Source organism: Homalodisca vitripennis, chromosome X (assembly GCF_021130785.1).
Source record: "Homalodisca vitripennis isolate AUS2020 chromosome X, UT_GWSS_2.1, whole genome shotgun sequence".
In the NCBI taxonomy this organism is placed as follows: domain Eukaryota; kingdom Metazoa; phylum Arthropoda; class Insecta; order Hemiptera; family Cicadellidae; genus Homalodisca; species Homalodisca vitripennis.
This window is the reverse complement of record NC_060215.1, coordinates 12923814-12995902: the sequence shown is the minus strand read 5'-3', so window position 1 is coordinate 12995902 and position 72089 is coordinate 12923814. Positions and strand designations below refer to the sequence as shown.

The window sequence follows — 72089 nt, the reverse complement described above, 5'->3', positions numbered from 1 at the left end:
AATATATGTGTATTTCTCAGAGAAGCGTTTATAGTGGCACTCACCTGAGCACTTGAAAAGCCACAATATTCCTGTCTGATATATGTGTATTTCTCAGAGATAGGCTACATTTTATTAGCGGCACTGACTTGAGCATATCAAAACACAAATTCACAAAAACATAGTGTCCCATCTACCTTAGTACTGTTTGGAAACCCCATACGCCCACAAACCTCTGTAATTTCTAATGCCATCCTCAAGTGAGCTTTTCTTAATAATCTGGGAAGGCAACTATTAGCAAACAATTATTCTCAATTTTATATAGCCTACTCTACTATAACACCTGATACACTATTCGATTTGCCTTGATATCAACTACATATTTTGTTTTTTGAAATAGTTCGTTAAATGTGTAGATATATACTTGCAGATCATTTGAAGACATATAACTCCCCTTAAGTCATAGATTAACAGTATCATCGCATACTGATGCTTCAACTCAGGGACTTACAGCAACAACTTCATTTTTATCTTTATCATATTTTCAGAAATGGGCCCGAAAATTAACGACTTAGACCAACAGTCTATTTACCGACCCTAATATCGGATACCGTAATTTTCCAGCCTGACAGGAGAAATCGAAGGACAATTCGCCATCTCGTGCCCACACATATTTGTTTGCAGACGACACTGTCCTCATATGTTCGTCTTTGTGAATGTTAACACTGTATTAACTCTCGGAGCAGACGCGGATTCCGACAGTTCATATACGGAGAATTTCAGTTTTGGAAATTTGTTCAATGTTATCATTAATAAGGGTTATTGGTTAGGCTTCAACTTCTTTATCGGTCCTTATATGCATATGTCCAGTTCATTTCTTTCTTTGGTGTGTTCGTTAACTGAGCTAACAATCGAATCGGAATAATTTCGTTATCTCTCGGTATTCATGGGGGCGCGTATATAAAAGTTTTTGAACCTTACCGAGTCACGTTGTATAGGTATTTATATAACGGGTAATTAGTAAGATGAAAGAAGGAGATAGTACCGATGGATTATTTTCTGCAGCATTCCAGTTCTGTCCTATGTAAATGTAGTATTTGTATTCCACAGTGGTGGCGCAGTAGGGTGGCAGAGTAGGGTGGCAGAGTAGGGTGACGACATCACCCCTGGCCAATCCACCGGAATCAAGAAGCGAGGCGCCCAGGGGAAGGTCGGACCCCGATCGGATTTCACGCGCCATCGGATGGACACAACGGCCCTAATAAGGCCTCACCTCGCCAATGGAACAATTTGCTGTTTTGCCAACCCCAATCCGAGTACATTGTGCGCCACGTGCCGGGCACGCCGCACGCCGCACGCCGCACGCCAGCCTCTCTCACCTATATCTGTCCGAGTATGAGCACACTGTGTCGGCCAGCCGACTGGAAACATCTTCGTTAGTGTCGATTGTCAATCAAAAGCCCTTTTTGGCAGTCTTAAGCCTTCAAACGTGATGCAATTATGCCGCATTGATCACATTTTAAAGACCGCTGGATACAGCGTCCACCTAGTTACTGTGCACAGTAGATAATCTCGGGGGAACTGATTTCCCAGAACCTGTAGTTACACATTCAGCATCGTTAAACTAAATAACTAACTAAAACTATCTTTGTAACGGTTGACATTTTATAGGTTCAAATGGGGCACTCTATATAAATACCCTACTAGATCTAGATACACAGTTTCGTCATTATTAGTGAGAAATTTAATGTACTTTTGAGCAATTACTTTGATTAATAACATATGCTCGATTTTATTTGTGTATTACATTCTTAGGAACTGACTTACTCAAAGGAGTTGAGGACAGTTACCACATTACTAATACTATGAGTAATTCCTACGGAAAGTTTTTACCCATTTCACTATAGCAAACAAATTAAGGTGATTACAGTGGGCAACATTCTCCCTCTCCGTCTTTGTAGCAAGTGGAACCCTGTGCACTAACCAGCTCTAGGGTCACTTGGGGACCCTCACTTGCCTTTATAGACAAGGAACGATGTAATTTTATTTTATTACTGAACAAGTGTTTAAAATATAAATTTGATCTTTTCTCTCTCAGAAAGGTTTCAAATCCTCTCCGAAAAATTATTACTTTAATGAAGAGAACTTTGTGAAGCTACAGAAGAGAGACAGTTTGAAAAGAAACTTGTTGGAATATGAGTGGAAAATGTAAATCAATGTATTTTTAAATTAGCATAAGTCATCAATGCATACAGTACTATATATCCAATGTTGGATTTTGACTAGAGAGGATTTGGATATCTTTTAGGCTTTATTCATTCTTTTTCCTATTGAAATCACAATAAATATAAAGTCTTGCATAAACACAGTCAAAGCTAGCGTCACATGCAAATGTTTCAATAACTTAAGATCATGCTATTACAGGCCAGAGCTAATGTAAATTAATACTAATTCAAATGCAATACTGTATATAATAAATAACAATAAATTACTATCAACAAATAAAATATGATATACATATATGTAACAAAACGCTTATCATATCAGAATCATAACATTATAATAAATTAATATTAAATACTTATTCTAAAAGCCTTAAAGCTACTTTTATGGATCCTGTGTTCGATCCATACAATAATTGCTACAGTAATGCAAACATATAATATCTCCCTTCCTCTCCCAAATTGTTAAACTCAGTATCCCCAAGTCACACAATTGGGAAAGACCAACACAATTGTAGTAATAAGAGGTCAACAATGTTTTTCAACAAGTATGTCAACCCCTGCAGATGAGAAAATCCCTTTCAGAAAGTAGAGCTGTTTTTATCTGCTCTGTTTTGTGTCGCATATAATGCCAAAACTTGTATTCCAGTAATTCCAATTACGTTAAAACAAGTAAACGAAAACGTAGTAAAAGTTTACACCATAAAAGTGGGCTGAACGCATTCGGTAACAAGAATAATAAAATGCGATTTAATCAAATTCTGCAAGATGGCGTCATAACGTAATGTATAATTATATATTTAATATCCAAAGAACAAAGGCAGGATGTTGAAAAGGGTCTAGGAAAATTTGAATTTAGATTGAGTGCGGACCACGGCGAGGTACAGTATTGGCCCCGGCCGCCTCATGGATTATTCCTGAAACCGGAATGCCAGTAAAAATGGCGGCATGTTGACAACCCCTACCTTACTCCCCTCCACCACGCCACCGCCCTAACATGGCCCCTGTCGACTCCGGTCGATCGGTACCGGTACAACAGTCGTAATAACAACTGGTAGAATTTCTCCCGTATGTAACCGAGGTCGGATGCTAAATGGTAAACAAATCGATTTGTGCTTTTTATTACATTACGTGCTTAGATCCAGTTTTCTGACTTGTTTCATTCCGGACCTTTGAGAGGTTTGCATTAAATGAGTATTATATCCGTGAAGCTTACTTGTAATAAATTGAGATAATATATGAAAAGCATCCTGCTACTGGAGTTAATTTTTTGTAGAGTATATTTAGGAACAATAAAAGAATATGTATTGTCCTATTTTTTCTGTTTCAATAGAGATATATCAAACTTCTGAGCAGTGTTGGCAATTTCATGCTATATAACTTTTTTTAGTTTTAATATAAAGTTTATGAGCTCTAATAAAAATCTGTATTTTTACAGCACTAACACTAAGAGGGTAATAAATGTAGACTCCCTCTTTTTCAAAGTTAACCCTTTCGATCCCAAAGTCCGTATATGGGCGTCCGCTGTATCTACAAAAAGCCAACACCCTTGTAAAAGAACTCACAGATTAATTGTTTTTAATGAAAAACGTAGCAAAATGGCCACAAAGAATCCATTTTTCTAACAACGTTTTAAGCTAAACTTTACACAACATCTTACCATTAATGCTATAGATCATGTAATCGATGACATTGCAACATTCTGCGATATTTCTATGTAAAACAGCTATAAATGACAACAAACTACGGTCTTTATTGTTGAGTAAGCACAGCATTGTTGTTTGGCTTTATTACTTAATTACGTTCAGTAGCCTGCTATACTTTTCATGTCTATATTTATTTTACATTTAGCGTTTTTGATTAATACGAGTACTAACCCTATTTACTGTAATTAACTAGATGAATTTAAATTCTTGAAAAAAAATTAATTAATACTATTAATAATTAATAATTAAAATTAAAAAATCATATATTTTATTAATTTACTGAGATAAATTAATTAAATTTAGTCTAGTTTCTTATATGTAACTAAACATTTGAAAACATATTCTTTTTAACGTATTTCAAGAATAATAATGTATGAACGTTATTTTTTAATAATTTAATATATTTAATGCCGAATTGAAAGAAAATGTAAATGAAGAAAATTGGTTCCTAAATAATTCTAAAAATATTTTACTTAGAAAGGACTGCAAACGGGCAAAATGGTGCTGGAATTGGAAAATGGAATGGATGGATCGCCGGGATCGAAAGGGTTAAGTAGAATTTCTGACCATTCTGTTGATAGTTCACACGCGCACGCCGCGGCACGGCGCGTGCAGGTCAGCTATAGGATGTCACGTACACGTACACAACTTACATCACTCGTACGTACGTACACTTACATCACTGTTGTCCTCCGCTGTCCGGAGACAACACACAACAATAATCAAAGTTCGATTTCACTGAATGGTTCTTGGAACCCAGAAGACAGCATACACTGCTATGTGTTGATTGTTTCTGATAGTTCTTGGTGTTCTATTAATGTGTGAATATACAAAATTTAAGTGGAAATAACGACAAGTTAACTAACTCCTAGTATATACAAAATCAGGGTGACAGTCCTTGAAATATATACACGTTATATAAATAGAAACCTCTTCTCTGAGATTAAAAATTCTCAATATTAATATGCATTATGTGCAATATGCGAGTGTTCCCACAGAAGATTGATAACACTGATTAAACAATGGATTTTGAGATAAATTTTGAAGTAATGAATGAAGAAACGCTTAAAGGGGGATTACTCTCTACACTGGTACTTATTTTTAAACCTATCTATGTATTTTTAAAAGGATGGTAAATTCCGATTTATAAAAGTAAATTCAGGGATTTTTTTTACATACAATGATAAAAAGTTAATTAACTTTTACTGATGTTTGAACGTACATTGAACACTTGGGAATTGCGTACCGGTACTTCCAAGAAAGCTACTTTTTGTGTTCGCGAGTCTGAGGGGGTGTCTTGTAACTCATCAAATTTAGTTGAAGGGCTCCCATTTATGAAACATAATTGCAAGGAAAAACTAGTATATGGATGAAAACAGAGGTCTTGGTTATTATAAGTTTTTTGTACTTTTAGCATACAAATTTTCATTCAAAGCATAAAAATCTTAACTTTGTCAGTATCTGGAAAAAGGTTAAGTAGATGAAAATGCACATACGGCAGTGGCGTAACTAAAGGAAAAATGGGTGATAGAACGATTCCGCCCAAAAATCCCTAAAAATTAAAAACAATATACATATAACAGCAATCCAATTTGTTTGAAATACAGCAGTTAAATATTTTAATTTGAATTAGGCCTACTTAATTTATTTAAATTTTATTTATTAAGATCTATTCCATGCCCTTACATCCGCTTTGGTGTGATCAATCAGATCCATCCCCCCAAAGCCAAGTCCCTAGTCACGTCACTGACGTAAAGTACAATTCTCAATTAAGAATAGTTGAATACCAAAAAAAGGCATAAAAACTCTGTTCGTATACCTTTTTTGAGGTTAAACATAAGTAATGAGCTTTATCTCGTATGTTTCGTCGAGCTAAAATATCAGCACTGGTTCTCAGAAGATAATCTTATTTCTTTTGGAATAGACCATCATTGGTGAGCTTTTATAACATTCAAATTTATACGTAAAATTATTAAGAATCCTGTTACGATTTTAAAATGAAACTTTTTTATTGCAATCTTATGTAAACGAGACATGTACAAGGAATGCGTTAAAGAATAACTTTATTTGAATAATTCCCTTGAAATATTATGCTTCAGTGTGTTTCAGCTCTCACTCTAATATAAAAGTTATGGGAGAATCTATACCATGCGCTGTTATGTTATTTCACAAATATTGTTAGTATCAGAAGCCAACCAATTAATGTTGCAATGGATTAAACTGAATTTTGTAAGATAAAATGGTAGGCTATATTAGGTGGTACTAAGAACTAATACAGCCTGCCATATACCAGCAATATTTATAACGAGCATATACAAGAAGTTTCGTGGCAGGACTTTAATTCCTCGATATTAAGTTTGTAATTAATACGTATAATCATCACATTACGTCTCATTTCATTTTAGTGTATAATATTATCTTAACTAAATTACTAATTGTTGTTATTTTGTTATTTATATTTCTAATTATCCTTCTTACAACTACATGATATATTTGAGATGTTATAATGCTGTATTTTTTAAACTTTTGTAATTAGGTTCATATCGTGGGAAGAAATACAGTAAAAAAGGAAAATAATGTACATTAATTTGTAAATATGTAAACAGTTTTAATAAAAATCAAGTTATTTACCGCTACCCAGTCATACTTGTAGGAGAATACAACAGTGCCATTCGTGACAGAATGACTGATACGAATCCAATATTTCATTTAGGGTGTACTTTAAAAAAATGTATAGTCTTAAAAAAAATATGATTTATATCCTTAATTATGAGTGAAATAAAATTATAATACATACAAAAATTTCATTCGGTTAAATTACATTAGGATAGGTTAAGTTAGGGTAGGTTAGGTTAGGTTAGGGTAGGTTAGGTTAGGGTAGGTTAGGTTAGGGTAGGTTAGGTTAGGATAGGTTATGTTAGGTTAGGTTAGGGTAAGTTAAGTTAACTTATGTGTACGAAATCTAAAAACATCGTAGAATACTTAAATTTAAAAGAAGGAGGTTTACTATCGCTCTTATGTAGCAAACCTCAAGGTAATCCCACTACAAATCGGCTCAAAGATTAAATCAAATTGATCAATATCTCTAATGAGTAATTTTACATATTTTATATTGTTTAAAACACGTCTGAATAGCCAAACATTATTTACTGTCATACATTTACCATCGGTCATAAAGATATAACAATGTCAGATGGTTCAGACTACTTGAGGGAGCCAGGGAAAGAGTTCTCCTAATATAAAGAGCCTAGGATAAACGCGACGCGCCACGAGCTGACGATTCATTAGTGTTGAGGTAGGTTGTGAATGGCGACACAGAGCGGCGGAGGGGGAGCAGAGTCATTGAATAGAGCCAAATTACACAGACATAAAAAAATCACCCTATGTCGGATGATTACTGCGATTGTAGTGGCATTATTAGGGCAGTTCACAGGCGCACCCGCGTCGACAGGTACGCGTGGCTCCCGCTACGCAGGGTTGCCACTGTTGCCACCTGCCTCATCCTCACACCACCCTTTGGATTTGAATCCAAAGAACTAAAACTAAATTTAGATTTGCACTGTTTGGCATCATAACCGTTCGGTCCGACGGAAGCATATCCGAATGCCGAGGTGTTAGAAAAATGAGTAGAACACCGTAGTCGAGGAATATCGATCAATAAAAAATGATTTAAAGTGAAAACGCAGCTAGTATATTCTTATCAATGAATTATAAGAACAAAAACTAGTTATTAGCTAGTTTTAACGTTTATAGACAAACTGTGGGGAACATCAAACCGTTTGTTGGTAGTCGCCATTTCACACGGTCTGAATAAAACTCCTCGAGGTTCCGTGCAATATGAATTGATAAGATAAGCCATAGTCGTATATCCCTTGTGAGATATTTTAGTTTGGCTTCAGTTAGAATATGAAATAAAGTAATGAGAAGTTTTTGTATGAAACGGGTCACTGCGATATTATATTGTACTTTTATTTGACTTTACGATATGTTTAGTGCCAACAGAAAGATCAGAGTTAGACAAGCTAAAATGTTCATGCACTTGTGTGTAGTTAAGTTACGTATGTGCAGAATTCCCATATTATTGGATAAAATTATCTGGTCCTGTAAAAACAAATATTTTGTAACCCTTTACTCAATAATTACATGCCAATCGCCAGGTATTTTTACAAACATGAAAATATGTAAAGTGCGCAAAAGTACATTAGGCTTGAATTTGATTTGCTATCAAAGACATCATTAAAATGTTGGAAACCGGGTCTCAGAAAAAACGCCGTTTTGCATTCTTCCAAATGTTCACGGAATTTGTTGTTTCTCGTGTCAGAGGAAGGGAGGTCGGAGATAAAAATATCATCTTTTCTTCCGATGTCGAGTTGTTAAAGTTAATTTAAGCACAGAACTATATCCCGTTTTGTATTCACATCTATGATCTTACACTTCTACCAACTAGGTATGCAATAATTATCAAATAAAATTTAATATATTATCCGTTATTATTTGCTTCCAAGTTTAATATTTCTGATCTGGTGAGCCTTCCGTTTACCAGTTGACAAATTACCAGTTTATTACCGAAATCTCTTTATCCTTTATAGACGTAGTATCTCAGTCACACACCGGCTAACTGACAAAATAATTGGATTTTCCAGACCAGAAATTCTGTACTCTGGTACAGTAAAGATAGGAAATACCCAAATATTCTACGTTTCATACATTAAATTGGCTGACCTTCCAATTAGTGAAGCGCCAGTTAAATTTGGCTCGCTTGGGACGAAAATAGTGGAAAAATAAGTAAAAAAAAATGTATGCAGAGCAGAGAGTACAGATAAAACAATGCTCAGTAACAACACGATTCCAAGAAATTCGTATAGAATGAATCAATAATAAGAACGCCTACTCCTGTTCCCCGTTTTGTCACCTCTTCTTTCTGGCGTGACGATCGCCATTTACTTACTACTGGCCTATGGTTTATTGCAAGCAGAAGTATAGTGGCCTTTATTATTTAGTTTATAAACATTAATGATATATTTATTAAGAGCTGCTTTACAGACAGTGTACACGGAACTAATTGTGAGTAGAACATGTATGGTACGATACTTGTTATATATAGTAACATTTTATATACAGTAGATTTTCTGTTGCTTTTAGATCTTGGAACACGTGGTATACTTTGTCGTAACAGATAACGATGGCAAATGTCTGAAACCCAACTATCCTTTCAAATCATCGTCAATAAGAGACTTTAAACAAATAAAAAGTGTATGTTATTATTCCTGACTAATACCTCTCACAATGGTTTAGTGTGATTTGTTTATTTTAATCCAGATTGTAGGTACGTTTTAGATTAGTTATCCAACTGAGAAAGAGATTAGGTTGCGGATTTCTAAATGTAGTGTTACTGATATAATTGATATAACTAAACGGCGGTACATGTCAGAAAAACTCCTGACACCTTCACCAAATATCGTTTACTATATAAAATATAAAACATAACATAACGAAAATGAGATCACAATATTTTAGTAAATGGAGAGAGAGTAGCGTAATTTAAATTTATAATCAGAATTTCTCAAATTTTGGGGGTTTAATAGTTGACCGAATAACATGAATCGTGATTTTGCCTCTACGGGGAGCCATCTGAATACTATAATATTTGATTAGGTGTGGGTGACATCCTTAGGTCAGCTGCTCTCTCGGCACGATATACAATATCATCCCTAGTTCTATCACAAGAAGGTTTCTTCAACAGCGAGAGAATATCTTACGCGAAGTAGGCTTCAGTACAGTTTTTACCAATGAGACTGTATCCTGAAACACTAATATTTTGTTTTAAAAAGATATTGAAGAGGCATCGGCTCGAACAATACTTCCAAAGTCACAGAGGAGTTGCTAAGAAGGGTTTGTGTGTAAAAATTGCAGCTTCGCCGTACACTTGTGCGTTTATCCGTTGCTACCGCTTTTGTACTTTGTGCAATCTGGGGTCTTGTATCAGCCATGGCCAGTGGCCGATGTATCTCTTCTCCCCAGGATAGCTAAATAGAGCAAGATGCTAGGGATTACTTTGCTCTTCAGAACACAGATAGTTTTACGTATTTGATAATGTTATTTGATGCACCGCCATGGCTGGGAAGGCCTTTGAAGCTACCCGGATTTCTTTTGTTTTTAAGTGGAACTATGACGTATTCTCAGGAATAATTCTAAGGCCAAGCATGAGTTCACATGTCAGTCATAAAGGATTAGCAAATTGCTATCAAGAAGAACCTATAATTTAAAGGAATGGTTATTAATCAGGCAATACTACTTGCCAATGGCGCAGTGTAGCGGGTACGGCGGTTATCGCAAGATAACCAGATCAAGCAACGTCGAGCGTGGCCGCTGCTTGGATAGTTGACCGCTGAGCGATCCTGTCCTTGCAAGCGGCCCGCCTGCCCGGCCATTGGTGGTGGTTCGGAAGTCACCTTTAAGCCGTTGGTCCCCAGGTTAAGTGTTAGAGAGGGCTTCTTAGCCCTAACTTCGCCTGGTAAAATAAGACATTCTTTACTTTACTACATCGTGCGCTTAAGTTTAATGTCTAATGTGTGAAACTTCACGAAGACGACTATCAATGAGATTCTAAAGATAAGCAATAAGACGAGTGTTTCTAGAGAGGCCTCAGACGCTATTATTTCAATCGTAGTTTCCAGGATTTAGGATTGTATCATCCTCCCACAAAGACACATTCATTTGAATATCGTGAGTCCACTGGACTGATAATAGCTGCTTAAACTATAGATCTAAATGAAGTGTTGTTAAATTCCCTGTCAGAATTTCTCAAACTGTGATTTCTCTGTTAGTAGACGGTTCTAGATCGTACTCACCGTATCGTGAAGAGTAGATTCACACATCACTGGTGGGTGGGCCTGCTGATTTCGAAACAGACGTTAATCCTTGATATCCCTTTACGACTGTGATGGTCCACCATCCTCGCAAGTGTATTAAGCAAAAATACGATATACTGATACGTCTATATGAATTTGCGGTCTTTAATTGCAGTGATACGGCATAGAAACAGACACCAACTAACCTTCAGAGATTAAAGTACATAGCCAGACGTTGTACTTGCCCTGAACATTTCACAAAGTGTAGAGAGTCTTAGGCCCTTGGAGAAGGGTTGCTAATTGGCAACTTAGCTTTGGACACAAGACTATGTCAGAATCAGCCTTGGCCAATGGTTGTTGACTGAAGAGGCATCTTGGAAATATAACTCCCATGTCTGAGAGAGAAGGCTCTATAGCCTTTTCTATGCTAATTTATGTATACTTCCCTGTAATATTTTGTATGGTGACCACGAGATTTAGAGGATCTCTTGGAAAGATGTTTAAGTCTGACACCTTCCTAGCATGAATTATCCCTACAAAGGGCAGACCGAGCACTTTAGGTTTGCATACTATTATTAGAAACAATCTATAAGTATGATTCCTTCCTCATAAATTGTGTACTCTATGGGGCACTATTTTGTAGGAATTTACTGAAATATTTTGCAATATGTACCAACATTCTTTCCATTCCTCTATTCCTCTTAGGTGTACCATTCTTTTTATGTTTCTACGAGATGACCTTAAATGCACCCGCTCTTCCAATTTTTTAATAAAAGAAAAAAAATTGACGCAAAAACATAAATTTTATATGAATGTTTGAATAAATAAAAATAAAACTAAGGGAATACGTCTTGGTGAAAGGCACTATTTTTAAGGTATTCACAATTGTTAAGGAATGTTTCCTAAAGCGGTTGGGTATCCCTAACTTAGAATTGCACGCTTCATTAGTAATGCATAGTCGGAAAATAAACAAAACACAAAGAATATTGGACCAAAATTCTAGATAGTTACTATTTCGTCTTCTACATTTAAACGTCACATTTCATAAATTCAATGCTTCGATTTATACATCTAGAATTACGTGAATTATAAGTAAAAACTGAACATCTGGACAGAAAAGTTTAAGCCAAATTTACAGGGCAAACCTAAATCAGGAATAGAAATTCCTAAAAATACTTTTAAGTCTTGGGATTTCTCTTCTGGGATTATTTACAACGAGGGGTTGTTCTGTAATTTTAGCCAAGACATATTTGTTTTTCTCCAAGGTATTAAAAACATGCCTTAAAAATTTGGGAAAATCATTACATCATTAAAAAAAGGAATTAATATTGATTTCTTATCAATTTTTGATTATGTATCACAAAGGGAAGGGTTGCGAATTGACACTTTGAGCCAAGTAGCACCGCTTTCGGGCACATTCTCTCAAAAACCTCCGAACACCAAATTACGCTCACGGTCCACCTGACGACGTGTCAATTCTACCAAAGGTCGATTGTATCGGAACATATCGATCTTTGTTGGAAGTAGAGTGAAGGATATACAGAGAGAGGGCAGGACCCGTGAATGGCATGAATGGACTTGTTAGTGGGCAGTGTAGAAAGACAAGAGCGCCGAGGGCCGCGATACAATGTTCCCTCAGGGCCGCCAGTGTGATTGTAAGGGCCTGCACCTCTTCACCCTATCATTCTTGTCCTGTGCGTGCTGGCTGGCCTGGCTGTTCAATGGTGGCAATGGCCACTTGTTCACTGAGTCCACATCTGCTACATAGCCTGCACAAATGTTCAGTCCATTTGGTTATACTCCGCAATACACGATACCGGTACCATAATATTTATTCACAGTTTTATTGCACGGTTTAAAACTTATATAACGAAGTAATTTCTCTAATTTCTGTATATTTCCTGTATATAATATAATATACTCTGAAATAATAAAATTTAAACTATAGCATTCATTTTCCTCTTAGTGCAGCGTCTAAATTCTGACGTTGTCACAGATTTGACTCTTTTAATCTGGAGTCATGATCGTCTAAAGAAATCCAAAAACGTCAGCGACGAAGAAGCTCAAGATGAAACGTCAAGATTGTTCTTGGCGTCTCTCCATCGTTTCGACATCAGAGACACCTAGACTACAAAATGTAGGAATGTACGTGAGGAGGTACTCTCATTGTCTCGTCAGGTACAATACTGAGTGCACTACGATGTTCTGACGCGATCTCTAAGCACGGTGGAGCAGCCGAGTTTCCTACGCATAAAGTAGCTATGGCGAGAAGGATGGATTCAAAGTGAATGTTGAGTTTAGCTCCAGTTCATCTTCCTGTAAGTGCAATCTGACGTTGTCACAGATTTGAGGTTTGTGTAAATCCTCGATTTTTTTCGATAACTGGATTGTATTTCAAATATTTAAACAAACAATAATATAAACGTCTATTTTGATTTTTTCACACATTTTTAATATTAAAAAGGCATTCATTTGCCAAATTTTAACTTTATGATGAAACGCTCAAGTTATTATTAAAAAAAACTTGTAATCGAGTACAACGCTGCAAAGTTTTTACAGAGGTTTTTTGACGCTTAGATTACATGAATATCTTGTTACAGTCAATAATTTATAAAACAGACTGTTACAGATGCTAGCAATTTATTTTCAATTTGTTGCAAAAGCTAGGATATAACTCTCGACCATTTAGTAACAGAGGTTAATATCTCGAGTCTCGACACATAGATCATATGGGAATTTCCAGATTGCAATATCTTTTAATCCAACTAGGTATTTTAACTTCCTGTAAGATACAAATCTGTATGTGTGATAAAAGTTGGCACATTCGTCCTTAAAAATATGTACCTCGTGAAAAACAACAATGCCCCACCTACAACAAGCTGAGCTCAGGGTGTCATCATATTTGAGAGATTTTGAGAAGGTCAAACGAATCATGGATTTTTCAATTGTATTATAGCTGGAAAGTGCGCTCAATTTGGTAGATTAAAAAAAATTGATTTTGGGTAACACCTAGGAAGACCTAAAGAAAACCCAAAACATATACATATATATTCACGTACAAAAATTAATATCCTTTTTTTAAGGATTTTAAGATTTCTGTGCAAGAAATAAAAGAGTATTTTCCGTGTTTTTATTATTATAGAAGATTGTATTTAAAAAAACATGATTTAAATAAATAAGTTAATATTCTGAAACACTGCGTAACATCTTGCAGGTAATTATTGTAAAGAAACGTTTAGGCAAATTAAGGTGTAAGAATGTTAATTATTTGCGAATATGATTAAGGTTTCAACACCTTAATGTACATTGATATTACCAGTTAATATAGAAAAAAAACGGCTTGTATAGTTAAAACGTCCTTGTGGTATAACCGCACTATTAACTTATCACAGAACTCATAGAATAACTTCGAGGAAAGTAAAGTTTATCGTTTATTCCACATTGGCTTTTAGTACACAAATGCAAAATAATTATTTATGATATATTTTATTTATTTTTTTCATTTTTGGTTTCACTGAGGCGCCATTAAGTTATACTACTTGTCGGTGAGGACCGTTACTTTAATACAAAATTTAAATGAATAAAATTAACAGTTTACTATAGGTGAATATTTGCGGCGAAATAAAACGATTCAATATCTTGTAAATCAACAATTTTGTCTAAGAACTTATCCTGAAACACTAACTATCTCAACTCAATATTTCTAATTGTATGTTCCAGTTCCGGCCACACAAGATATACTAGTCAAAATAGACTTCCTGACTCTTCTTTAACGACGCTTAATTCTTTATAAGCCCTAAAAAGAAAACAGTACTAGGTGATCAATGATAAATTACACGAAATCTGTGTTGGGCTCTTATTAGTCTTTTACAGAATATTCCCAATTTTGTGGACAATCATTTGGGTAAATATATGTTAAGCATTGATACATTAATCGTACGGACTCGTGCCGTTTTTCTGTGTAAAAAACAATAAATAAAAAGAAACAACGTTTCGAGACTTCACTCTTCTTCAGGTAAAGAATCATATTGTGTTTCAGTTCTTATTTCACTGTAAGGTCATAATAATCCTTCATCTATAAAAATTAGATTGAATGAAAGATGTGTTCACTAGAATAAAACCCAATTTTATTTATTTTGTTACAGTTATAACAGTAAGAAATCAGTAAAATACGGTTTTAAATGTTGTGCTTTACATTTTTGTGATAAAAAATAAATGAAAACTAATCAAAAGCTTCTGAAAAGCTTCTGTCACTAAGATTTTCATGAACAGTACTGCGAACATTTTAATAAAAAAAAACAGTTTTATTCCATTTTTTACAGTTCATTTCTGTACGTGACGTAGACATCTACATGTATGTTAATTTAAATTCCATTGTAAGTTACAAGAATATTAGACTTTTTAGCTACAGCCTTTGAGATAGATATGTAGTTCCGAGTGTAGTAAAGTTTAGCTAAAAATTAAATTTACATTACATTGTACATAATCACCCCTAATTGATGAAATCTTGTGGAAAGCGCTATATTTATGTAAATTAAACTTTCAAAGCGTCCTTCAATATTTTTGTAAAGGTGTTAAATTGTTATATACGATAAAAAAGTAAAATACATAAAAATGAGTTTAAAAAAATGTAAATATAGGCTAATACATTCATAATGTATGCAGGATATATATATATATATATATATATATATATATATATACTGTATATTTAAGTTGTGGTTAAGATATCAGCAGTATACAAAATATTTGGTGGAATAAATAGTACCGTTACATACATATTTAAATTGACAAGTTAATTACAAGTTTACTAGTAATCTCTTTGTATTTTATAATTAATGAACAATATAACAACGATTAATTGATTTGCCACTGCAGACCATCGTACAAGTACTTGAACATTTTAAAATTGAGAACTTAAGTTTATAAATTAGAACAAGATCAATGACACAACTTTTGCTATCTGTTATTGAGACAGATGATGTCAAGTTCAGTGTAAAACATGGAGACATACGATTTAAACGTTTAGATCGTAATCCTTATACATTGCTTATCCTTATTATTATAAAAGATCAAATTTATATAACGTAAATACTAGCGTATCATATAGGTCGGATATGGTTTAAATGAAACACAAAAGTGAGCAAATATTTTATTTATATCTATAGTATATGAAATATCTCTTGAATTTATAATTTTCCAAAAGTACATGACAAATTTAAAAATGAAAAACTAGACTAACAGTAGACGAAGCGAGGGTGGGTGGGGACTGGCGCATCGACGAGCACTCATGTGAACAGGCCGCCGTCAAATAGACTAGAATTACAGAAATAATGGGAGGGAGTGAGTCGCAGAGAGAGAGCGAGATGTAGAAAATTGGCTTTTCTGAAAATTACCCAAACTACAGGGGAGAGGCGCGCAGTGTGCGGGGTGGGGGCCTAATGTCTCTAATGTCCCTAGGAAAATTTGTCCCCTATTTTTGTCCTGGAAGCTAGTTGAAACCGTTCCCGGGCCCGTTGAGGACGTACTGTATGTGATCCGTGGCGCCGGATGTGTCCTGTGAGACGAGGTTACGTGTGCCCAGGTAGGTCCAGACTCCTATCTGTAACTGTCGACTCCTAGCCGACTCCTAGATCTAGGAGCGCGAGCGAGCGGCCCCGCCAGAGTGCGTGCCTGCACGTATGGGTAGCTGGGGGCGTTCCTTGGGTGTGGTTCTTAATTTTGTTTCCATTATAAAACTAATTAAGCTGGCCTTTGCGCTCGCAGAGTGGATACAATGTGACGTTTGCCCTCTCTGTGAGTCTCCAACGGCATTAAAGGAACTACATTAAGGCGAATTAATAATTAGTGAAATTAACGCACATAGTTTAACTAAAATCAAAAAATGTAAAAGTTGAAGAAATCCATAAAAATCCATTTTAGAATAAAGATCACTTACAACAGTTCCATTCCAGCATCGATTTGACAGTAAGTACACAAATTAAAATGGCGGCCATTTCTACCTTAATTACGACGAATCCCATATTGCCTAATATATTTCTCAAACACGCTGTATTATACTTTAAATGTTTCTAAGAATTTAAATTTACCACTCGAATTTTATCACAGTATTATAATTGTTTTTATAATAATAATATTGGATACTAGCGCTATGTTTTCGATTAATTTAGATTCTGTACAGATAAATTTATAGTTTTCTATTTTGATATGTACTATGTTGGCGTGATGTGAGATATCGGTAAGATGACAATGTTAGCAAGGAAAAAATTGTTTAAATTTTACTGAATTCACCAGTTAAAACCAAATACGATTAGACACAACATAAATTATTTTGGAATATAAATTGCTGCTGCACATTTTTTTAGAGAACATTTTTGTGTAATTTCGAAATTTCCAAATTGTAGTGAGTTTTTAATAGTTTACTGAAAATGAGTTTTTAATAGCAAACGGTCAAAGTATGTAACTACAATATTTTTTGTTTACTAAACATAAATAATGATTGCAAAGCTAAGTATTATTAAATCAAGCTGAACATACTTGTGTGTGATGGATAACTTTAAGAAATTTTTAAAATTTTGAAAGGCTCAATTCAGTACTCGCGAAAGTAAACATGACGAATCAAAACAACGGAATGTATATGACTGTAAAATTGCTATATTATAAATTTCGATATGTTTAGATCCAGTCAGCGTTTTATTTTTGTAAAGAGTATTTCAACGTGATTTATATAATAAATTTGGATTTTTAAGGTTACCTGAAATAGTACTGAAACTATCAAACCTCAAGTAGCAGAAGTGGTTTATATTTGATACCTTACCATATAAAACTCGGAGAAAATCAAAACAGAACGTGCCAAAGTATGAAATTCAATCAGTGTAATATCTGTATGGACATATTCTGAAAATATACCTTCCGCTGAGGTAGGTGGACATTTCTGTTTCTTATGTAGACGCCACCAAGCGCTACAGCCGCGAAATTACACGGGTTTGATTGGTAAAATATTGGTGTCTTTGAGCACATTTTGGAGACAGACACGTTCATATAATATAGAACGAACATGTTCAGTTTGCATTCCTTGCTTTAAGAAAGCTCATAGCTGCGGTAAAACCAAAATATGCTTTGATATATGATCAAAACAGTCGCCATCTTGAAACCAAAACGAGACGTTTGAATTTAAAGACCCTTTAATACATTTGTTTTTTTAATTAAATGTTTTAAAATTAAAATATTATTTTAACAGGTATATACCGCCGCCAACTTGAAATCTTCAACTTCTGACCGATTTTATCCAGGATAATTTTTTAAATTACAAGTATAAGTTTAAATTGTAGAGGTAGGTTCTTCACAAAACCGCGGTACATTTCAAGAGCTGGTGGGTGATTTGTAAATCAAGTGCATTTTGCTTAGCTCAAAACCGAGCTGTGCAAGCACTTAACAGAATCAAACTTTATATTTTTTTCAGTAGAATGCATTTTTCCAAAGTTAATGATGGGACAGTAAACTTGCAGAAATAATACACAAATAACACAGTGCTTGCCATCAAGGCAATCTCCTGTCGATCATAATATGTAATATAATCAATAATTTAAACTTGACAAAGTGGACAAGTGAAACTATTTTTATTTAATTTTCGTTTTTATAGTAGGGCCTACAACAAATAAGAAAGCTCGTATAAAAATATCATTTCCGCATAATAAATTAGTGAATTAAAACATTATATAAATATTAATATTTACTTTTTCCTTATATGTGAATTACAAATTGTGTGATTGCAAAGTCAACTGACAAGTTAATACGTTAATTTAAAATTTGTGTTTATAATAGTTCATGGAACTGTTATAAACTACATTAACAAACAGTTGGGAATCAGTTTAAAACCCGTTGTAATATATCTTAATTTGAACCAAACAAATTGATTTTGTTAGTAAAAACAGATATGAGTCCTTAAATTTACTTCTCAATAAGTCCCTTTTGCTATTAAGTTTTAATTGTTGATCTACTGGTTAAACAGTTGAAGCTGCGTACATAAAGGCCGATATATTATGTTCGCTGGATCGTTCCAGAATTAGCAGACATTCACTACACTTTGGTATATCACTTTTATTGATATACACATGTAGTTAACACATTAACATGCTAATGCACAAACGAAAATGTGTTTCATTACATCCGGGAGTTTTAAAACACTCTTCCTTCGCAACTTTCGCAACTCAGTGGGAGACCAGTACAGAATGGTGGTGTTGCAAGTCTATGGGACACCCCTGAATTCACAGCAAGTTTGGATTAAAATATTTTATAAAAATCAGAATATACAGTATTATTTACTATCACACATGCAGAAACTCCGATATCCGACTTAATATCCTATTCTTTCAGGTGGATCCTTGATACGTTGAACAATAGCAGTGAATGAGTTGCCTGACTTACTTATACACAGCTAAAAAGTAGGTACTGAAGTGGCGCAGAGAATTTACATCGAATTTCGGTAGAAACAATAATTTTAGAAAAAATTATTTATTAAAAAAAATGATGGTATGACTAAGACTGTCAGTTCACTCTTGTAGCGCCTGTGTCGTCGGCAGTACCAGTTCCGACGAAGTTTTGTATGTACGTGTAACTTTTACATATCATAAAACTATTTTTAATTTATAATTTTCTATTTTCTAAAAATTAAAGGAAATGTTAAGGCAAAATACGATATTATATTATTTCAATATTCGATTATCGATTTCGAATTAGAAAAGTGTCGCATTCAGCGTGGTAATGACATGTCTCGAAGGAAAATATCTTCACATAACGCGGATATGGTGGGAAGGGTTTATTTTATGCTATAGTTCAGTTTAGCTCCAGTTCACCTTCCTCTTACGCGCAGCATCTGAAATCTGATGCTGTTGCAGACTTTACTCCTGAAATCTGAAGTCATGTTCGTCTGAAGGGATCCAAAACAGACGAAGAACGAAGAAGCTCAAAACAAACCCGTGTGTCTCCACTGTTGCTCCACTGTGGCTCGGTTGCTCCACCGTGTTTTTGGGATCGTCATCGTAGTGCACTCAATTGTGCACCTGATGAGACAATTAAAATAACTCTTCACATAGATTGCACTAATTTTTGTAATCTGGTTGTCTCTGATGTCGAAAAGATGCGGGGGTTTCTTTTTGAACTTATTCGTTCTTCATCGCCGACTGTTTTTAGATCTCTTCAGACGAACATGACTTCGGTCAAGTCAAGAGTCAAGTCTGCAACCGCATCAGATTTCAGATACTGCACGAAAATATCCAATTTTAACAATATGTAAAAATAAATAAATTAAACTATGGTGAATACGAAAATGGTGTACAATTCTGATGAAATTATATGTATACATCTTACTTGTAAATGTTAATTAACTATTTTTTAACTTGTTACTGACTGAAATTGAAATATTTTAATTATAAAATACTTTTTAAAAGTTGTTGGAAAAATAACACGTTGTTCTAAACAAGCAATTTGTAAAGAAATAATACTATCATTTTAATAAAAAGTACTTCCAGCCCAACTGATCCTCAACCTGAACCACAAAATAGCACTAACTATTACCCAATTGATCTTTTATTGGTGAGTAAAGTTTGTTTGATTTTTAAAGTACTTAAGATAGTAATATTTAATTTACTTTTTGGGTTCAATCTTTAAACTGAGAAGAGCCCATTTTTAATTAAATCTAAACACGTAATGTTAAGTAAAATGATACATTTTCAGCGTTGTATGCGATGAGTTGCCTTATTGTACCAAATAAGGAACGGAAATCTGCCATTTCAATACAATCCATTTTATGCTATTGAATCTTGAGACCAATGTTGCCGGCCGGCTAAGTCATTTGTATTCCAACCTTGAAGCTGGGTTGCTGTGAAAATAATGTATCGTGCCACTGAAATAGGATTTCCAGTCAGTGCTGTGGCTGGCGAGATACGGTTGACGACAGTTTCTCTATTTATAGTTAGTGCTGTGGCTGGCGGGATAAGGTTGACGACAGTTTCTATATTTCCAGTCAGTGCTATGGCTGGTGAGATATGGTTGACAACAAAGTTTCTCTATTTCCAGTCAGTGCTATGGCTGGCGAGATACGGTTGACGACAGTTTCTCTATTTCCAGTCAGTGCTGTGGCTGCGAGATGCAGTTGACGACAGTTTCTCTATTTCCAGTCAATGCTGTGGCTGGCGAGATGCGGTTGACGACAGTTTCTCTATTTCCAGTCAGTGCTGTGGCTGGCGAGATGCGGTTGACGACAGTTTCTCTATTTCCAGTCAGTGCTGTGGCTGCGAGATGCAGTTGACGACAGTTTCTCTATTTCCAGTCAATGCTGTGGCTGGCGAGATGCGGTTGACGACAGTTTCTCTATTTCCAGTCAATGCTGTGGCTGGCGAGATGCGGTTGACGACAGTTTCTCTATTTCCAGTCAATGCTGTGGCTGTCGAGATACGGTTGACAACAAAGTTTCTCTATTTACAGTCAGTGCTGTGGCTGCGAGATGCGGTTGACGACAGTTTCTCTATTTCCAGTCAGTGCTGTGGTGGCGAGATACGGTTGACGACAGTTTCTCTATTTCCAGTCAGTGCTGTGGCTGCGAGATGCGGTTGACGACATTTTCTCTATTTCCAGTCAATGCTGTGGCTGGCGAGATACGGTTGACGACAGTTTCTCTATTTCCAGTCAGTGCTGTGGCTGCGAGATGCGGTTGACGACATTTTCTCTATTTCCAGTCAGTGCTGTGGCTGGCGAGATGCGGTTGACGACAGTTTCTCTATTTCCAGTCAATGCTGTGGCTGTCGAGGTACGGTTGACAACAAAGTTTCTCTATTTCCAGTCAGTGCTGTGGCTGGCGAGATACGGTTGACGATAAAGTTTCTCTATTTCCAGTCAGTGCTATGGCTGGCGAGATACGGTTGACGACAGTTTCTCTATTTATAGTTAGTGCTGGTGGCTCTATTGCGTACTATATGGGATAAAGTTTTTGCTAGTTTTGTGGTAAAATATTTTAGTTCAGTGTTTTTAATCGCTTTTTCCTGAAACATTACCTACCAATGCTAGATTTTAGACACTATTGTATATCATTCTTCATCGTTTAACTCAGATTCGAATAAGATGTATTTGAATTTCGACGAGTATATTGGTGTTTATAATAATTTGCCACTGTATTCCTGAAGGTAAATTTAGTATAACATAAATCCCCTACTTAAGCCTTAAATAAATAAATTGGGAATGCAGGCTCACTCTAGTGCTTGTAGTCCGAGCAGGACTAGTGTACCTGTGTAAAGTCCATGCACATCTTGAAGTACTTATTGTTAGATATCCGTGAGTGAGTGACCACGTCTTTCTCGCGCTAATTATGTCCTAGTCATCGACCTCAGCGATGAATGCAGCCTTCGTATCTGATGTTAACAAATCCCTTGTTTAACGCCTGAACTATAACAACCCAGACGAAATCAAGGCGTTTTGGATAATTGAATAGCCAGATTTATCACTGCGCTTACAGGACGTCTGGATTTAAATGCTGGCCAGCTGTCCGGTGAGTTCCCTGGTCCTCTAAGTGCTAGTTCGCAGTCATGTGTGCGCATGGATCGGGGCCGCTTAGTCCATACAAGTAAACGGTACACGGACATCTACACTCGAGTCAAACAACAGCAACGTTGTCAAAACACAACACAACAAGAATAAGATTCATCATCCCCAACTCGAGGTGTCGTGAATTGACTTAAACAGAGAATTCAACTTTTTTATAGGTAGCAGTAGGCGAGGGTCGAGGACACACAGGACCCCTCACAGGTAGCCTCTTCTCTCCACACTTGTTAAACAGAAGGCTATAAAAACGGCAGTAGCGGGCTGTAGGGCTAATGGGCCATGATTACAGAACTGCTCAGGTTCCGCGAACGGCACACACGCTCTGCTTGGACCTCCAATTTCGCTGATTCCAGTCTCCGGCAACAATGCCCACTTAGCTCTCTACCCACAGACACAAAATGTAACAGTATTTCCATTCTTTGTAAGTCTGCCAAATTCTAGGACCCTGCTTAATTATGATAATCTCGCCGGTACTATGCGGGGACGGGTGACTCGGTGTCGTGCCTATACCCGGTGATAATACCCCGGCTGCTGCAGGACCACTGGCCGTGCCCCGAGCCTCCGGTGTCTTCAGGTGTCCAGAGTCCTCGCCGCACAGCCAGGTCCTGCGTTCTTTCTTCAGTAGACTCTTGTCTGATGACCCCATCTCGTTTGACATTTCGGATGGTCTCTAACGTGTCAATCACTCATAGTGTTGTACATAATCCATTACAAATAGTGTTCTAGTGTTGGCACAGATCAAAGTTAGGAGTAGCTCTGGAATCAAGGGCCATATTGTTGACGGATGGCATTTTCAGAATGATCACAGAAGTTGGTGCCTTGCCGCCTTATAAGTAGACGTTTCTGACAGAAGTAAAAAATAATATATCTTCTTAAAAGTGTGCAATATTTTTATTCGAATACATTTTTAGTGTTACTTTTCCAGTTAGAAGTATATTTTATTGTGAAATACAGTATAGAGACCGAATGAAAAAACCCACGTGAAACGACATTTCCCTGGAGCCTTGTCCAGGGAATTAACCTTGGATGCCGATGTTACAATTTCATTACTTTCAATATAAGGCTTGTAATATACTCCCATGTTTCTTCTGTCAATTCACTTGCCGTCTCCTACATTAATTATATCTGAATGTTATTCTATAGAATGCTAAGTAGAATCTTTTACAAAGGAGAACACACGAGTCAGTGGACGTTAGAGCTAAACTTAATAAACACCAGGAAATCCTAGTATGAGTTTTGTTTAAACTAGCAAGAACATAGAATCAACACGACACGAAGCAACTTTCGTGGTACGAGCACCTCACGACTCTATCTATAGGACGCGAATAGTTCACGCATTATGCATGGCGTACCCATTGTCTTCTTCTCCTACTTCTATTACCAACCTATGTTTTATTTACTCATTTAAGTCTCATGTAGGCAAATGTCTCCATTAATTATTCAATAAAAGGAGACAAAACAAAAACGCGTCAGAACGAAGCGAAATTGGTGGGTAGACGAAGACGGTGGATGGACGCCCATACTTTATCCCGTAATTACGGGCCGGCATAAGTATAGCGTAGCCGGAACTCTGTTGCATGTGAGTCCAGAACCGTGGAACGGGCACAATCTTCGCTGCATTATTTCGATACCGGCACCGAACTCTTTGGATTTCCCACAGAACGGTGTCGTGCCTCATGAGTTTGTGGACTGATATTCCTCTTTAGAAGGAACCCTACTTTGACCATAAAAATGTAGGCTACATCTTACAAGGTGAAGCCTGACCCATGAGACCCTCTCCATCCATTAGCTCGGGAAAGAACGGGTTGATGTTTATTTTGAAGCGTAGTCAAAGGTTGGGCAGGCGAATTTAATTGAGAGTGATGTAGGATCGATTAATACTATAAGTTTGAATTGCAAACATGCGATGATGTTTATAAATAACAAAAAATGAAGCGTGACAGTTAATGGCAATTGTAGAACCAAAAGTCTAAATAAAAAACCGAACTTAACCAACCTTTTGGGTTTACCCTATCCTCAAAATCAAAATTCGCTAGAATTTACTGAAAAAAACAAATCAGGGTAACGGTGTAAACACAAATGTAAAATCGTGTGGCTAAACAATTACACATAAAAAAATATGAATTCGGTTTTCGAGATTTCTAATCGTCTAAAATCTTTATTCGATTAACTACACTGTGTTGTGGATTTGTAAGAAATTCTTCATTAGCGGGTAGTTATTATACGATTTCCTCCTAGTATGAAATATTAACCAGTCGTTTATGTTCAAGAGTGCGGGCGAGAAAAATGAATTCGGATTGTTGAAGCGAATCGAACTCTTATCGGGTATATCGATTTTCTGTCAAAACCTCTTCAAAGAACGTGAGTTCGCCATAACCCTTGAGCGGTCTCGCGTCACTCGCTGAAAGCCAGGTTCCGGAACTACCCTTTTGTTTAATTTTGACGCTTTTCCGTTGAGACGTTTCGCTCGATTACCCCTGGCTTGAAGACTGAAAACAAGATGGGCTCGCCCCAATTCCACTCCATTTCAGCCCCTAATTGTGAAAGGGTCTGAACTGTGCGCTACTCGCGCCCCCACCCTCGATCGGCCGCCCCCGATTCCACCCCCACCTACCGCCCCCGACCAGAACATCACCACCCTCGATCTCCGGCTTGCACGTTTCGATGTACCATTACGCCATCAATAGAATTATTACATGATACTTTTACTCTTGATCTGACCTTTGCTCGATTAACACTCGGATTTTGTTTCATATAAGGAAAAGTTTGACGAAAAATTCATTTGGAAGAACAAAACTATAAAGATCTAGTCTCTCTAAGTGAACGTACCGACAACAATTATGTCGCGCGTAGACCATAAACTATTTTCATCAACTTAATTAGATCTGATTATTTTACTGTAGATTTTAGCGTCATGATAAAATATGTAAATAAAATTACACGTTTATTAATTATTTTTATTGATGTTTAAAGAATTACATAAAGGATTATGTCTCCCCCTGAAGTATTCCCTATCTTATTTCTAATTACTGCAGATCGAATATGAAAATTAATGGATTTTTGTCCTAATAGTAGTTACTCTATGATATAGTAATACATTTTGAGTGCTTTCATTCTATGGAGAGCACCCACATCAAAATTGTAAAATAGTAACCACCTTTTTTGATATACCTTTGTAAAAGGAGTATACGAACTAGGATTATAGCTAAAACAGAATCCTATTTTTGAAATAACTCGGATCTATGTGCAACATTTTGTGATATGTTATTGAATAGCTCCGACGATTTTACTATTTTAGGTTAGTGTTCAGGACTCCTTATGTCCGGGTTCGCAGCTTTCTCAGTCAAAACACTTATAACTTTGAAACGAAATAAGCCGTATTTTGATGTATATATTATATCAGTGTTCATGCATAATCTCGAGCAGTTCAGGCAAAACGATTGTACTTATTAGGGTTTGCGCTTCAGAAGTACAGAGTTGCTAATTATCACAAGTATAATATTTACGATTTGTTTAATTTCTTAATAGGCACTAATGTCTGCCTCGTGAAGCACCTGACTCGTTCGTACCTCCTGTATTCGTTCTTGGAAAGTTTAAATTTTTGTATAAGTGTTAATATACAGTATTTCGTCATTGCTTTTTAATATATGTTTGTTAGGCCATCCCATATCCTTGGTTCAACCTAGGATATATATCAATATTGTTTACACCTAATCAATATCTTATTCCTAATCAGCCGCTGCTCGGTAAATTGTATTCTTGGTCAACAAAAGATTACAAATGGTGTTAGGTGCATTGCTTTGCCAATCCGTTTGCATGGATTTTCTCAAATCGAAGTCACAGAGCGAGTGGTTTCTTGAGTCATGTTAATGCCAGGTCCGTCCGTTTTCTTCCTCCAGTTTCTATAAATATGGCGTATTATAAGGTCGAAGGAGGCAAGTTTTTTCGTATTTTATGTGCAAGTATTCACGTCTTTGGCATTGAACAAATATGCAGTTACATAATATCCAGAATAAACTACGTAGTTTGGACTCCTCCTGTATGGTAAAGCTTAGATAATATACTACTAATACAATTAATATACAAATATACAATGATGTGGTACAATGCTTAAGTTATATATGAAAGAAAATGGAATTTAATACAAATAAAAAATGTTTAGCAAAAGTGACTAACATAGCACAATTTTCTTCCTTTAAAAAAGACTCCATTTGACCGTTTTCACGCTACAGGAAATTCTTGAAAGTATCAATGTACTATGCATATCAGTCGTACCTTCTTTTCCCACTATTTCCATCAAATTCAATATTAGATCATTTATTATTAAAAGTTAATATTTTTCTAATATGTTAAAAAATTAAATGACTTGAAAACAACGTATTTTTAATTAAAAATCGAAATAACAAAAACATTTAAAAATGGTAAATTTATTCAAACTATTAAAAATGTACACTTGGATGAAAAACTTAGTATTACAAAAATAATATATATATATATATATATATATATATATATATATATATCTCTCAGACCATCAATTTATCTATAACTTGGAGATCAATTGGATTTTTGTTGTATCCATTAATAATCCAAAACATGCAAAATTTTATAAATTTGAAGACTGTGGTTTGTGTTAATTATACATCACAAGTGATAATTACTAAAATACACAAGCGGTTGTCCAGATATAATTACTATAACATTTCACCACGATACTAAGGGTTGGTAACAGCACTGCGCCACTGGACTGACAATCACTGATAAAGAACAACAATATATCACGAGTGATAATCAGTGATAAATAACAATACAATACGAGTGATAATCAGTGATAGATATCGATACTAAACCACGAGAGATAATCATTGATAAATAACGAAACTGCGCCACGAGAAATAATCATTAATAAATAAAGAAACTGCGCCACGAGTGATAATCATTGATAAATAAAGACACTGCGCCACGAGTGATAATCATTGATCAATCTGAACCTGCGCCACGAGAGATAATCATTGAGAAATAAAGACACTGCGCCACGAGTGATAATCATTGATCAATCTGAACCTGCGCCACGAGAGATAATCATTGAGAAATAAAGACACTGCGCCACGAGTGATAATCATTGATAAATAACAACAATACATGACGAGTGATGATCAGTAAGAGATTACAGCACTACCTGACAATGAAAAGAGAACAAGCAAAAAAAATGATCGTTTATTTAATAGAGAATTTTAATATAACATGATGTAAGTTTGATACTAGCGTAAAATTGATGTTTATAATGGAAGACTTACAATACAAGTTGGTTTAAAATTAAAAACCAATAAAATGCACGAGAATTTGTTTACACGGTAATTTCGTCGCAGGGATAAAGATTAGCTGTTGCAAAGTGGCAATTGCTTACAGTCTTGGTGCTCAGCACACGAACTCTTAGAATTATTGTTAAGTTCGCTCTCGAATTATACGCCAACTTTTACTTATTAGCATAATTAATCACAGAGATTAGGACCCAAACTGGTCTTGCGACAGACAGGACACTCGTGGATTTGTTTCAAGTATGGCTAAGTAAAAATGAAACATAAACCTACAAATATAAATACCAAGTGGGTAATGAAGCTTCGAGTTTTTTTAAAACTGTGCACACTTTTTGAATTATCATAGACATTGAAAACATTTATGGGTGCGTTGAACATACGTCATCTACCCACCACTTAAAATATAACTTGTTACATCGTTGTAACACTGTTGTAATATAATTTGTGATATGTTCAACTTAGTTGCAGTTTAGTTGTATTTGGATCAAAATGATTAAGTTTAAAGTTTAAATGGAAAAAGTTGTAGAGTCTCAATGATAGCCTAATTTAAAACAAAAAGAGACATAATTTTAAAATATATTTAGGTACCCGGTGTACAGATATTAGCACCCTTTCAGCGTCGTTACCTTTTGGTTATGATGATTGGTCTGATTATCAATACCGCTTTGTAGAACAATGTGATAAACTTTCTCAACTTCACTATTGAAACAAATATTTATGGATAAAAATGAAACAAACAAGTATATCCATAAATAATCGACTAGATGTAGTTGATTTTGCATAACTTTATGTAAAGTGTCAACTGGCATTGAGAACATTCAAAACGGTAACCAGTTCAGAGATAGCTACTGTAACTTTGAAAGCGTAAAAGCGTGGTCTGGTATATTTAGTACCAGTGGTCCCAACCGTACTCTTATAAATAGCAACAGAATTTCAGGGTGCCAATCACGTCGGAGTGCCAATAAATGCCAAATTTTCCACATTTGTTCAAAGGAATTCGGAACAGAACCAACGAAAAGAGTAAAGTGCAAGGGACATTGAGAATTTATAACAAGAATTGGTATAAGCATGAAAGCTATACAGATATTAAAAAATATTGCTGTGGTGATGCAGCCTTTTACACGGCCATCAATAAAATCTCTCATACATTGGTATTTGTGAGGAAGGCATTATGTTCAAAGATAGTGCTCATAGAATGGTAAAAGCTGATAAAATGAAATCCCATCTCCCATGAAAGGCTACCGGATGGGTGCTGATCACGACGCGGTTCGCTTTATCTCTATGGTGGGTTGTAAGGCCTCACAGTGCAAAACTAAGGAACAATGAATTCAGAAGCAGCCGGTGCCCGTGTGAAGTGCTCTGCCTACCGGATGGGTGCTGATCACGACGCGGTTCGCTTTATCTCTATGGTGGGTTGTAAGGCCTCACAGTGCAAAACTAAGGAACAATGAATTCAGAAGTAGCCGGTGCACGTGTGAAGTGCTCTGCCTACCGGATGGGTGCTGATCACGACGCAGTTCGTTTTATCTCTATGCTGAGTTGTAGGGCTTCACAGTGCAAAACTAAGGAACAATGAATTCAGAAGTAGCCGGTGCACGTGTGAAGTGCTCTGCCCACCGGATGGGTGCTGATCGCGACGCGGTTCGCTCGATTTCTTTGGTTTTCCGCCCTGCCCGCTTATTACCGGCTATTACATTCGACAGGCGGCCCGCTTCCTCCCGATGTTCCCTGCCCTTATATAGGCTAGATAAGGTACTGTGTACGTATTGTGGGTCGAGCCTTGCCCTGCCCGCTTTCTAGTTTGCAGTTGATCATGTCTGTCCTGTTATAGTGTCTACACTTTCGTCAACGAAAACCATGGTTTGTTCTTGGACTCATGATGATGTCGTCCGTTTAGGAGACACACTTTAAAGGGACATTGTGGGTTCATATCCTACTCCTATTACTTGTTCCTTTCTCAGTCTTGGCCAGAATTGACGGCACATAGAGACCGAAACTAATATCAAATTTTTCTTCCTTATAAAATAATACGGATTATCTTCAAACAGCAAAATCATATTTTCGTATAGAAAGTTAAACTTTAGTTTTAATGATTGTAAATTGTTAGTTACCTAGGATTTTGGTTTTTGGTTGGAAAGGGATACCTTTCTGAGCAGGATCAGTTTAATATAATATTTTATTCCTGTACTTTGTTCACCTAGGAAACAGTTGAGAGATCAAACGACTCTTTACCTAACCACGACGAGCCGGCATACCTTCCAGAATACACTGAGACCGGTTCAATGCATGGGGAAATACACACAAAATACAAACTTATTTCATTTATGGTGTGTGCCAATGAAAGCATTTCCATTTGATTCCTATATCCACATATTGCATATCAGTATGATGTGAGTTTTGGCTTTAGCTCCATTACATCTTCCACTTAGCGCAGAGTCTGGGACCTGAAACTGTCAGAGGCTTGACTCCTAGAATCTGGCGTTCACGTCTGTTTGAAGGGATCCATCGAGACCGAAACACGTGCTTACCTTGACACTTACTGTGCTTACCTTGGTACTTAGTACTTACTGTGCTTTCAGTATTCAAAATGATCTCTCGGTAATACGTTTAGTTCTTAATTGTTTTCATGTTGCATCGTTTCGACATCAGAAACACTTCGGCCACAGAGTTCCATCTGGTGTACCCAGTAGCCACCAAGTGAAATCTTGATGAAGAGGTATTCTTGTTGCCTCATCAGCTGCACAATTGTATCCAAAGATCTAATTTCAATTTTCGCGTCGAACAACCCTTCCAACCATACCTGTGTCATAGTTTGTTTTAACGTCGTAAATAACATGTAAAATTGTCATAATGTCTTCGCCCAGCCTTAAATTAAATCCCAGGTAAAACTCAATATACTGCAAAATAAAAATATTACTTGTTTATTGACCAATGCTTTCTTTAAGGGGACTCGGATGGGCAAAATATTTTTTTTTACCGAAAATTGTTTTTTTTGTGATTTTGTATTCCCTATTTCATTCTTTTTTAGAAAATACTTCACTTAAGATTTTCTGATGGTTAGTTCTTTTTTTATAGCTGTTTTTCTAAAGAATTGCAAAGAGATTTTGACGTGCAAGTACCAGAGAGCGATGGCCAATAAGGAGGCCTATGATCATAAAGATCATTTCCACCTGCCTAAAGTGGTAATGGACAAAATAAAACCAATATTTAGGGACTTGTCTTCACCAGACCTTCTAAGGAAATGTTTACACGGAGGTACACAAAACCCCAATGAATCCGTCAACAACATAATTTGGTCTCGACTTCCTAAAAATACATTTATGCTAAGGTCAACCCTTGAACTAGGTGTATATGAGGCTGTTGCTTGCTTCAATCAAGGTAATATTGTGAGATGTTTAGCTTTAACAATTAGGCTACAAGCCTGGCAACAATTTGGTCAGACAAATGAAACAGAAAGATGAGATCCGAATCCGACAAGCAGAAAATGCCATCGAGGAATTAGAAAAGAAGTGCCGGCAGAGGGCAAAATTAACCAAATTAAGATTGGAAGAGTTGCTTGAGGAAGAAGAGGATCCAGATAACCCAGCATATGCCCCTGGACACTATTAACTGTAGTTTATTTTTGTATTTTTATAGAGTTGGTTACAATGAACTTCAAATGCGTTTTCTGTAAAACTATGTTTTTTGTTCGATAGGTACTACTCAAGAACTATTATAGGTAGCCTGTTGATTCTTTTTTTAATTTGTTCCCTAAGTAATAATCTACATTTTGAATACATATTATTACCTTATGTTCAGTACTTAATTTTATACATCAGAATAAATTGTAATTTTTTATGATATTTTTTGTATAAAAAGAAAAAAAATGTCACACGTTTATATGAAAAGATTTTTTATAACCATGTATTCAAAATGCTATGAAAAGTACAAGGAGCAGAATAAAAAAAGAATTAACTGGCTACCATTTATAGTTTTTAAGATAATGGTACCTAAAATTCATCAAATTAACATTGCGGGGATAGGCCCATCCGACTCCCCTTAAACGGTGAACACCTTTTCTAAAATAATAAACAAAAAATGACTAATTCAACCTATTACAATAATTTTTAAATATTAAATATTGACATGTAATATTGGCCTTTTTTCTGTCTGTGTCATCCCTGTAAATGGGCTGACAGCACGCGTGCATAGACGAAGTGTCTTACATTAAAATAAAAGTTTAAATATATGTTTCACCAAAATAAATAATTATATTTTCACCGTTTTTTTCCAGTTCTCATTATTGCTAACACAATGTGAATTTTGAGATGTTTGGGATATATGTGGAGAGCCACATCCAGTCAAGAGATGCTAAACTCATAAATTACTTCATTTTAATTTAAAATCTCTTGAATAAAAACAAATCTCCACATAGAGTCGAAATATCTCAAGATTCCAATTTCTATTTTTGCATGCTAAGATACTACAAACAAATCCAAATTAATACTTTCTAGGAGGTACATATCTAGATGACGCTTATTTTTAAGTACTGTATAACTTACCATAAAACGCATTTTTTCATAAAAAAGTTCTGTTGCTTATTATAGTATAATGTCAATAACGTCATCAAGATTTCATCACAAATTTTGCACAGAAGCCCAAAAACATGTTCAGTGTATTCTGAAACAATTTATTACCTATATTTATTTAGTGATTTGTCATTTTAAATTTGTATTTTTTAAAATTTAAATGTTTAATTATAATTGAAAACTTATGCACAAATAACTATCTGAAATTGTAAAAATCAGCTGTTAATAAATTTAAAAGAGCATTAATAATATGCAATAGTACATTATTCCTCATTTTAAGATCGAATTTACATTGAAGAAACAAGATGACAACAAAGTGTATCTTCTGTGTATAAACCTAAACTTAATTTTCTGTGACTCAAGTTTTGTTATACTGCCTGTTACGTTTTCACGCAGTATAAACCGTTGTACTTGACACTGTTAAGAGAAAAGGAACCTACTGATAATGATATTGATACTCTCTGTTAAAGCTCTCTATATTTCTGGAAGTAAATTAAACAACTTTCAGAGTTGGCTGTGTATATGATCATATTTCAATAATATATTTATATATTAGGTTTTGTAGCTGTAATCTCTTTTTTTAACCGATTACATAGACCTTCTTCATGTTTTCAAACAGATTCCTAACTCTTACCAATATATTAGCACAATGAACTCTTATAAATAGGTCGATATACCAATCGTGAACGTTTGTAAAATAATTTCGATTTTTCAACTGAAGTAAGATAACAAATTTCTAAAAGACTTCATACTGGCTGTTATGGTAACCCAATAGTTATAATATAACAACCCTATGTCTAAAATATTGTAATACATAATTTTGAAAGCGTTTTGTGTATGGTACGTACATTTTATGGTTTTGATGACACTTTTGTAAATTATAATCCAGAATAAGGCAGCATAAATAAATGTGTAAACAAACTCAATACACCCATAAAAGATTCTGACACGTAGCCTAACTTGTCCAACACATAAAACATCGTTTTATGGTATTTTGTGGTGTAGACTTGTTTTATTTAAAAAATTATATGAAGCCCAAAGATTTAATGAACAAAAATCTGAATGCACTTGTGGCAAGATATGTTAAGAAAGATTCCATATGTAAACTTTACATTTTGTATGACATTTCTACAACAATTTAGCTACTCTATGATGTCATGTTTTACTCAAATTCTTCTCTGTATGATTATCTGTCCGAAGGACATTTCAAGAATGAAAAGAGCTACATTTTAAATGCAACTGGAAGTGAGTTTTATTAAAATGTTTGCCAGTTGAGTGAAGTTAATGCTACTGCCTAGTGGTACAGTGGTCAAAGTGCAGCCTTGCACATTCTGACCTCTATTAGTCTTACTTTAGAGGTCAAGTATTTGATTGTAAGTTTTTATTGTTACGAAGAACTTATTCACCATAATTTTGAATTATAGAAATCTTCTTCTCGTACTGTGATTACAAGAATCACTTTACTTTACTTTTTATTGCTGTTGTACTCTATTTGGTATCGAAACAGAAAATCGTCCATAAGGCTCTTTAGGGATGTAAATACCGTATGAAGATAAAGTTCAGATACAAAGCAAGCGCATAATAAAGAACTCATGACTTAATTTAAGTCCTTTCAATAATAATGAGTAGTTTGTATAGTAATCATGTAGTGGTTTACACCACAATTATAGACTATTCGTCTTTGGTTGATAAAAGGATCTATGACGTAAAATGCATTTTATACGTGTTATTTATATCTTTGTAGAATATATATCTAGTTGTTGTGCAAGCGTATCGTTGACGGATAAAATGGAAAAAATACCGTTTGAATTGTTATAAAAAGTTCAAAATAGTTTGCATCTTGTAATTTCTTTACTGGTGTCAAACAGCAGATGCATATGAAAAGACTAAGTTTTAAAATATTTGGTATTGTAGTGTCTTACAACTGTATTGTTATTTGACATTAAAAATGTCCAACAGGTGCAATTATGTTAATATTAAAGAACATAACTAAATATCATTTTCAATTTTTCTCTTATATATTAAAATCTATGTGCAAAAATTGGTTGTTTAGCTTCAATAGTCTTAGAAATAATAATTCTTTTATAATAAAATAAAAAATGGCGTCTAGCGCCAAAACTAAACATTTCTCGACCTATGTTTATGTGACAATTTTTGTTTTGAATGATGAACACCATAGCTCACAGTAGTTTGTGACACCCTTTTGTGATTGTGATCGTGATTTGTGACACAGCCGGTGCACATCCTACCGATTCCTATTCCTATTGTCATTTTAAATAATTGTGAGTGAAACATTTCACAAATGAATGATATTCTTCCGTAACTACATAGCCTACATTACACAATATTTGAAAGTGTTTTTACTATCCCTTCTTTAAAAATTGTTTCTAGTAACCGGAATTTCTGAGCGAATTGAAAAAGTATCTTGTTCTTTAAAGAACTCCAATGTTTAGTAATACATATAGCGGGAAAATTAGGACCACAATCAATCTGTTAGTTTTAGCTGTCAGTAGTGATTTGTCTTTAGTTTAAATCATAACTGTTCAAATATTGCGTAGACTAGTAATTCCTTCTAGTAATATCATGTCTTTGGCAATAAACGAGTTGAGTTCATATTTTCTCAAAAACCTTAGACATTTGAAATCGAAACGTTTTGAAAACCTTGCTGAACGAAGCTGAAGTTCGTGGGGCCGATTTCAGAAAAGAAGTTTCTCTTTGACGAGGGGTGGAGTTTGTCGGAGTTCGGTGAGGGAGTGAGTATGAAATATTGATAGTGGAAGTTGTCCTGCAGGGCACGTGGGCGCGAGGTAACATGGCTCACTATGGCGACCAAGTACAACAAGTACAACGTCAGACCGGGGACTTGGCACCATTACTAGATTGTTATTGGCGGAACTGTGTATTGTTCCCATCACCTATCGACATTGTATTGTATTTGTATTGGCCGTGTTGTGTCGCTACCGAGCGTGGCGCGTCATTATTTGTCTTGTCAATTCTCCTCTGCCACCTCATCGATACTGCTGTGTTTGGGTGTTTTACTGAAACCATTAAAAGTCTGATGAGGTGCCAATTAGGTTTAGTGGGTGTGGTATTGAATGTTGTTGATCACGCTTATGATTTTCTTAAGAGGTTCCCTATTTACGATCCTTTTTAGTCAACTCACTCTGTCCATTGTTCGAAGTCTAAAACGGGGAAATAAACGAAAGGTAGAAGGACAGTTTTGGACGTTAGGTTTAAAAATAGTTTAGACCAGGTAAGATTCGAACCGGACTCGAAATCCGATGCATTGCACTGCGAGTCGACCGCACGTCTCGGTGCCCAGAAAATGTTTTCCCTCAAACAAATAATAACTTTTTGGAAGATGTTGAAAAGTTTTACGGAATTAACTTTAATACCGTTTCAAATATTTAACAGTTCTAATGGGGATAACTAAAAGGTTGTCCTCCGAAAACTTTGGTTGAATGACAAAATTTCAGGTCATATCTTAAAGCTTAATAATGAAATACATTTATCATCCTAGGAGGTTTAAGTTTGTAAACACTGTATAAATAAGTGTAGTAGAAATATAAATTGCTTTGAAGAGAATGGTTTCAGTATTAAACAAGTCTGTCTCAGCAAAGTTTCTTAAAATCGAATATGAACATATCCTTGACACCTCTGCTGAGGTCACAAAAAGTAATTATGGAACCGAGGTCACAGGAACTCGGTGACCGGTGGCCCCACACCACCGAGGTCATCATAGGAAGATTCTTCTTCAAGAAGTCATTGAATAAGGCAGGTCGGAGTTGATAGAAATGTTTTTTTCTTATATTCTTATTCATCGTGGATTCGTTAATTTGCACTAGTTAGTTAATGATAGTTAATAGTTAAAAATGTTACACTTGAGTTATGTAACATCAGATAATATGTAAGATACTTATTGCAGAATTTTAATTATTATTTAATCCTTATTTGCAAATGGATGTTTGTTTTGTATAAATATGACAAGCTTTTGACTTGAGCAGCTAGCAATGCAGAACTCTGAGGACATCCTTCTTTAAATCTCATGCTATACAATTTCAAAACTATTTGGAATCTATTTTAGAAATCCCAATTGTTACAAAAGGCCAGGACAATTATATTCATGGATATTCCACATTTAGGACTAGATGCTAAAGTACTTAGAAAATGTTTTGACTGTTGTTTCGCTGAATACTACTGCCAAGGAGTTCGAATGACTGAAATGTAGATGGCCAGATTGTTTAGTCAAAATAAGGTCACTTTATGAGAATAAAGACTGCTGCAACTTTTTACAGTAAAACTTAAGTATTTACTTTCTATTGATAGCAGTAAGTGCTCAAATGTATCACAGTTAATTGACTTTCGATAGCGCGTTTGAGATATGACGATTGGCTTAGTTATAAGGACGACTACTATGACTGTCAATGTCAGCCTCAGAGTGCAAGTACAATTTTAGATACAAGTAGTATTGACAGTGGGATAATTTATCCCACAATATATCGCTATACGATATGTATACATTGCATGATATTATATACCCTGTCTGAGGTCAACTAATCAACCTCTACTCACCTGTCACCTCTCCGGCTAACAATATCTCAGCCAACTAAGCACACAATTAGCATAGCTTGATAGCATTAATTTGCTAACAGAAATACTGTGATTTGTGCTGTTGAAAGCGACTAATAGTAAGATCTGACTACAAGTCAACAATCACCTTTCAGTAGCTTTCAGTCAGCGTGGTTTCAGTAAAGTGGCAGAACCGGACTGAAGGTTGTTGTAAATGACACTCATTGATTATTAAAAATAATAATAGTAATAAATATTTTGCCGAAATTAAGTTTATAAATAACATTTACATAGTTTTAATTTACTAAATGTTTTCATTTTGATAAATAATCGGTTATGCTAAGGGAGAATGAGAAAAGCATGATTGTGGTCGACAGATTCTTTTTTGATTCGGTTAACTCAATTCGGTTTTTCCTAGTTTAATTCAATATTGTTTTGTTACCATTCGTTAAGTAATGTATCTATTTGTTTCATATTTTGTTATTGCTGTGTAGTATTTATTAATCCTAGTCATATTCTTGTTACTGTTGTACTTATATATAAAACTAAAACACTAAGTTACTCTGTACTATTCTATTTGTATAAATGGTGTGCACCGTTGAAATAAATAAATAAACTAAAACACAGTTTCGACGATTTACCATTTTAAAGACCAGTCAAATCAAAGACTGTGACCAAAGGACAAGGTGCTTTACATTAGGTCACTTTTTTAGAATCTTTATGGGGGGGGGGAACTGCCCCTCCCTGCCCCCTTTGGCGACGCACTTGGTTCCACTAGGCTTAGTCAGTTTCCGGTTACCTTAATTTCGTATTAAACGTAAAGAGGAAAATGATGCAGTCTCTAATGTACGTACATATTAAAAGGGTTATATTAAATTCGCAGATTTGGCAGTTATTAGGTCTATGGACAGAAGGAGATACCGAGTTTATTAAATACGAACCTAACGCTGGAGATGAAATATTATTTAGGTGTAGGATAAGGACAAGTAGTAGTACTGTTGCATTACAATATGTTTCCGGAAAGAATGGAAAGAACGTTAGTGGTGGCAAAAGGTACCGGGTTTATTCTAGCGGGTTGATACTATCCACTCTAGGCGGCAGCTTTCTTTCATTTCTCAATATACTAGCTCCACGTCGATCGGATTGGAGAGTTCTTTTGTGATCGGAGTTTATGGAGACACGTTCCCGATCGAAAATTTTCCATTGTGCAGGTCGCTTCTCGATACACCCCCGAACATCTGCCGGATCACGGTTCGTACGTATGGAGGAAGGGTAATACATGCCGGAACGAAGGAATGGTGTGGTAGCATGCCGACTGGGAAGCCATCGCTGGCCCGACCTCGCTACATTCCCCTACCTCGCCGAAGTGTACCATGTAATTAGCCGATAGTGTGCGAGATAGCGAGATAGTGGCGCGGACATGGCTACTACCTTATTACAATAAGCCCCTCTGACCTTCTTCGCCATCACGGTTATTGTTTTTGAAACTCGACCAAAACTTTATTTATGCGTTGCTATTATCTTTTCTTTCGTCGCTACACATTGGCGTTAAAATTTTAATTGATCGTGTTGTAAAAACGGAGTCAGTAATGGCTAGGTATTGTTTTTAAGCGATTTTTTTTTCATTTTATAACTAATTCTTCTCTATAAGATCTTATAAAAGACAATGCGAGAAAATAATCGAATTTATCACGTTTAATAGCGTAGTTCATGCATTCCTTTCTTCTTGAGCTCTTTGATTCCAAAAATTAACATTGAACTAAGTGTACCTATTTTTAAGCGCTCAATGAGCTTAGGTAACTAGTTAAGCTGGGAACTAGGAACACTCATGCTCCTTTTTAAATCTAAACTACATATTTGGTATGGCATGAAACAATAAATATGTCATATAGGATTCCTAATTGGATTATAACAAGTTTACATCAGTGCTAAATCGATTGTATATTTTGTATGTATTGTAAATAAGTATATTTAAAAAATTTCAGACATTCAAGATATTCTTATAAATAGGCATTTCTGTAAATTTTGCTTAAAAACTATATGTGTATTGTGTATTACAGTGCGTTAATAAATTTTCGATAGCCTTATTGTTGTAAAAAAATTAATTGAAAGAACAGCAATGCAGCTGTAACAAATAATATAATAATACAGATATTGTACATCGGCAAAAGATTCTTGATTTTTATGGTTGGAACAAATATGCAACTAATATTTTTTTTATAACCCGTAAATACAAATTGACTATTGAAAGAGTTTACAGAAGGATAACACAGTCTCGTACATTTACCTTCATTATATGTTACTACAATTTGATTGCGATTTTTATAACCATACCACAGTGATAAATAATGCTTGGATTCTTGATATCACTTAAAACTCCTAAAATCTTAGTTATGTAATATAATTTAAATCGTATTTGTTAATTTAATGCGCATGCAAAATATATTGTTAGAGTACAATCATAATATTACATATACAAATATATACTTAATTCTTACCAAATGTGATAACATATATTTTGACAGTTTTGGATTACTTTCTATGTTTTAGAATATATATATATATATATATATATATATATATATATATATATATATATATATATAAACGTGTACGTATGTTTGTGTATAAAAGAGTAGATACATTTTTAACAAACGTTGTATTAGTCCATATGAAAATTATATTAAAAACAATTTTGTTTTGTTTCAGAGTCTGCCCGATATACAAGAATGTAAACTTATATACAGGGGAAAGTTTACAAAGCCAAGCAAGAATGCCAACATGAAATCGATAGAGCAATAACCACCATTCAATCATGGCGGAGTTATACCCATCCTATGTACAGAATCATACATTAGAAATGAGAGGTAATTTTATCATTTGTCTCCGTTACAAAATTGGTTAATATCTTCAACCACAATTTCAGCCAGTTTTGCTTGGTTCTTGGCTGACATGGCTACTTCCGAAAATACCCATGGTTAATCTGTAGAGTGACGAAACCTCACATCTGGTCCATGTCCTGACGCCTACTGTCCTGATAGGCCTTGATTCGTCTGGAGATGGGATGTTGAGACAAAAGAGATTTAACTTCTGCAATAAGAGTTATTTTTGACACCGTCTGAGGGTGGTCCTGCAGGCACGGGTTGTTGGGGGTTATCCCAGCCATCCCACCTCCACCCATGACTATAGTTTGGTTTGGTAGTGTACCGTATTTGCGAAGCCATTATTAAAGCTGAAGAAGATATACAAGTTTATGCAAGTACAGTCCACCACGGCCTAAGTCACACAGCAGTAGGGCGTAACATAATCTAAAAAACATGCTTTTCTGTGTATTCTTCTATCTGTATAGATCACTCTGAGATAAGTTGATTTCCATTTCAGTGGATGTCTCGTGCAAAATGTATTTTGCTATAACAGAGCCCACATCAATCATTACTAATTATTTTATCTTACAAATGTAATATTTTTTTAAATTAATATTTGTATACAGTGCCGATTCCTACAATATCCTTTTACAGACTGAAGAATATATTTATTAAAAGCGTCCACATACCTGTAAACTTAAACATTATTACTTTATTTCTTCCTAATTTTTGTTGTCTTCAACCAGGCATGTAACTTTTGTGTTACAAATTAATTATTAACATTATTTTTAGTACTTCTCGAGCATTTTTTGCAACAACTATAAGTTTCTGTCTTCATTGCCTAATTTGAGTAAAGTATCCGAATCTTTTTTTCTAGCCTTCACCAAAGTACTGAAACGTTTCTGAGGATATTGTAATATTTCATTATTATCTAAGACGTTTGAGATCAGACCCTCTATAATGTTATTCTGTTACGTGATAGGCAATGTCTCTAGGAACGATTTTCTTTCGGTGCCGTAAAATAAAATTGTAAATCGCATTTCCACAGAATATAGACTTCAGTATTCCACTGTAAAAACTAACACAAAACGATTTGTTACAATTGTTTATAGCACTAAATACGTAGCCTGCCATTAGTGTGAGTAGTAAATTACATTAAAAACGCATTCTTGAAACTTTAAAAAGTAACGTAGATGTCAATTTAGAAAATGTTGGAGGCATGAACTTATTAAAAGTTTGATATTTGCTCTAGTTTCATGTTTAGACCAAACATAACAGTAATGTAACCATTTATAAAATAATAAAATATCACAAAGTGAGTTAAACCACTAAATTCTCTTTAATTATGAGGATTAAGTTTCAGTGTTTGTGTACATTTCCGTCCGTATAATTCAATTTTCTTTGTATTAAAAAAACTAATTTAAAAATTTATCTTAGTTCCTGAGACCGCTAAACTAACTAAATAAAAATCTTCATCAAACTTTAATAGGTCATTAATTTTTTAGGTTAAAATTTAAAAGAGTTGTTTTATATATTTTATTATTTATTGTTATATTTATTTTTCGTCTGCGTTTTTTCCTTGACACTATGAAACGGAAAACAGTTATAGTGCTAGTATTTGGAATTCAATGTAATATATCTATAAACATTACATACTTTTTTAAAATAGCAAATATTTTCACAATTGTTTTCAAAATGTAATTATAAAAATTACGTCTCAACTTTGACGGAAATCGTACTAACAAAAACGTTCTGAAGTCTGGAAATTGTTTAGTTACTTTGTTAGGTAACATATTAATTTACTGGAAATTAATTCGCTACAGCAATTAATTGTACAGAATTACTCTTAAATCCTGAACGAATCTTAAAATTACAGCAGTAAAACAAAAGTAACTCTAGTCCAGACATCAAATCTTAACACATGAGATAGTACACGTTTTACAATGTCTGGCATCTTATTCAGGCCAAAACACAAAACCATAAATTTCACTGTTCAAGTGTTAAACCTTTCTTAAATTGGAGACACATAATTTGTATTACATAAACTTCACGAATCTATTTCGGCATAATTCCGTTAGTAGCTGAAGGTGAACTACTGACTGACTCAGGAAACTTTGGTCGTCATTGGGTTAACAAGCCAAACGAGACTTCGTCGACAAGCCTTCTGTGATAACGATTGTAATTTTACAAAATGCCTCATAAAAATATTAAAAGTACGTTTCATTTTATAGAAAACATTCAGTATAGGGTATAGTTGGTAATTTTCAGCCGACAAGAAACAAATGAAACAGAGTTTATCCCATAGTGAAGGTCAGTATAGATTTGTTATAAAGTAACTATGAAACAAGTCTACCCCAATGGAAAATTTTATATACTCGTATATTAGGTAAAGTTTTTCCTAACAATTTGACCACCCTAATCTTTAATGTTCCAAACAAAACCTCGAAACAGGCTTAGCCTCTGAGGTCCTTAATGTTCCTGTCATTAATTAAGAAGTCAATTATATATAAAATTTCTGCATTTTATTTGAAGAAGGTGACAGTTTTGTTCAAATGCTGCTCGCTCAGAGTACTGAGCATTATTGTATTCGATTTCTTTAGGTAATGATTATTTTTGTATCAAGTCTTATATATCATGTTTCCTTCTGTTGGTTTGAAAAACGTATTTTGTGTGTAAGAGAAAATACATATTCTTATTCTTTTTGCTATGAAGTAGCTAATGAAAAATAATCTTGTCTTAGTTTGCTTCTCAAAAAAAGGGTTAACTGAACCCAACCGAGACAGGTTATACTAAATTCAGAATGCTAAAACCCAAAGACAATTATTTAATTTCAGGAGAGCTTTGTTCGATAAACATTTGTTTTCACTAAGTATTTGGCCTCTTATTTTGGATTGACATGTGATCCGATTAAGTCAGCAGCCGCTGGGTCAGCAGAACCCGTGTCTGTAACAGTTGAGATATCTGCCACTGAGATAAAATTGAAAGAATATTGATATGAATTAGTAGACTAAACAGACTATGGTCAAGGTATGAATTTGCAAAAAGTGTACATGTGCACTATATACTACGGGGCGGTGATAGATTTACGGAAGCATTATAGGTTGTTAAACATTTCAATTGAATTGAATAACATAATGTAATTCGTACTAATAATATAATGGTATAAATACTGTAAGAAGGACAATTATTCTTGATTTTTATCGTTGAAACAAATACGTAACATATATTTTGTTTGCAGCTCATAAATAACTACTGCAAGGGTTTACAGAGGAATAATATGATTTCGTGCCTTTGCCTTCGTTATATGTTACAACAATTTGATTGCGAGTTTTGTAACCATAGAATACAAATAGATAATTCTTGAAATCTTGATATCACTTCAAACCCAACTTATGGTCACTCCTATCATGTTTATTATGCCATTTAGAGCAGATATGGTAATTTACTCCGCATGCAAAATATATTATTCAAGTATTGTCATAATACTACACATACAAAGTTATACTTTACTATTACCAAATGTAATAACCAATATTTTAACAGTTTTGGATTAGTTGTTATTATTGTTGTTTAACAGTATTGGAGATATGACGTTTCTTAATTTTTCTTGTTACATGCTAATTAGTAAGACTATACTAATTACACTGATACTATATTATACTATACTAATTACGATTATACTAATTATACTACTAATTACGAATATAATGGTTTCAAATGTATACTTAATATAATTACTTGTGCAATACACGAGCTCAATTTTTAAGAATTTGAATGATCATTGGCTGAAATATATTATATAAGATTCCTACTGGCGTAAATTTGTGGTGTGGGTCATGCCCCAATTCTTAAAAACGCGTGTTAACTTCAAATAGTTCATTTTTGTAACAATTATGGCAGTGAACAGATTTAAATACAAAAACTCTTAAATATTTCTATTAATAAAATGTATCTCTTTCTCTGTTACTTGTACAACGGATTTAAATTCTTGGAATCCGTAAAATAAAGATTACAAAAATGTTATATAGTATACATATTTTATTGGCAGTTGTTTCGTATGCGTCATTGCCCATTAAGATTCTTGTAAACCTTTAAATCCATCGTTTCAGGAAAAGGCTGAGTACCTATATAAATTTTTTAAATTAACTCATTAAAAAACCGTTCTATTACCAAAAATCGCATTTTCTCGCTTGCTATGATGTCGTAACGCAAATTTCAGAAATAAAATATTAAAAAGAAACTTTTTAAAATGCGTGGAAAGAAAGCTAAATTACAATTCGCACCAAAATATAACAAAAATGTCATATTAGATTTATAACATTGTATTTCATGGACATTTTGAATATTGTATAATAGAACATTTTAAATGAAATAAACAGCATTGAAATCTAATAAAGAAAAGATTTACTGAAAGTATTAACGCTACAATAATTGTAAAAATGGGATAAAAAGATTATTTTATTACGTTTTGAAATGTTGTAACTGAGTTAAGTGAGTTTTCTTCTTTTCGATAATTAATTGTGGTAAGAGAAACCATGGTTCCAAAAGTTTCAAGTCCGTATGATCGAGGAAACCGTGGTTCACATCCATCATACAGAGAACAGAAAGGGGAACAATGTGACGAGGCCGCAGAAATGTGTGTCTGCCAGCAATAAGAGCCACCGCACGGTTTTCTAATCGTCGGGATGTAAAACGATGAGTAAACGATAAGAACTACGAACGTTCGAGTAGCTCTGGAAGGAAGTAAAACGACCCGAGGACGATTGGGTGTCAGGCGGCGGGGGGCGGCCAAGCTAAGTGTTATTGCAAAGTAAGTGAACCTGATAAGAGGTTTTGGACGCAAATTGGCTCAATTGTTACTGCAGCCTAACAGTATAATCTGAGGTTGACAGTAACTGCGATCTTCAGTACAAATATCCGGGGTTCGTGTCGACGCTGACCGGTAACCGCGATGTCGAGTCCACGAAACGGTCGCCAGTCATCACAGACCAGAACACGGTTAGCATTTAATCCGGCAATTTGTTTAATATTGATTTTGGCGAGACGGTGCCAGTTCCGTGCAGCAGCGATGGCGGGCGCTGCGCTCTCGACCAATCACAGCGCTGGATTAAATTAAACCCGGACTGCTGTCCCGTCCCCTGCCCCCTCACCGCCCGGCGTCTCCGACTTTAATTAAAATGTAAATTTATCCTGTATGGGGACTCATGTCGTCTCGTACATATATATTCTGGCGATTACCACCAATCCCAATCTGTGCGACGAATCAGCTCTCATCGAACACGTGTTATTGCAGTGTTTTTGGCGATATTTATGATTACCGTATTTTCAGTTCGGTTTAGTGTAGCTGATTTGTTGTTGATTATACGACATTGCATTGACAGTAGTTTAATATTCGCGAGTAAAACCTGGAATCCTCACCAAACACGTTATTTTACAAGCTCCTGGATTATAAAGGGGTATGAATAATGACGTGTATAATTTATTCATACAATAAACAAATCATAAAATAAAATACATTAAATAATATCATACAATAAAAGGGAGCACTGTAAAGTAGCCTATATGTACCAATGACAAGAATAAAAGAAAATTAGATAAAAATCACCTAACAAATAATAGAAAATAGTTAAACCTATAAAAATAATGTCAGCTGAACAAGCAATAAAATTAGCCATCAGCGAATATTAGGATTCATATTGTTATTAATTAAAATTAAAAATAAATACCAATAAAACACAAAACCCTGTTCAATAATCAATACCAACAAAAGTAGCGTAATGAGTATTACAGCAACAATTGAATTCAACAACAAAAGGCAATCGTGTTGTGTTTAACTTATGTAATAGAAGCAAAAATTTAGTTTTTGGATGTTTATAGCAGTTAAAATTTACTTATATACGTAATATTTCCTGTTTGAAGTGTTTGATATAATATATTACCATGCCTTCTCACACAGCTAGTTAAATACATATAGCTATTTATTGAAATATTATTATTGACGGCGGTAGATTTGAAAGAATGCTTGGGTTTCGGACATTTGCCAACGTTATGTTTTGCAAGAATAGAATACTTGTCTTCAGATGTAAAAAGACTATAGGGTTTTTAAATAGTTTATATTATCACTTTAAAAATTATTCGCTGATTGCTATAGTACTTTGAGTGATATATATAATTTTTCCTCGTTATTTTTGTTCTTATTATCTTTTGTCTAAGGCCATTTCATTGTTTTATATACATATATGTTGTTAATATTAGTAATGTTTGGTAAAATTAAACCTACTATGTTTCTTTCTTGTACTGTGATAGCATGTAATTAATATTTGTTGTTAAAAGGTGTATACCATATATAAATAATCACGTAGACCTATGAAAGCACAAATCGATTTATGTGGATAACTCAGCTAACAAGAATTGTTTTAGCTTCGGAACCTAAAATTTCAGAAACCATTGTTTTCCATTAACGCCAACCATAGACAATAACAAATTATAACCCTTTCTAACTCTTTTTACGCCTGAAGAAGAGGATAGGTTTAAATACTAGAAACGTAGTTTTAAGGCCTACTAACTTATAACGATTGTGAATATCCGAAATGTTATCGTTTCTAAATAACAAGTGTGTTATTGAATTTTATGTAAGAGAACTACACCATTTAATGTTAGTCACATAAAAAATTCCACATTTGAGTACTGACAAACGATTTAAGGATTAATTAGGTATTAACATTACATACACACACACACGCACGAGCGCACACACAAGCAAACTCTCTCATCTCACTCCTCTATAAATTAATTAGTTAGTTTAGCTACACTGTACCATTTTTATTTACTTTGTTTTGCCACCATACATAAAAACAATCAGTTTCATAGTCAAATTCAAGAAGCTATAGATATATATTCCTATACCTTCACTTTATTCTTAATCTATATTTAACACATACCCATCGTATTTTGTGCTGGCGGCTAGATGTAACTAGGCATAAGCACAGGCAGATTACCCAAATAGTCTTTTCTGTATTGTTATAATTATGTTATTGTGCAACTCATTAAATTTCATATATTTATAGATGCTAATTATTGTGGGTCACAGTCTTCAATTCTAAACAATAAGTAAATTCTAAATTTATCACTATTTATTACACTTTACTGCTCCATTTAAGCTTGAAAATTAATTGCCAGAACTCCAAAAAATGTATCTTCAATACGATAATTTAAAACTTCTAAAGCGGTATCTCATAAACTAGGCATACTATTCTGCTAAAGAATATTCAAGTAGTTAATATTTCTATTTCTCGTATGTCTTAGATCATAGTTGGCTTATGTATTATTTTTTATTTGTATTGATTACATTACGTGTTAGCTCTGATAAAATAAATGTAAAAAAGTGTACTTTCATATAGCGCCATTGTCCAAACATTCCGGAAGTAATTGCGTTATTGCTAAGTCAGCTCAGGAGTAATTAGTAACATTCCGTATTTACTATTTGGAAAGTAAACATTGCATGAGCCAATTACATTACAGCATTAATATTAAAACTTAAATCGAATGATTAAACATAATAATATTAATTTACTTTTAATCACAGGCAACAGCAAGTGTGATTTGAACTGAAGTAGTACTAAACAAAAGCAAATTTAAAATGTATTTAAGAACTAAACATTAAATAATAGTCCGATGTAATACTCTCAATAAATTAAACAACATGATTCAAACACAATATGTTAAGCAACTGAGGAAAAAACAAATTGCAACACTTTATTTAAAATTAATGGTCGCCTCACTTTACTGTGGGCAACCTAATATTACGAATTAACGCGTTATATAACACTTAAAGAAAGATTTAAATATCTGCTGACGTGCAATGCATGTATTATAAGACGACTAATCCTGTTGAGATTATTAATTCAGTGTTAATGTAAATTCTCTGGGCAACAAAAATGAAGAGATGAGTGACCCCAGTGTATGAATGCTCAGTGCCAACCTGCACCAGAGAGGCTGGGAGTGAGGGGTGTCAGTCAGTAGTAGATCAATAAGGCCACCTAGTACGAGACCCTTCGTTGTGCACGCCTGCTGACTGTTACTAACTTCGTCCCTGAAACTTTACTTCGTGTGCACGCCTGCTGACTGTCACTAACTTCGTCCCTGAAACTTTACTTCGTGTGCACGCCTGCTGACTGTCACTAACTTCGTCCCTGAAACTTTACTTCGTGTGCACGCCTGCTGACTGTTACTAACTTCGTCCCTGAAACTTTACTTCGTGTGCACGCCTGCTGACTGTTACTAACTTCGTCCCTGAAACTTTACTTCGTGTGCACGCCTGCTGACTGTTACTAACTTCGTCCCTGAAACTTTACTTCGTGTGCACGCCTGCTGACTGTTACTAACTTCGTCCCTGAAACTTTACTTCGTGTGCACGCCTGCTGACTGTTACTAACTTCGTCCCTGAAACTTTACTTCGTGTGCACGCCTGCTGACTGTTACTAACTTCGTCCCTGAAACTTTACTTCGTGTGCACGCCTGCTGACTGTTACTAACTTCGTCCCTGAAACTTTACTTCGTGTGCACGCCTGCTGACTGTTACTAACTTCGTCCCTGAAACTTTACTTCGTTGTGCACGCCTGCTGACTGTTACTAACTTCGTCCCTAAAACTTTACTTCGTGTGCACGCCTGCTGACTGTTACTAACTTCGTCCCTGAAACTTTACTTCGTGTGCACGCCTGCTGACTGTTACTAACTTCGTCCCTGAAACTTTACTTCGTGTGCACGCCTGCTGACTGTTACTAACTTCGTCCCTGAAACTTTACTTCGTGTGCACGCCTGCTGACTGTTACTAACTTCGTCCCTGAAACTTTGCTTCGTGTGCACGCCTGCTGACTGTTACTAACTTCGTCCCTGAAACTTTACTTCGTTGTGCACGCCTGCTGACTGTTACTAACTTCGTCCCTGAAACTTTACTTCGTGTGCACGCCTGCTGACTGTTACTAACTTCGTCCCTGAAACTTTACTTCGTGTGCACGCCTGCTGACTGTTACTAACTTCGTCCCTGAAACTTTACTTCGTGTGCACGCCTGCTGACTGTTACTAACTTCGTCCCTGAAACTTTACTTCGTGTTCACGCCTGCTGACTGTTACTAACTTCGTCCCTGAAACTTTACTTCGTTGTGCACGCCTGCTGACTGTTACTAACTTCGTCCCTGAAACTTTACTTCGTGTGCACGCCTGCTGACTGTTACTAACTTCGTCCCTGAAACTTTACTTCGTGTGCACGCCTGCTGACTGTTACTAACTTCGTCCCTAAAACTTTACTTCGTGTGCACGCCTGCTGACTGTTACTAACTTCGTCCCTGAAACTTTACTTCGTGTGCACGCCTGCTGACTGTTACTAACTTCGTCCCTAAAACTCTACTTCGTGTGCACGCCTGCTGACTGTTACTAACTTCGTCCCTGAAACTTTGCTTCGTGTGCACGCCTGCTGACTTCGTAATACAGACTCTGAAGTATCTGAGGGTCTAAACAGACAGCAATGAGGACGTGTCTTTAAGTCCACATTCACGATAAAATTGCCAAACTAGTATTCTATATTGTTGAAACTGCCCGTGATGGTGACTCATCCTATTGCCAGATCAATTCAAGGTGTGGATACATGAATGTGTTACTGCCCTAGAAGGAAGATCTGCAATATCTGCTAATACCATATGACTGCGATACGACTCAATAACAATTATCACAGCTCGACAAGCATGTAAGCTCTGTAGATAAGTTGTGGACATTTTTCTTCCATTAATTTTGGAAACTTCCACCCCTTGAAGGGATTTCCTTACCTGTTACCCCTTGTCTCTCTCCCGACCTCTGCTGCCACACGAGGGTGGATTCGACCAAAGATCTATAATGCATTTCACAAGCATCTCTGTGGTTAAAGACTTTGTGATGTAAAAATTGATTACTATAAAAGTTTCTGGTTGTTTTCGACGTAGCATAAACATTTAGCAAGGAAACAAGATTTTTTCCGGACATTTGCCTTCGCTCAGTGATACAAAAATCAGTAACACTACGTTTCGAGATCTGTAATCTGATCTGTTTTTCAGGTAAATTACTAACCTAACACATAATTACAGTCAGGAAAGTCAGAAATCACAACCACCATATCGTGTGTCAACTCCAAAATATGCACCTAATAAAAACTAACTTCAACATTTACATGTAAACATTGTTTTGTAAACTAAAATTTGTTCACGTTTATACGTATCCAACACCACTCACATCCAAGTGAAGTCATTCTTCATACATCAAGTGAACGAATGTCTAGTAACACCAAGTCTAACAAAGTGAAAAAAAAGTAAAAAAAGTATAACCATCCTGGTTATGAAAATCGGTGTTCATTTTTTTTAAAATTAAATAGGTTTTGAGATTACAAAGGAGACATAAGACACATGCCAGACACATTTGATTACGAATGCCAGTGTCATTATTTCCTACCCCTCGCATTTAAATTAGAACCCTAACATTACAGAAACATTGTTTTTGAACTGATATCAAAAGTAACGCGTAGATCCGGTTAACTGTTTGCTAGAGTTAGACATAGATATGTGGTTGATTACTTATATCTCTTAAACTCACTGTTAAGGAGGAACTTATTCGACTATTTCTTTTTAAGTTTCGTATAATAAGATCATTTCAGACAAAACGCGTTAGAAGCTCGAATAATAACAGATTTTTAGAGTGTAGAAAATAATAAAAAAGGTAACTTGAATTTTTGTCACCCTCGATCGCAGGTTACGAACTGTTTCCTGAATACAAAACATTGTTATAAACATTTACAAATCCCATTTCCATTTACTTTTAAATATCACTTACATGCAGTGTTCATAGCCATGAAAGTTGTATGTATGATAGAAAATAATCACATTACATTTTTATTGCTTCCATCTACTTGTTTCACGAACATTAAAGTGACAAGGTTACACATTTACTACTTTTTACTACACCAGCAATCCCTTACTTGATTTTTTGTTTTGTACCTAGTAAATCTCTCACCTTTCACCTATTAAATGCTTTAAAAGCCCTATGGAAGGTTACATAAAAAGCGTCTGGACTTAGGAGAATTATGAAACGGTGTTCTGGTGATCTGGAACGAGAAATGTGATCAGAGTCAGTGGAAACTCTAAATTTTGAATTGATATTGCAAAGGTATCAAGGATATTGATCAAAAGTAATCCGTAGCTAACACATTAATATGTGTGTGTGGGCACAAGCGTGTGTATGTGCAAGGAGATATACTGTATTGCTTGTTTGCATTTAGAGCAACGGAATGTGGCTGCCATAGTTATTGTGTTTCTTGACTTAAGTAAGTCTAATATGAGTTTGAAAATATACCATTAAGAGAAGCCGAACGAAAAGTATTCCAGGGATTTTCCTTATTTTAATTGTTCTAAGTTATATGAAGAATGCTAAAACTGGGATCGATATGTTATCAGCATAAATTGTAGTCATTGGCCTACTTACATATCAATGTTTAATTTTCTTAAAGAAAATTCTGATTTAAAGATCTTAAAATCCTAAAAATGTTATTATTTTCTTTATTAGTATTGAAGCACTTAGGTATTATTAAACTTAATATGTTTATTAACCTCGGAGTATGCGAACATCCCCGAATCAGGGAAAGTATAGTACTGACCTCTAGGATAGTGCAATCAATTTTTTGTCGTGAAAATTGTTTTCCTATTTCTATTAGAGTTATAGGCTTTTAAGGTAAATTTTCTAAGGACAGAAAAAATATAAAATTTGTTTTATCACTCTTCAGAGAACTACGGAAATGTAGAAAATTTGGTAACCAAACTCAAATAAACATAGCTGAATATAACATTGTAAATGTTGTACACTAAAATAATATGAGTAGCAGCTTCAGGGAGTGTGATGGTTCTTATTTACGTATGACTTAAAGAAATTATATTTTTAATGAAGTTTTGAAACCAAGTTATTTCATCCAGTCATCTATAATATACATTTTGTAAAGTATTAATATCTTTATCTTCAACAGTTTTTCTTGGGGCGGATTATAACTGCCTCTAAATTCTGCTTCACTCCTCGTGGATTGATCCAGAGAGAAAACACTTTGTTATATTTACTGTCTTAAGAAAATATACGGTCTAGTAAGATCGAGGTTAGATTAAGTCATCTTTTTACAGTAATGTGTTCGGAAAATGACTGTACTGAGAGATTTTCTCATCAATAAAGAAGTTGAAAAAGAAAAGAATTATTCCAATTACATATGATTTTCTTAAATTATATTTCATTTAAAAATAATGATTTCCTTAAGTATTAAACGTATAAAAGTCATGTTAACCCATAAGCCGTAACTCATGTAGGCTTATGTAATGTACAAATTCCAAATTTGTATATATGCCGTTTTTTATATTGGCTTTATTAAAACTGTACCGAATTGCCCTTTTAATGCCTCGTAAAGTTGTTAAAAATACATTTTTCTACTTTTTCTTCATGAAAGTTATCTAATAAGTTATGAATAAATTTAATTTATAATAATGAGATAATACAATATATTCTAAGCATAGAGAGTAAGATTACGCCTTAAAACAAACACATGTTGCGAATGATATGCCAAGAACAAAACACATATGCACACACATACATGTATTTGAACGCTACGTGGTTAACATGGACTGATGTTATTATTATTTTGGTTATAAACTTTTTCTTCTTAATAGTAGAACGCACAGAATGTTACAGCCTGAAAATGTAATACTGTTAAATGTTGTAAAATTAAAACTAGCTATAACGAATCAAATTATCCTAAAACATGTGTTGGAACATCATTCTTTAACAGCAAAACTCAATCAATTAACAGTTATCTTAATAACAAGATACAAAGAGACAATAACTAATAAAGCGTTATTGATTAACACTTATGTTATGTGGCAAGCGTGGTGCCAAATCAAACGTGACAGGGCAACCAAATGGAATCATTTAGCAATTAATAATTACTACGGTTCAATAACAAAACTGAAGTGGCCATATGTTTCGAATAAATTACTAAACCTATGATTATATTATCTAGATCCGAACTTTATAGGCGTACTTAACTTTCTGATGATTATGACGCAAAAAACTATCAATTAAAGTATGTATTATCCACATTTAGAACGGCGTTATGTGCCAATTATATATGATGTGACATCAAGTAATAAGTAATAATAGCATAGTTATAGTAATTATGATGCATTTTATCAAACATGTAGTATACGTTTTTTAGTTTCGGAATAAGCCAATCAGAATGGATGAGCTTTATTACAAATAAACAAATGAATGAAAATGGTTCAGTTCCATTCCTAAGTACAAAACTGTTTACAGAATATCTTAGCAGGCCCAGAAAAAGTTGTTTTATTCTTAATAACGGATTAGTAACGCAATATTTACACCAAGACCTATAAATTACGAGTTCGAATACGATTTATCAAATGAGTAATGAGTACTTATGAGTACTTATGCAACTGAATTTCGGTTTGAGTGATTACGGTATCGGAGTGATTTATATTTACATTTTTACGAACATTTCGGTAATAGCCTTTAGGATACAATTTCTAAGGACTGGAAACCTTTTATACTACTCCAGGAGAAGGGTTAGGAATTTGCAGCACATTTGGTACATCTGATAATCTAGTCCAGAAAAAAACTGTTGAAAATAAGGAAGGCTATAAACATTTTACAGTACAGGTAAATATAATTTATGAAAAATATGATTTGCTTTAAACATTGTAATACATATTTACTTTCCTTAAATTATTTTTAGTTAAAATTTGTATCTACTAAATATAAAATAAATAGAAACATGTCCCTCTCCGAAGATATAACTAGTGTAAATGCAGAACAATCTTATATTTTATTTTGGGTCCAATTAAAAAATTGCCTATTTTATTACTTTAAATGTCTGTATTTCTTGAATAGTACAAACATACGTTTCTTCTACGGTTTTCTGTCTGCAGGGAAGTTACCAGAAACTTATTATTATTATTACCAGTAATAGATTCAAAATAAAAAATATTTTTCCCTCAAAACCATTTATTGACTCACACTATTAGAGCCAAAACACGAACAAAACTACGAGGCCGGACCTTATTTACATCCGAAAAGTAAGTAAAATCATCCGAAAACTGAGAAGAAATCTGTATTTTTGTTTGCTATTCTATTGATGTTTATTAGTTTTATTTTGTCTTCGAAATTAATTAGATTTGTTCAGTAAGAGATTTAAGAACTTTATATAACTTTAACATTAATGTCATGTAAAAATAACAAAAGAAAGAACAGTTATAATAAGAATAATAATAAAAAAAGAAAAATACTATTAGCTGGTCCTTAAATAAAATTAAAATTGAGTTTGCATCTACTTATGATGAAATCAATAGGATCGTGTATTGAGGTCTTCGTTTTTCAAAGCTATGAGCCGCCTTATCTTTTTTCACCATAAAACGGTAAATAGCCTACCTAAAAGGTAACAATTAGAAGTCTAACTAGATGGGTAAGTATGTCATCCATCCAGTTAAACATGTATGTATATGTTCCTGTTTTAAATATTTAAGGAGGTTTCCTTGTAAAATTTTATAGTTATAAATTTCAACCCACATTTGTGAAAAAAATTATTAACCTTATTATCAATATATAAACTATTCAAAAGAATCATGATTGTGAAAATATTATCTGTATTTATAAACATCAGGATATACATTAAATATATATTAAATCAATGATGGCATTTATTTAATGAAATAAATACATTTAAACTGATATGACTTTAATATTCACTTAAACAGACATAAGTGTTTTGAAACGGATAAGATTTCCTAATGGCAAACCGTCTGGTATTAAAAAACTGGCATTTTAAAAGTTAGACTGGACAAAACACATAAAATATAATTTAGCTGTTTGATTGTTGAAATTTTTCAAAAGTAACGCACTGCATGCCGTTGGTATTAAGGATCAAAGTTGTTTTGTACCTGATTATCGAGATTATCTAGGGGGAATTACGATAGAGAGTCAAAACATAGTTTGTTTAATGCTATTAACTAGAAACGCTAGTTGGTGTATAGCAGTTCCCATGAATATATTTGTGACTTTGTGGCTCATATTTATTTCATTATTTTCTTCCACTATTGAGTGTTTCACCATTCATTCATTGAATTACACCGTCCACGAAAATTTTCAGTAAGAAATATATAAGAAACGCTAATTTATAGTGAAAAGATTAGTGTCTTCTAGTTTTTTTTTTTTTAGAGAGAGATTTTAATTTTTGTTTCCGTATGCCGTGGATTTGTAGGAAAATTGTGAGGATGGTAAATAATTATTTCTCGGTATTATCGTCAAGTACTTGTTCTGATTTTTATTAATTTTTAAAACAATTGTTTGCAACGATCAAAGAAACAAAATCAGTTAGATCATAATAAGGAAATAATACAAAATGTTGACACTAACTTCTATTTCATGACTTGGGAAATAGTAGAATTAGAAGACAAATATTTCATACACATACGTCTCCCTATTTTGAACCTTTTCTGTTGTAAGACTGTACTTATCTCCTGCTTTTTTTTTTCATTGCTTGAGTAACAACGTCCCCACCCTAGGGTTGTTGAAGACTGCAGCCATCGAAAACTCTAGCGACCAGACCTCAGACTGCTGCTTTGAATACAAACCCTGGAATTATCGAGAAAGACCGGATATTGAAAGAGGGATAATAGGGCTCTAGCGATCCCCCACTCATCAAATTATTGTGCCCTTAATGGTCATAATTCCGCTTGGAAAGGGCCAAACATTACAATATTATTGCTAATCAATAATTACTCCTTTTCTGAAGGGTCGGTAGGCTATTACGGCCCCAAAAGGTGTTTCAAATAGATATGCATAATTTCTTGGACTAGTATTCGAAAGGGTTCAGGTTTTTGGGACCAAGGTTGTTGTCAAGATAATTTTTATAGCAAGAATAGTCCTATACGTGTTAGAAGATTTTTTTGACAGTGGAAGGATTGTGAAGGAAACAGGATCTTTTCAGACATTTGCCATCGTTCAGAATTACAATGCAATGAGTAATGTTACGTTTCGATATTTGCAATCTAATCTCTTCTTCAAGTAAATGCCTAAACTAATCCATGAATACAATCTAGCTTAAAGTAAACAAAACCAAAACACACCCAAGCGTTGTGACACGCGTTAGTCAGGAACAACAGCAGCCATGTTGTGTGTCTATTCCACGCGCACTAACTCTAAAACATGCACTAATTTTGGCATTGACCTGAAGAAGAGAACAGATTCAGATCTAGAAACGTAGCGTTACTGATTGTATTGTTTAGTCTTATTAACATGTCAAAATTTTATTTATGTTGTCTTTTATTAGTCCGACTACAAGAAGGCCAGTAAGAATGGAATAATGATCTATTGCACCGACAAAGGAACATTATTGAACCAAATTAACTATGCTCAAACGTGACAGTTTGGCTTTTGATTTCGTTGACACATTTTAAAAAAGACCAAGAGAGTTAACCACCAGGTTTTAATTGAAGTTTACTTCTGATGTGTTTCGTACCAGCTTCTAGAGATTCGAGAATAATCGAAACATAAGTTATCAAGATACCTAGGGCCTAATCGAGCTCGACGACAACGTGATGTTATTGACAAGATCTTTCTGCTTTTGATACAAAGAGATAATTAATAGTTCGTTATCTTCAGATCCGATCGTATTGTCAGCCGTACAGAATGAATGGTGAAGTACTCTTAACGTTAGTGTTAATGACTAAGGATAATCACTTATCTCGCGGACCAGACGATTTCCTGGATCAGCCTCGTACGGCAGGAACTAAACATTCTGGTGGAACTAACAAGACTTCTGTGACAGCTTTGGAATGTCAATCACAGCACTTCCGTCCCGTCCTGTAGTCGGAAGCATGTTCATTTTACATAGGCCGCATTGCTTATCCGGAATTCAAGAGAATTTCATGGAGGTTGGGATATTTTCATTTTCAAGAAGTACCTCACAGTTGGCGCTAATGAGGTGTTTGGAAGGATCTCTTTCTACAATTTACCTGGAACCTAGTATTCATATGAAAATATCATTTATGCTACTAACACGTAGTTATAATAAGCGTATCATGTTTAAACCTGTTATAAACGCAAAAAATTACTATATTAAATTTGTGACCCATAGAATGCAGAAGATTAACGAAAACTTAAAATTTTGGTTTCCTGTTTAGATAGTCCGTGCGCGTTCTCATATACGATTAATGACCTGTCTACAGCAGTAATAATGGACATTGATCGTCTATAAAATGTTGTAAGGTTAAACGATCAATGTATATTATCTTTGATTTGTACAGAGTGATAACTAATATGTCGTAACAACATTATGTATCCACGTGGAGGGCACTGATAACACATAATCTGCCTCGTTTCACTAAAACGTAGCAACAAAGTAACCCGTGAGATTGCACTAATTGCCGTAGGTGAAATGGGTTAAACCTTTAGTTTATCAAACAACAATGGTATCGCCGGTCTTTGTCTATTCAGACTTTGTAGTGACATCAGGACTAACCACTCCCTGCCAGAAGCCGCGCACCACGAAGCACAAATATATTAACAGTGATCCTGGCTACACTGAACAGGGAACCAGTTGTGACACAGCTTCGGGCCTATATGAGACTAGAAGCGATGTGAGGTTGCGAGATAAAACTTGAACAATTTAGATTGTACTGTTACCAAACCCACTGAGCAGGCCGTGAGATTAGCCATTCACCTTTAGCTTCGTGATACTAAGAGATAATAAACGAAATCACGTTCTGAGACAAGATTGTAAAATTTATAGACTGTACTGTCACAAACTCACTCAGGGGGATGTGAGACGAGCCATTCACCTTTAGCTTCGTGATACTAAGAGATAATAAACGAAATCACGTTCTGAGACAAGATTGTAAAATTTATAGACTGTACTGTCACAAACTCACTCAGGGGGATGTGAGACGAGCCATTCACCTTTAGCTTCGTGATACTAAGAGATAATAAACGAAATCACGTTCTGAGACAAGATTGTAAAATTTATAGACTGTACTGTCACAAACTCACTCAAGGGGATGTGAGACGAGCCATTCACCTTTAGCTTCGTGATACTAAGAGATAATAAACGAAATCACGTTCTGAGACAAGATTGTAAAATTTATAGACTGTACTGTCACAAACTCACTCAGGGGGATGTGAGACGAGCCATTCACCTTTAGCTTCGTGATACTAAGAGATAATAAACGAAATCACGTTCTGAGACGAATAAGAGGGATAAGCAACGACGTGACCTTGTGAGAAAAGACTCAAACATTTAGATTGCACTGTTACCAAACTCACTTAGCGGGCTGTGAGACGCGCCTTGGAGCGACATTCAGACCTACCTTCGTGACACTAAGAGACAAGACACGACGTGATGTTCTGAGACAAGACCTGTATACGTGATTACACCATTTCCGAGCTCTTAATTAAACGAAGAAAGTGACCGGTCAATTAGAGTCAACCGCAATTAGATTAAACTGTTGTCGGAGCCTCATCCAAAACAACTCGGGGTTAATTAATTGTTACATTCGATAATTAGGCCTCTGCGGGGTAAGTGAGCCCAGACCTTAGTATATTACCGCATTTAATTAACATATTCGGCGACAAGACGAGAACAGTCTAATTGCGTATGCCAAAGTTATCTCGTGTTTTGTTCCGAAAGGTTTTGTTTTATATGACGAGACGGATTATAATGACCGAGTCCAGGACCGGGCGAGGCGGCCGTGGTGCGGCTTACAACAAGAACAAGTCGGCGGGCTAGAGGGAAGTCTACGCCCACCTCGCTGCCTGGCCGCGACGCCCACATATGCATATATAAAATTAGTTTGGCAGGCGGTGGAGCGGGTTGAGGTAATGACAGAGCAGAGACGTCCGCCATCTTGGACCGGCGTGCCTGCTAGAAGCGCGCCTTGCTAGGTTAGCTGGCACGCTACATTATCCTCGGCTACTCTCTGCATACTAAATAACTTTTTTACGTCCGCCCCACACCACACCATGCCATACCACGGCATGCCATACCACGACATGCCATACCATGCCACGTCGGAATCAACCCTTGTCTCTTCATTACGGAGTGCAAGAAAATACATAAAGTATTCAAAGGGGATTAGTCTAAAACTGTATCATTTACTGATTGGGCTCAATTAAATAGGGCGATTCTCAGACACAGGAATTTACATAGAGTTAATCAAACGACCGTTAACTAACTCTATGGAAATGATGGGCCATTAAATCAGACCACACGAATCTTACGTGGGTTAATATCCGTAATGTATGTTAGTAGAAATCTTATACTATAATCCGTAACGAAATGTAAGAAAAACTAAATCTTCTTTTACACCAACCTACTCGTTATACGGCATTCGCTAAGAAAACAAATGCCGGAATAATGATTTTAAAAATAAATAAATGAAACATTATATAAATATAAGTTGTGTAGTTTGAATATTGTTATGTACTTGCTGATACATTGAGTGTATGCATGAAATTTAATGCTCAAAATTCATTACTAATGTATTCATAATTATCTCAAAGCTTTGCTCATCAATAAAGTATATGCATGAAGTGTAAAGCGCAAACACTAATGTATTTGAAATAGTCTCAAGGCTTTGCTCATCAATAAAGTATATGCATGAAGTGTAAAGCGCAAACACTAATGTATTTTAAATAGTCTCAAAGCTTTGCTCATCAATAAAGTATATGCATGAAGTGTAAAGCGCAAACACTAATGTATTTGAAATAGTCTCAAGGCTTTGCTCATCAATGGAGTATATGCATGAAGTGTAAAGCGCAAACACTAATGTATTTGAAATAGTCTCAAGGCTTCGCTCATCAATGAAGTATATACATAAAGTGTAAAGCTCAAACACTAATGTATTTGTAATAGTCTCAAGGCTTCGCTCATCAATGAAGTATATACATGAAGTGTAAAGCTTAAACACTAATGTATTTGAAATAGTCCCAAGGCTTTGCTCATCAGTGAAGTATATGCATGAAGTGTAAAGCGCAAACACTAATGTATTTGAAATAGTCTCAAAGCTTTGCTCATCAATAAAGTATATGCATGAAGTGTAAAGCGCAAACACTAATGTATTTGAAATAGTCCCAAGGCTTTGCTCATCAATAAAGTATATGCATGAAGTGTAAAGCGCAAACACTAATGTATTTGAAATAGTCTCAAAGCTTTGCTCATCAATAAAGTATATGCATGAAGTGTAAAGCGCAAACACTAATGTATTTGAAATAGTCTCAAAGCTTTGCTCATCAATAAAGTATATGCATGAAGTGTAAAGCTCAAACACTAATGTATTTGAAATAGTCTCAAGGCTTTGCTCATCAATGGAGTATATGCATGAAGTGTAAAGCGCAAACACTAATGTATTTGAAATAGTCTCAAGGCTTCGCTCATCAATGAAGTATATACATAAAGTGTAAAGCTCAAACACTAATGTATTTGTAATAGTCTCAAGGCTTCGCTCATCAATGAAATATATACATGAAGTGTAAAACTGAAACACTAATGTATTTGAAATAGTCCCAAGGCTTTGCTCATCAGTGAAGAGTATGCATCAGGCATAAAGCTCCAATACTCATAGACACACCGATATGAATTTTGAGACAATTTTAAAAACTGTTTCAGTCATATTATTGTTAAAGGAGATAGTGTACCCTTGACCGTTAAGGTCACCAAGTATGTTGTTTGAGACACCTGCACTACAAGTTAGAAACATTAGTCAAATTTGGCCTCAAAAATACAACAATCGCTATATGACTAATTAATAAGAGCATACAACAAGACAGCCCAATATGTATAAAGTGACGCGTCTAGAGAATAAACGAAATTGCTGGAACAAATTATAACTTAAAATAACGTAAACAGTCGATACGTAAGGAAGCAAGCATCAAACTAGTTGAAGGCGTCCATCCATCAATAGTGCATGACCCTATATCGTGTAATTGCCCTGGCGTAACAAAACGCTAGAAAACGCCGACTTCGCTTACTCGTAGCGCCGGAACTTACTTGGTAATTTGTGGTATTACTTGAACGCCTTGACAAATAATTGCAACTAAATCATCAATTCAACAGCCCTGCTAATACCGATTGTAAGATACTATTGTACCAAGTTATCAAAATGAAGTGAGTAAAAAGTGTATACTTTCTTAAACTGTATTTCAGGAACGGACGTACAATATATAATTTTATGGATCTGTTTGAACGTACTCTGATGCAGAGCGATAGTATTTTCAGGACCAGCCACTGAACTAATAAGAGATACAAATACACACACACACACACACACACACACACACACACACACACACACACACACACACACACACACACACACACACACACACAAACACGGACAAGAACATCGTTTGAGAGTGTAGGGAATAAAACTGTTTTGCGTCGTATTAAAATTAATCTATAAGTTTACAATACGAAAAAATAGAATTTATTCAATTGACACTTTTCATCAAAGTAATTACAATCTTGACTCTTAATATCCAATACAATGTGGTTGCGTATTTTTCTCCAACACACCCAAACCATTAAATTCTCTAAACTCTGATCATCATCGTCAAACCTGGCTGCTCACATAATTAATTAATGAATAAAAAACGCCTTTATTAAAGAAGCGGAGTTAGGGCTATCAACCACAAAACATAAGTAAAATAATATGATATAAGTAATATCACATAGATATTCTAGTATGAAGTGCACCAAGAACTGACCGTCTAAATACCTGCATAGATTTTAACGTGGGGTTTTAACGTGTTTGTTGGTGTTCTATGATTATTTTAAAAGCCCAAAAATAGCAAAACATTTTTACATGAGTTGTAGTGAAAATTGTATTACTAGACATGCAACTGTCATGAAATTAGGTAAGGACTCTGCTTAAATTTATTAATTTTAAAGCAGCATAACTTTTGATATAAACATGGCTCATGGATTTGCTCACGACTACAAAGTTTTAAAAATTACGTTTCCAAAGGGAAATAAGCAAAATTGTCTACACAAGGGAATACACCCAGAGTATCCCGTGGAAGTAAAAAGCCTTTAACTCATCGCCAGTTATCATTTAGCTTTGCACGTGAATTTGTCTCGTTTAATTCTTTTATAAATGTTTTTAGCAATAAAATTTTGAAAATGACTAAAGGACGGGTAGGAACATAATTTTATATTTGTTCCTAAACAAAAATAGCGATCTGACAAAAGCAGTAGCCATTTATACATTGTGACCTATTCAAATATTTACCAGCCGTTTATGAAAATAAGCTTAGAAAGATGAAGAACAAATTCATTGCTAACTACGACTAACTACTAATGTCAATGAAACAATTAAACATAAAAGAATACTATCCTTTAATTTGTTATAAAAGATTAATTTCGTCGTTTTATATAAACAATTCTATACATTATAAGCATAAGCGTTATAGAATTTTAGATGTGAAAAACACTAAAACTTGTAATCTAAAAAAGATATCGAAACAAAAAACCAGTAATCCCAATAGTGTGGATACTGAGCTGTAGACGCCACGTCGTAGTTATAATAAAAAACAAGTTGTTTTTTAATAATACGAACATAAGTTTTCATTGTGTAACTGTTAATACGTACAGCGTAACTCCTTTTATACCAACAAACAATTAAATAATTCCATCACATTTATTGTAAAACATTATATAAATAGAAATACCACATGGAGAAATATTCAGGACGTCAACATGCAAACAATAAACAATGCGAAGTAGATTTATTAATACAATCCAATATGTCATCATATTAAAACATACCACACTTATCTCTGATTTATTATTTATTTGTATGTAAATTAAGATTCTTTAAAAATAATAAGTTCAATTACAGACATCAATTATTTCCCTATTGCCAATCTTCTCGATATCATAATAAGAAAATAATAACGCGTAACGCTATTCTATAAAATATCATATTGAATAAATCAATAACTTATTTATATATTGCGACATTTCTGTAAATACACAAACTCATCAGATGAAGTGTATAATATAAGACAATATTCTAAACAATAAAACTAATTTGTAATTTTTGTGGCTAATAACGTTACATATCGTTCTCTACAAAGTTTTCGCCCATCAACTCTATTCTCTATATTGGCTAGTGGTAACCGTTCCTTACTATACCAACTACCATTACTATACTAGCTTCTATACCAAGTTAAATGATACTATCCAAGAGTAGACAACACCATAGGAGGTGAGTGGTGGTTGTTATCTTGATCTGTTCGTATATAAGGTCACTTATACACTCAGTAAAATTTAAGTCACTATTTCAATGAACAAGGAACGTATATTAGTGCAAAGTAAATGCTAAAGGAAATGAATCACGAGTTAAGAATTCATAATTTGAGGTGAATTAACCGTCTCGCCTGCACTCTTGGTCGGAGATGCCAGGTGCAATTGGGGATTGGGACACTTAGACCCTCATTATCCGGGGTCCGTCGCGTCGTCGGTCGGTAAAATTACCGAGTGGAGGCCCTGGGGCAAGGGACCAAGTCTCGGGGTCCGTGTCACTGAAGACCCCAAATATCATAGGGCAGGAAAAAGGGTTAAGATTTGAGCAACCTTTGACGCGACTGAGTACAGCTAGATTAAGCGTGCCAAAGAGTTTAATATCAATCGGTATTTGGTAATGAACTCACCCAAGTCAGGGTTGACAAAGAAGGAGTTGCACGACAGTGATTAGAACAATAACAATTATATCACTACACAACACACCTGCACACACTAGAGAAGGTGCAAGGCCGAGGTATAATCAGTATGGGCACTTCCTGTGGTGACATGGCACGTCATCTGAGTACAGACACCAGTATAGGCACTTCCTGTGGTGACATGGCACGTCATCTGAGTACAGACACCAGTATAGGCACTTCCTGTGGTGACATGGCACGTCATCTGAGTACAGACATTAGTATGGGCACTTCGTGTGGTGACATGGCACGTCATCTGAGTACCGACATCAGTGAAATCATTGCAATATCGATTACTACCTAGCTGCTCCTCAAGCTTTTTTCACTGTGAACAATATAAATAGGAAGAAACGCTAAATGGAACGCACCTTAACGAGCGTTCCCGTTCCAAAGAGTCCATATACTTGCAGTGGAACTTCGAAGTTCTAGATTGTGTAGAAGATAAGATTAAAACGTAGTCGGTTACAAATCAACACTGTACTCTATCAACGGGACATGATGTGGTCAAATTTAATTGAGTACATACTTATTCTCCATTTAAAATTGTATTACATAAAAATTCTAACATCGGAGTCAAATTTTAATTTGTAAGTAGCAAATACAAATGTAAGTATTATTAAAACAAAACGTTTGTTAGCATTTGTTTCGAGATCTACTTTGGTTACTTGGATTAGTATGTTTCTAAGTTATGTAAAAGCGTTTACCTTGCATATATTTTTGTTTTTAATTCATATTTTACAAATGTTCATAGATTTTTCTTATTGTTTATAAATTAACTAATTGTTTACTTTTTAATTGATTTTGCTTTAAATGTAAGTATCTAAATTGGAATACTATACATAAATTTGCCTTTATAATTATCGCTTTGAAGTAATAGCAACTATTACTTGACTGGATATTTTAATATAGAATATTTTTGTATCGAGCTAAACTACGAGACTACCACAGAAAAAAATGATTTGATTCTCAAAGAAATATAAACACATGACTAATACATACTAACTTATTTATAAGCAAATAATAAATAATAATTATGATTTGTGTTACAATTTAAATTTTGTGGACTAGGATAAAAAAGCCATGTCATAAAAAAATATCTATAGTTTTTAAATTTGAAGTAAGACTTTTTAATAAATCAACAAATTTAATATACATGTTTTGTCGTTAATGAATATATATTTAAGGAAGCTATGTTCAGTCTTTTGTTCAAAGTGAAGGTTGTATTGTAACTGTTGTGTCGGTTGTAAAGACCTTGTGTTCCAGAACTAGGATCCGGATGTATCACCTTTATGCCCACCGGATGCGTTAACTATGAAACCAAGGAGCCAGAATTAATTATGACGTCATTCTTTGTTCATTATTTTTGTGCAATCTTTTCCCTTTCAATTTATACGTTTAGAATAGACGTTGTTCGTAAACAAATTACATACCACAGTAATATCATGTTTTTCATTACTTTACTATTAAGTACTGTTGTAATAACTTTAGGATAAGAGACATTTAAGACAGTACATTTGTAAACAATGTGACCGGTTATATTTCTAAAATTAAACACGAAATTTCTTATTTTGGGCCCCTGAAAGTAATATTTAATTGAGCATGTTCTTGTTTTGAGGTTAAGTTTTCATATAATGATTAAAAATGCAATAAACGTACTCATGTGCTGTAAATATAGTTTTAAAAGATAAAATTGTATCTCCATTTATTGTCTATAAAACTGTTTTTGTGTTAACAACAAACAATAGCCTATTCTAATGTAACAATTTGTAAATGGTACACTCTTGACTTGTTATTCGTGACTGATTATTTGTAATGGACACGAAAACTAAATTATCAATGTACGCATTTGTATATTTACATTACATAAGTTTATTAATGTTTAAGCTTACGCTTCTAAGATTTAATCAATATTTATTCTATTTTTAGTAACACTTAACTAACAATTGAAATTCCGAAATTTTATTAAAGGACGGTTGCATAAAAAAACGTATGATAAATTCACGTCACAGAAAATAATTAGCAGTTATGTTTAGTAGTTAAATAGAAAATTACACATTCAAAAGTATGAGTACTTTATAATTTATGACTTAAAACTGATATTTCCCCTTAAGCTTTTGATGAGGTACGATAAACTATGAACGGCTAACAATATGGTTATAGTAGTAACAGCAATATGGCCATATTAGTAACAATAATATGACGATAGTAGCAACAATAATATGGCAATAGTAGTAACGGCAATATGGTAGAATCTTGTGCTTACGAATGCTAAATCAATAGAGCCAAACTCAACATTTGCATTGAGTCAACCCTTCCTACTGTAGCTGTATTATGTTTAGTGTATATTAAATTGTTTCCACAAAGATTGTGTGGTATCTTGTATTACTGATAACACTGTATAAAGGATAAAACAGTGTTTAAAACCAACCGTTGAGTGAATACCATTCTTTGTATCTTTATCAGATTATCCAATAGAACCAATATAAGATTATCTCAAAATAGCAAATAGTTTTCCTTCTGAATATTCGACGAAGTTTGGCAGTTTCAAATAATCAAGTATTCATAACTTTGATTTTACTTTTCTTTCAAAACCACACATAACACTGTGTCAGCTGTGAGGGGAGGTGTCGACCTTACGACATATTCACATCTCGTGGCACTTTACTCAAGGGAGATGTTTTATTTTGTATTTTAAGAAATAACGCTTGTAGGAGTGAAACGAAGAAGAGTTTATTTTTAAATAGGATACTACTCTTAATGATGACTAAACTGGCAATATGTGTTTCAGATATTGGATAAACCACAAAACTGGTGGCCAGGAATATCGAGGAGTCACGAGTTCTGTGAAGTCCGGGGAAAGCCTACTTCACTCTCCTGCGAACATCACCATTACCGACAAGATTCCATTCTGTGCCACCACCAAAACCCTGTTTCAGGATTAATGTTGCAAAAACAATATTGCTGTTGCTGTGATATTAGGAATAAAACAAAATATTGAAACCCGTTATATTATGTCTGTGTATGTATTTTCCTGTGTGTAAAACTTTACGATGATATAATTAAAACACAAACCATATTTTCTTGACCTTTCTGACCTGTTATCCAATAAGTTAAGTGTTGAGGAAGTAACTGTAATAAGGCGGTCCTATCACGTGCACTTGTGCACCGGTATTACGTTGCGTAATATCAGTCTCTTAAGATTGAAGTTAAATTCCACGAAATCACAAAACTTGTTAAAACCATATTAAAAATCATATCAGAACAGTAGAAAAAATTTAAAAAAGAAGCTTGACTTTATCATAACTACGTACACATGTACCATAATTGGTTTGACGTTATTGGTGCTCTTCAGTATAACAGAGTTTCAATATTAATTTAAATCCATTAGTAATGTGTTATACTATAAAGAATTACAATTTAATAGTGAATTTATGTACTTAAGTGTAAAAGGCACCACTAAGTTACATAAAATTTGACGGAACATGAAATGTAATTATAAAAACCCAGTATCCAGAATAACAAAATATTGCACAAAAACTGGTAGGAAAGACTACAGTGCCATTAAAACATGAAGGTGTGATTATTTTTGCTGGAAAGGTCTACCGAAATTCCATAAAAGTATGAATTAACCTCCTTGTCATTAGCTCTTATAAAAGTAAAGTAATCCGTGATTAGGTCATAAGATAAACTAGTTGGAACAATTTATTTTGGTTTTACTTCGTTTCCCAAAATGTTATGGGGGTTAACTTCTATTTTTAAAATTCAAGTACCATTCAAAAAGGAAGCTATGTTATATTGTCCTTACGACAAAATATTCGGGTGTATATACGAAATTTCAGGTGTTATGACACAGAAATCAATATAACAATAACTTTTTGTAACTAATAAAATTTAAAAAACTTGGGCCATGGGGTAGGTACTCTCAATTTGTTTTGAAGAATGTTTTCTTTACCTTTTTACATTCTTGATGGTGAAAGTTTAAAATTAGACACACCAACCATCATTTTGTATTCCAGTTGGTTGACTATTCCAGTTTTCATGTACAATTTCATAAAATCATGAAATCAAAATCAGCGGTCAAATTAAATTATTTTAATAACATACTGGAACAAACAAACAAAAACAGTTATCATTTCAGTAAGGACAGAGTTTAACAGGTCTAGAGGTTTTGAACGAACGTTTTTAGAGAAATTCAGTTCAAAATCAGTGTCCAAACAAAATATGATATTCCTTAAGTAGATGGGTAAAAACATGTCATGTTAGTAGGATTGAAGCTCATTTTCAGCGTTTTTAATTTTAAAATGGCACACTACGAAATAAAAATATCATTATAATACGTAAATATATTTATATTTTGATCTTGGTTTTACACGTTGAAAAATATGATAAAAACTATTGTTTCTATGTAAAAGAAAATTAATTTTCAATAGCCACACTCTACGCTTATATTGTAAAATAGAAAATTATTGAAAAAATACGTAGTCTAATACATTTTCCCTATAGTTTCCTTAGATAAATTACAGCGGATGTTTTTGTTTTCATCTAATGTAACCTACGTGTTTAATAGTGTTTTTGTGATGATTTAAAACTCGACCAATGCTATGTGTCCTTGTTGAAATCAGTTTTATTATTGTTTGGACAGTAATAGATGTTGAAATATTGTCACCTTTTAAGTGTGAAAACAAACAAATATTACATTGATATTTGTCCTACTGCAGTGTCAGACTTCTGGTTGATATTTTACATTGTATCGTATGTTAAACCTTCTAATCAACAATATCGCATGAATGATATGACGATATTAGCGTCTTTGATCGGAGGATTGATAGAAGCTTCATCTAAGTGTGAAATAGTGTTTTAACCCACACTATTTTTATTCTCACACCTTGGTGTTATCGAATGACAACCACGACGTCGGAGATCGTGCCTTCCCCGTGAGGCTGGAACACGTCGTTGCTTCACTTTCTCGATATTTTCTATTGTTTGGAACGACCGCTATCGTTACCATCGCAAGCAAACTTCATGTTCTTTCGAGGTAACAAACGAGGGAGGAAGACATGCCTGAGGTTGACAAGTATCAGAGTTTATACAAACTATCCATAGAAGGCAGTCACAGTTTTGCAATGTTGCACACTTTTATACAATTACCCGAAGTAACCACAAGTTAAGGTCGTTCGAATAAACGGAACGACTGTATAAAGCACTGCCTATTTGTTAAAGATGACAATCGTTTTACATTAGGACGTTACGGTAACGTTTTCGATAATACGCATTGAGTAGTGCACAAATACTTTCAGTACTGGTATAAGTGTTTAAGTAAAAATGAAAAGTTTCTATTTTCATACGCTTTGAAAGTTGAAAGATAAATTACTTTTAGCTTTAAAGAGATCTTAAGTGGCCCTAATGCAATTATCGTAGAAAGTACGGAAATGAATAAGTTTGGACAAAAACTGATTAATGAGTGAGCTTTGCACAATGGCTCACATTTTTTCAAGCAAACATTGATAAGTCAGCTACAAAAAGAGAAGAATACAAAACATCATATTGTTTATCCATAATTGCCAAAATATGATAAAACAACCAAAATCTTTATAGACTAATGATTATACATTTGAACGCACCGAATTTGGGTATCAAACCATGCATATTTATCTAAATATTGAATCGACTGTAGGTTTTGTAAAACTCATATGTTACAGTTACCATGCCTCAATAATTAAAAACTGTTAAATACATGTAATAAACTTATATTTACGGTTACTTGAATATTATGGTTGTCAAATTAAGCGACCTTTTCCCCTAAGTCAGAAACAGTTAACAAAAAGTGAACAGCGTCATTAATAGAGGATAAACCTTTGATTATATTAGTTAGACAACCACTATTTGTGTAACTAGATAATCAAAGATAAAGCGCATAACATTCCGGGTATTTAGCTGTTCTTACTTTATATTATCCCTTCTGGCTCAGCTGGTAAAAACAAAGATTTCACGTGTGGTCGTCTCTAAATGTCAAACTGAAGGTGCATTATTAGTTTATGTGTATATTAATAATGTGTATATTATGTGTATCTCACAACACTGATGGGACAATCACTGACAATGTTGTTAATATAATTGTGACACATTCAAACATTTAGAAACTCCATAATCGTAACAAAGGAAGACAAACATTGTTATAAGCATTTAAATTTATTTGTAAAACATGAATTTAATTAGGTACAAGTAATCAGGAATTAATTATTTTCATTCACTTGAAATTGCCCCTATCTTTAAAACCTTAGGAGTTAGCAAAAAAGTAAGAATAAATGTTGCTTAAAATTGTTTTAAACATAATTTTAGATCTATGTTATAAAATTCAGATGTACAAATTTTTCCCATATGCAAGTGACCGATACCTTGAACTGTTTTATTGGTTGACAGTGGCTAACAAACTTAATCAAACTCTGAGGAAGTAGGTACCAAGATTTGACTGAATCTATTAAGAATTACTGCAGTTGTCGTGTGCACAATTATTTTTGCAAAATTCTGCACTACTGAAAGCTTTTGTACGCGAAATATGTGGAAATGTTACGTGAAAACACGTAAGAACAAATATTATTGTGAATAACTTGAGAATTCTTATACTTTTTGTGCTATAATGCCATATTATATATGTCACCACTAATTTTCCAAACTTTAAATAGTCGCCATCTTGGAACCTTAAGAGATGTAAAAAATAGTGACAGATATTTTCTTAAATAAATAAATAAATATATATATATATATATATATATATATATAGAAAAACGCATTGTCTCTTGTGTATGATTGAAAAAATGGAGTTCAAAGTTTTGCTCAAATACGAATGGTTGCCATCTTGAAATTTTTCAAGACTGCCTATCGAATTTGTTCAAGCTATGTGTAAGTAATGCCTTTGTACCTAGGGGTACTAAATATCACGGAATTCCACCATGAGATTGACTGAATTAATTAGAATTAATTTCTAAAAAAGAATTTCTATGAAATCTACTTAAACGGGAGCAATTAAAATTATGGAATTCTCTAAGCAAAACTCTCTAGTATCATGTGTTAAGTTGAGTGTGTACTAATTTGCACAATATAAGACAATCCATAATGCAATGAAACAAACTTTGTAGATAATGATAATAATGTGTTTTTCTAAATTAATTAAAGTTGGGTTGTGATAATTCAACGAATTGTATAAAATGTCACACTTGCTTACACAAGAGAAGAAAAAGCTAGTATGTTAGTCCCCGTTACGTAGTCGCCTGTTTAAGGAAATTAAATTTTAACGATGTACATAAACTCTTTTTACACACAGTTCCTGAAAACGGAATACACTATCTTCGTGTGCATAAGCCCCGTATTCTACCACTCAATACTTGCAGTATGGAATTCACTTGAATATATAATGTTTTCGCTGGAAAACATAAACTATCGTTATCAATTTACCATAGCTTATGTACATAACATATTGTAAGTGTACAGTTACTAAATGTTTCATGATTAAACCTGATAATTGTTTTTATTCAGAACTCTCACTAGAAAATTCATTTTGGAAATGAACGTGCAATGTGTGTGTAGGCGACAAGATGTGTAGGCATTTCACTAATGCTTAAACTTACCATATGTATGCCTTCGATAAAAAATATATCCTTATCACCATTGTAAGCAAAACATGTATAAATAGCTGAGGTATATATTGCTATGTCCAACAGTGCGAGTAAAGTATGACTAAAAAGTTATTTGGAGAATATATAACTAATACAATATATAACGGTGAAATAAATCAATGACGTATTATTTATTATAAACAGGATCAAATAGCTCAAAATAAATCTATTCTTAATTTATTGTTTGTACAATGTTCTTAAGGTTTTAAATGTGAACGTAATTGAGTATAAAGTTTAAGGTGTTGTACACCTAACAGCTGTAATATACAATATTGGGATCCGTTATTTTTCAATGTCCCAACAAAAAGACATCTTCAGTGTTGGAATGAGAAGAAATATCTTGTTAGTCGCAGTGCATTCGTAAATTGTAATAGATATTTATACCGATAATCGTAACCTACAAAAAAGTATTTTCTCATAACTCATATTCTTGCAATGTCATGTGTAAATATTTTCATATCATCGCTTAGTATATCTAACGTATTGTATTGTAATACTTGGTACGGTTCAGATTTACAAAGGGCACATATATTTGAAGTTTATAAATGGGAAGTATACGCATGCTCGTTTCACACATGAGCGATATGTACATGGGAGTTACATACATGGAAGGTATAAACGTGACAGTACATGGAAGGTACACACGCCCAAAGAGATAATTACGTACATCATTTTTGGAATTAAGTATCTCTTTGTTTTTAAATTACGATTCATTATAAATCACAAGTTATATGATATTAAATGTGAATGTAGTGTATAAACAAGATTAACCGTTTGTTTACGTAGCAACTGATCTAAATTTACTAAATCATTTGTTATCACTACACGTGATAGAGTTACACTTGGGAGTCACATACATGGGAGACATACACTTGGGAAATACATACATGAGAGGTGTATACATGGTAGCTTCATACTTAGGA

General features: G+C 34.4%; 1 long non-coding RNA gene across 1 annotated transcript; it reads left to right on the top strand.

Annotated features, from left to right (window-relative positions):
* The first annotated feature begins 16249 nt into the window (after window positions 1–16249).
* Window positions 16250–66500, top strand: LOC124368481. The gene is made up of 3 exons (XR_006922949.1): window positions 16250–16342; window positions 39518–39675; window positions 66282–66500. It is a non-coding gene; the product is annotated as an uncharacterized LOC124368481 (long non-coding RNA).
* The last annotated feature ends 5589 nt before the right edge of the window (window positions 66501–72089 follow it).